Below are 72,089 nucleotides of genomic sequence, written 5' to 3'. Positions count from 1 at the left end.
AGACTTTGTTTTCGTATTAACATTTGAATTTATGGACTTTGATTTGATACACGACACGATTTCTACAACATCTATATGCTATAAGAAAACTGTATTTTTAAAAGAACCAAGAAGAAGACAGAAGACATCAAAATGAAGACCAGATGACATCAGATGATGACTGGACCTGAGATGCTTCAATTTAGACTTAGGGAAGTATAATTATACATATTTTATATGAATATTGTTCACGGCTTACCATAACATGAATTCACATCAATTATGCCATTGAGTACTTATAACGGTAATCTGATATTATTATTATTATTATTATTATTGATATTAAATTATTTTGTCAAAGAAGAAGAAAAGAAGAAAAAAGATCTCATTATATTTTGAGGGTTCCAATTAATGTCTGTCTCCCTCAAAAGGGGGAATTGTTAAATATTAATAATCCGTTAATTTCTTATAAGACTCAGTTCTGTACATTGCTTTAGCTTACACGACATAGGCTATTTTTAAGCTTGGCTCATGGTAGAAAGACAGCTCCATATATGTAGAGACCACGTGCTTTAGGAGACGTATATAATTCATGGCTAACTGTAGAGGTCGCTCTTCTTCCCTCACCATCATGAGAGACAGACACGAAGATGTCTTCTGTGCTGGGCCATGACATGACATAACAGCTGGTATGTTACTTTAGTACGAAGAAGCCTAAGAGAGACAGACGCCATTTGCCATGTGAGATCCCGGAGAGAAAGAAGAATACATGTTGCTTTTGCCATGTGGGATTTCAGAGTATGAACTATGGACAATATCTCTTTCGCTTATTTTTATTCACCTGTTTTTCTGTAATAACCTTTCTTTGATGGAAGAATCCAAATAAACCACTATATTTTTATCTGGTAATTAGTCCTGAGTATTTTACAGGATAAGCATTATTTTACAGTCGCCGACCTCGTGGCCGACCTCATCCTAGGGTCGGGTTACGTTTCATGAAACCCGACTTTGCCAAAAGTCGGCGACTTTTGAAATTTTTCGACCCGTTTCTCTCAACTCTAACTGTAGATATAGTATATCTTGACTTCAGCAAAGCATTTGACAAAGTATCTCATACAATCCTTATTGAAAAAATGACTAAGTATGGAATGGACAAGGCAACTGTTAGGTGGATTCATAACTGGCTTAGTGATTGGACCCAAAGAGTGGTCGTAAATGGCTGCACATCCAGTTGGAAGAATGTCTCAAGTGGGGTACCACAGGGCTCTGTCCTGGGCCCTGTATTGTTCAACATCTTTATCAATGATTTAGATGAAGGAATTGAGGGTAAACTGATTAAATTTGCTGATGACAGAAAGCTAGGAGAGATAGCTAATACTAGAGAGGAGAGAGAGAGGATTCAAAAAGATATAAATAAACTGGAGAAGTGGGCAGCAACTAACAGAATGGTTTTTAACAGGAAAAAATGCAAAGTACTACATCTGGGCAATAAAAATGAAAAAAGCATACACAGAATGGGAGGAATAGGGCTAAGCAACAGCACATGTGAAAAAGACTTGGGTATACTAATAGATCACAGACTGAATATGAGTCAACAGTATGATGCAGCAGCAAAAAAGGCAAATGCAATTCTAGGATGTATTAACAGAAGCATACAGTCTAGATCACGTGAAGTCATTATTTCCCTCTACTCCTCTTTGGTCAGACCTCATCTGGAATATTGTGTCGTTTTGGGCACATTTTAAAAAAGACATCAACAAACTGGAGCAAGTTCAGAAAAGAGCGACCAGATTGTTGACCGGTCTGCAAACCCTGTCTTATGAGGAAAGGTTGCAGGATTTGGGAATGTTTAGTTTGCAAAAGAGAAGGCTGAGAGGACACTTAATAGCTGTCTACAAATATCTAAAGGGCTGTCACATTGTAGAAGGATCAACTTTATTCTCATTTGCAGAAGGAAAGACTAGAACCAATGGGATGAAACTGAATGGGAGGAGACACAGATTGGATATTAGAAAAAACTTTTTGACAGTTAGAGTGATCAATGAGTGGAACAAGCTGCGACGAGAAGTGGTGAGTTCTCCTCTAATGGAAGTCTTCAAACAGAAGCTGGACAGACATCTGACTGGGATGATTTAGCGAATCCTGCTTTGAGCAGGGAGTTGGACCAGATGGCCCAGGAGGTCCCTTCCAACTCTACGATTCTATGATTCTATGAGGAGAGCATAATTTTACCTCTATATAAGTCACTAGTGCAACCACACTTAGAATACTGTGTACAGTTCTGGTCTCCGGTGTATAAGAAAGGCATAGCTGAACTGGAGCGGGTGCAGAGAAGAGCGACCAAGGTTATTAGGGAACTAGGGGGTCTGCAATACCAAGACAGGTTAATACACTTGGGGTTATTTAGTTTGGAAAATCGAAGGCTTTGGGGTGATCTTATTACAATGTATAAATATATGCGGGGACAATGCAAAGACCTTTCTAATGATCTTTTTACTCTTAGACCTGTGACGGGGACAAGGGGGCATCCTCTACGTCTGGAGGAAAGAAGGTTTAAGCATACTCACAGTCGCGGATTCTTTACTGTAAGAGCAGTGAGACTATGGAACTCTCTGCCATATGATGTTGTAATGAGTGATTCCCTACTAAAATTTAAGAAGGGATTGGATGCCTTTCTTGAAAAGTATAATATTACAGGGTATATACACTAGTTTCCTTAATATTGCGTTGATCCAGGGAGCTAGTCTGATTGCCGTATGTGGAGTCGGGAAGGAATTTTTTTCCCCAATGTGAAGCTTGCTGTTTGCCACATGGGGTTTTTTGCCTTCCTCTGGATCAGCATGTTAGGGCAAGTTAGGATAGGATATGGGTTGAACTAGATGGACTTAAAGTCTCCCTTCAACCTTAATAACTATGTTACTATGTTACTATGATTTACTGTGACCCTTACTAGAAACCTAACACCTGTGACTTATGACTGTTATGAGATTTAATAAGATGTTGAAATGATGAAAAAGAGGGATTACCGGTAATTATTATGGTGGAAATTGTGCTAATTGTATTTTTATGTTTTTTTTAGAAGGCAGGCGATCTCTGCTTAACTAGCTGTTTTCTGGTGAACCTACAGTATGGTGGTTGGTGGATGAAGTTCACACTAGAGGAAGGCGAATTTCCTAATATTCAGGTCAGATGTCGTTTGTCTAATTTGGCCTAAACTTTCATATTCTGGGGCAGTAGTTTTATGATAAAGAGCCTCAGCAATTTGCCTGTTTTAGGGCTGTTCAACTAAAGCACACGTGTGACATGGCTATGCAATTAGACATGAATTATTAGAAGTAGAACGGGGAGAGGACTAAGCAGATCCTAAATGGCTTTTTCCTACACATAAAATACACATACTGTAAGATGGAGGAAGACTAGCTGGACTCCATTTAAAACTATAAGATAACAACACACTGGCTCAAATCCACTAGACCAGGAAACGGGAGTGCAATATTCCCAGATGCAGCAGGTGATTAACAGGCTCTGTGCTTGTGCCTGTTTGGAAAAGCAGAAAAGCTGGTAGAAAATGGTATAACACCACGCAATACTGGGAAACTCAAAAGGGTGAATCAGATTACTCACTTGTAAATAAATGAAAAAGTGGACTGTCCTGAAGCTGTTTGCCTGTACTTGAATATATGTGATGCCTTGTATTTAGATGAAAAAGCTGTTAAAATAAAATAAAAATACAACCAGTGATAAATAAATGAACACTAATGTTTGCCTGAAAGTGAACCCCTTAAGGGTTAAAAACACTAACCTGAACATCAGACTATGTAGTCGGCATACCATGAAACTGCTGTAGTAGGAATATCAGAAAGAAAGGTGCCTCAAAATCTTGATATGATTTAAAATGCTGAGCCAAAAAATAAATAATTGATAAAGGAAAATACCATCAAATATTAGTTGACTGGTTAGAGTCTGTATGCTAACCTTGCTGGGTGCTATTTTTTATTCTCTAAATGTCCTCAGTTGAACCAGGAATAGCCTGAATGCTGTGCAGATGCACATGAAGGCAGACCACCTGCAACGTGGGTGATTATCAGTAATGGCCTGTGCCCGCTAATGTGGTGCAGGAATATGTGGCACTTACTTGCCTGACAGGTGATCAATGGTGCAGGCGTGAGGGTGATAGCCGCTGCTTTTAAACTGTGAAGCAGTGGGAGCCGCCGCTGCCTCGTGTGCTCCGGTCGTGAGCAACGCTAAGGAGATCGGCGTGTGGTGGGGGCGGGGTGTAGCGTGACGTCACAGTAGGGGAAGGATGGTGGCTCGCAAGTGGCACAAATCCGATGCGTTTCGAGAGAAGACTTCTCTCTTCATCAGGAATGTGTCTCCCAGTGTGTGAACCATCCTTATATAGCATTCTAAGCCTGTTTAGAATGATCACCTGACCCATAGGAGCCTGGCTTGAGCTCCTCCTATCTTATATAAAGAGACTAGTGTGTCTGCACAAACAAAGTTGATTGTGGCTACTTGTGGTTAACCCTTGGTCAAACAAAGAGGGCTTGAAGATAAATCATATTGGTTCCAAAACTTTTTTGTAAAATGGACATGAAACATGAAAAATACTAAAAAATGGGTAATAACCTTTATTCAGACACATATTAAAAACTATGACTGAAAAAATAAAAAATGTACTAAAAATGTATGTGCACCTATCAACGCCCAATCATAGCGAGCAGGGTGTCTTATTGAGAACTGAATTTGAATCCATGCACACAATTCATGGGCTAATCCCGTAACCAGATGCCTGCAGAATACTGGAAATATATTCAACCTTCAGATATTAAATTCAGTTTGAACCCTATTAGTTTGCTCGATAGGTTCAAAATGTCATAAAAAATGTCATAAAAATTGTATAATTATACACTGGAAAAAAACTCTTTGAGAGAGAAAACAAAACTTTTGGGAAAAATTTTTTGGGAAAAAAAAAAATTCTTATTATTATTATTTGCCATATTATGAGGTTAGCAGATCATATTTAAGGATTAAGAAGTGTGACCATAAAAAACATATCAAAAATATGTATTAAAACATCCATAAAAATACCCTGCGAGGGGAAAAAGGGAACCTAAATAATCGTAAATATTAAAATGGCCTAATGCCCTTAGAATAGGTGTGCGAAACATGAAAAGGTGAAGAAAGCAAATAAGGTGACAAGGATAAAAAAGGTAAAAAAGGTAAAAAAGCAGAAGAACTAGAACGCATATAGTTCTATTTCATGATTCAAGCCTATTGGAGCCAAACTATCCAGGGTGTATATCCATCTGGATTCTACTCGAGACATAGCTTTGAGATAGTCACCCCTTCTGAGGTTTGGCCGGACTATTTGTATATCCATAAAGGAGACTCCTCTACATGATCGCTTATGAATGTCAGCAAAATGACGAGATAGTGGGTGTCCTTTGTATCCTTTTCTAATATTATCAAGGTGCTCCTTGATTCTGACCTGTAGGGCTCTCTTAGTTCTTCCAACATAGATTTTACCACAAGGACATTTTAAAATGTATATGACACCCGATGTATGGCAAGAAATGCTATCTCTAATATAAAAAGTATTCATGTTAGATGAGTCCGTGAAGCAATGATGAAGTTTTTTAGAAGTTGTTTTTCTAATGCAGCACACATATTTTCCACAAGATTGGAAACCTTGTGGATTTGAGCTTACACGGGCTGTTTGATTAACATTTGTGCTAGAGCCAAACATCTTGGTCGTGGGTGCCAGTAGAAGGCCTAAATTTCGTGCTTTAGTATACACGAATCGAGGCTTATTTGGAAGCAAATCACCCACATATTTATCACCCTGTAAATGTGACCAATGTTTACAAATGATTTTGTTAAAAGCCTTATGGCCTGCATGAGACTGGGTGATGATGGGTAGATTATAAATTTGTTCGTGAATCGTAGCTGGATCATTAACTAAAGGGGGTTTATGGATCAATGAAAATCTTGGCATAGATTCTACCTGCTGCCTAGTTCTCGCAAGTAGTTCTATATCATACCCTTTAGCTTCAAATTGGTTAATTAGATATTGTGTTTCTTTATGATAATCAGTTGTATTTGTACAATTACATCTGATATGCATAAACTGGCTTTTTGGGATGTTGATCAGCAATATGGGTAATTGACAGCTAGTGGTATGAATAAAGCTGTTAGAGTCTACTTCCTTATGGTAGCTTTTTGTGGTTAGTTTACCTTGTTCAATGCAGATGGTTAGATCCAAAAAATTAATACTGGATTTACTAACCGTGGGTGTGAATTCTAATCCAAAATCATTTATATTCAATTTTGAAATGAATAGATTAAGGTCATCCAATGAACCATCCCAAATAAACAGAATATCATCAATGAAGCGTCGCCATAGCTTGATATTCTTGTGTAGGAAGCCGTTTATGTATATATGCTCGTGCTCCCACATACCTACATATAAATTTGAGAAGCTAGGCGCAAATCTAGTACTCATCGTGGTGCCATGGGTCTGTATGTAAAACTGACTTTCATATGTAAAATAGTTATGTTTCATGATAAAATCTATGCTTTCAAGAATAAATTTAATCTGTGCAGGTTTGTAGATTCTTAAGGCCTCTAGGAAAAATTGTGCAGCCGTTTGTCCTTTGAGAGGATCAATAACAGTATATAAAGATTTAATATCTAAAGTAGCTAGAAAGAAATTGTCGTTCCACTCTAACGGTTCCAAGACCTGCAGGGTATGAGTGGTGTCTTTTAGATAAGCCGGCAACAAGGCCATGCATTTCTGTAGATGGTTATCCACGTATTTAGATAAGTTAGCTGTGAGACAGTTAATGCCCGATATGATAGGCCTGCCACGTGGGTTTGTTACATTTTTATGGATTTTGGGGATATGATAAAACACTGCTATTGATGGTGTTTTGCTGTTAATAAATTGGTATTCTTTTATAGTTAAGATACCTATGGATTTCCCCTTAAGAGCTAAAGAATTGAGTTTATTGCAAAATGAGTCTTTTGGGTCTGCAGGGATTTGTTTATACGTGACCGGATCACACAGTAATCTCATAGATTCACTGTGGTACATGCTGTGATCCATGACTACAATACCCCCACCCTTATCGGCTGGTCGAATAATCAGATTGTTATTTGCCTGCAGGTTAATAATAGATTTTTTCTCACCAGCTGTTAGATTATATGTCATATACCGTGCGTTACGGTTATTTCTGGTGACTAGTTTTTTGATATCTGTTGATACCAAAGTTTCGAAAGTCTTGAATGAGTTTGAATATTCATTCAAAGGATTGAATGAAGAGGGTAATGAGAGACCAGAGTAAATGAAATCTGAACTCTTGGAATTAATGGTGTTTGAGAGATTGTCAACTCTTTTAAGAAAATATTTTTTAAGAGCCAAATTACGTAAATATTTTTAGCGCTAATATACAGATTGAATGGTTTAGAATTAACTGATGGAGCAAATTTGAGGCCTTTTTGAAGTAATGAAGTCTCATTCGGTGTTAGTTGGTGAGAACTTAGGTTGAAAATCTTTTGTACATGTTGTGGATTGTCAATAGCTGTATTTATTTTTATTTTCTTTTTGGAGAGTGCCCCACCTCTTTTACCTCTTTGTTTTTTGTTTGGGATGGGAAAAAAATCCTTGTTAATGGATATTTGTGTCCTAGGTTTCACTGGTCTATTAGTATTTGGTTTATTCTGAAATCTGGGTTGTATATGATTCATTTTTTGAACCTGCTTAGCATATGAATTAATTTGTCTGTTGGAATTTGGATACGTAGTACTATTTCTGCTAAAAATTTGTTTACGAAGCTGTGTACTGGTTGATGGAGTCGATTGTTCCCAATTATTATCTATGCTTGGCTCCTCAACCAGCGTTGAAAAATGGGAATATCTATTGTTAGTAGGAATAATTGGTTGTTCTATTGAGCCTAGTGGTGTTGATGGTGCATGTTCTGTAACTTGTGAGACTTCAAGAGGATTAGTAACTCCTGGAGAGCCATTAGGCTGGGGTCTCACATGGTTGCCCGTACGTGTTGAAACAGGGGTATACTGGGTAGTAGAGTTGAGCGACTTTCGGTTTTTTAGGGTCGAGTTTCGTTTCGTGAAACCCGACTTTTCCAAAAGTCGGGTCGAGCAAGATCGTCCGATTATAGGGAAAAGTCGGGGTCGTCCCGAAACACGAAACCCAATGTAAGTCAATGGGGAATAAAAGTCGGCAGTGAGAGGAGGACAGGAAACACACCAACAGTGCCCATTTGAATGCCAAAAGCATCAATTCTTCTTACTTAAGCTTGTCAACCTTAATTAACTTCATAATACAAGTTACGCACTGGAAAATGGGGGTTATTTGGCTACAGACTGTGGGGGGGGAGGGCTGGCTCCAGATTTTCATGTGTCCTGGGGGAAAGAGCGCCCCTTTAACACATACCACAACTCATCATGCTCCGATACGGCAGAGAAATAGCGGTATAGTACAATGAAAAATACCTCACTTTTTACATCTCATGACGAGGCCCATCTATTTCTCCATACAGAATCATTGGTCCCATATAATGTTTGAAACAGTATATGATGAGCTCCATATAATGCTACAGTATATGTTGGTCCCCATGGATGAAGCTCTACTGTCTTATGGGCCCAAATAATGCTCCAAACATAATGGGCCCCATTTCTAATGCTCTAGTGTATAATGGGCCCTGTAAATGCTGCTCCAGTGTCTGATGTCCACCTTTGGAATGTTCCAGTGTATGGTGGGCCCCATCTATCATTCTCAGACGGTGTTAGGCCCAGTATGGATTGCACGTGATTGCACAAAGGTTAGAAAGGGTACCGTATCCCCAGATAACATGTATGGATAGCGTGCACATTCAAAATATATGTCTCAGGAGGCAGGCTCAGACGGTGTTAGGCCCAGTATGGATTGCACGTGATTGCACAAAGGTTAGAAAGGGTACCGTATCCCCGGATAACATGTATGGATAGCGTACACATTCAAAATATATGTCTCAGGAGGCAGGCTCAGATGGTGTTAGGCCCAGTATGGATTGCACGTGATTGCACAAAGGTTAGAAAGGGTACCATATCCCCGGATAACATGTATAGATAGTGTACTCATTCAAAATATATGTCTCAGGAGGCAGGCTCAGACGGTGTTAGGCCCAGTATGGATTGCACGTGATTGCACAAAGGTTAGAAAGGGTACCGTTTCCCCAGATAACATGTATGGATAGCGTACACATTCAAAATATATGTCTCAGGAGGCAGGCTCAGACAGTGTTAGGCCCAGTATGGATTGCACGTGATTGCACAAAGGTTAGAAAGGGTACCGTTTCCCCAGATAACATGTATGGATAGCGTACACATTCAAAATATATGTCTCAGGAGGCAGGCTCAGACGGTGTTAGGCCCAGTATGGATTGCACGTGATTGCACAAAGGTTAGAAAGGGTATCGTTTCCCCAGATAACATGTATGGATAGCGTACACATTCAAAATATATGTCTCAGGAGGCAGGCTCAGACGGTGTTAGGCACAGTATGGATTTGACGGCCCAGATTACACAGCGGAGGAGCAGGGAGAGGTAAAGATTGCAAATGCTGGGGCCCTGCCCAAGCAAGGGGGGCCCACTCATGGGCGTCGGTACTGGCACTGGGCCCCTCATAGTACAGCGGTGTGTCTGACGGCGGGTGTGCACCACCACCGTCAGAGACACTTGATTGCACTATGAGGGACCCTGTGCCAGTGCCCGCTCCCAAGAGTCGGCCTACCCACCTGTCCAGGGCAACGGCACTCGCACGGTGTCGTGCGCTAGGTGGTGACCCCGGCCATGGGGGGGGAGGCAGCAGAGTTAGGGAGTTTTAGAAAGTGGCATATGTTGATGTTTGACATTCAGCTGATGCAAAAGGCGAAATAGGTGAAGTCCCAGGAAGAGGTGGACCAAAGCAAGCCATTTTTCTGTCACCCTATGTGTCATCAAGGGAAGGTGGGACAAAATCCTTGGAAACCCATGCGTGGTTCATTTTAATGAAGGTTAGATCATCCACATTTTGGGTTGACAGACGGGTCCTTTTTTCTGTCAGGATTGATCCAGCTGCACTGAAGACTCTTTCCGATAGCACACTTGCAGCTGGGCAAGCGAGCTCCTGTAAGGCATATTGGGCCAATTCAGGCCAGGTGTCCAGTTTAGTGGCCCAATAGTCAAAGGGGAATGACCTGTGTGGGAGAACATCGATATGGGAGGAAAAGTAGTTTGTAACCATAGTTGACAACTGCTGTCTCCTGTCACTTTCCATCGATGCAGTATTAGCAGTTGTGTGAGCGGTATTTGAAAAATCAGTCCACAACATTGTCATGAAACCCCTGTCTCCAACGCCACTTCTGCTGTGTGCACCACGAACACCTCTGCCAAGCTGCCCCCAGCCCGTACGGCTCGTGTGAGAACCATCACCGCTGCTGTGTGCTGGGAATGCCTCAAGCAACCGATTTACCAGAGTTGCTTGTTTATTAGCCAATATTAGGTCAAGGTTCTCCTGTGGCATGATGTTTTGTAATTTGCCTTTATAGCGTGGATCCAGGATGCTGGCCAACCAGTAGTCATCATCGTTCATCATTTTGGCAATGCGGGGGTCCCTTTTTAGGATCCGCAAGGCATAATCTGACATGTGGGCCAATGTTCCCGGTGTCAATGATGCACTGTGAGTGCTGGGTGGAGGAGCACTTTCTGGCAAATCCACATCCCTCCAGTCACGCACAAACCCTGTACCAGACCTTGCCACGCCAACATTTTCACTTGCCCCACGAGATGCATCCTCCTCCCCTAAGTAATCATCCGCATCATCATCCTCCTCCTCCTCTTCTTCCTCCACCTCGTCCAGGAGAGGTCCCTGAGCAGACAATGGCTGAATGTCATCAAGGGTTCCCTCCTCCTCTTCCTCCTCATCAACATTGGCTGCAGACGCCTGCTCCTTAAGGTGCGTCAAAGTTTGCATGAGCAGACGCATAAGTGGGATCCTCATGCTTAGGATGGCGTCGTCTGCGCTTACCAGCCGTGTGCATTCCTCAAAACACTGAAGGACTTTACAGAGGTCTTTCAGCTTCGACCACTGCACACCTGTCAACTCCATGTCTGCTCTCAAAGTGCCTGGCCGTGTATCCTCCCACAAATGCATTATGGCCTGCCTCTGCTCGCACAGCCGCTCCACCATGTGCAGGGTGGAGTTCCACCTTGTTGCAATGTCGATAATGAGGCGGTGGTTGGGAAGGTGGAGCAATCGCTGCAGCTTCTGCATACGAACGGAGTGTACAGGCGACCGGCGGATGTGCGCGCACAGTCTTCGCACCTTCTGGAGCAGGGCTGTTAACTCCGGATAATTTTTGAGGAAGCACTGCACCACCAGGTTCAAGGTGTGAGCCAAGCAAGGTATGTGGCTGAGTTTTGAAAGGGCTATGGCTGCCACAAAATTACGGCCGTTATCACTAACTACCTTGCCTGCCTCAAGATGTACACTGCCCAGCCATGACTCAGTTTGTCGCTTCAAGTACTCAGCCAGCACCTCGGTGGTGTGTCTGTCGCCCAAACACATCATCTGCAACACAGCCTGCTGACGCTTTCCACTAGCTGCTCGATAGGGGGACACATCGTGTGCAACAGTGGCAGCTGCAGATGGAGTGCTCGTACGACTGCGCTCTGTGGACGAGCTTTCGCTTCTGGAGGAGGAGGAGGAGGAGGAGGACGGTCGAACGCCTACAGCCAACTGTTTCCTATACCGTGGGCTAGGCAGCACTGTCCCACCACCGCTGTCCCCTGTGGACCCTGCATCCACCACATTAACCCAGTGAGCAGTGATGGACACGTAACGGCCCTGGCCATGCCGACTGGACCATGCATCAGTTGTGAGGTGCACCTTTCCGCTCACTGACTGCTTGAGTGCATGGACAATGCGGTCTTTCACATGATGGTGGAGGGCTGGGATGGCTTTGTGAGAGAAGAAGTGGCGAATGGGTAGGTCATAGCGTGGTACTGCATAGGCCATGAGTTCGCGGAAAGCTGCGCTTTCCACCAACCGAAAGGGCATCATCTCAAACGAGATTAGTTTGGCAATGTGGGCGTTCAAACCCAGTGTATGCGGATGAGAGACTAAGTACTTTCTTGACCTACTCATAGTGTCTGGGAGGGTGAGCTGGACTTGAGAGCTGCATATGGTGGAAGTAGCGGTGGACAGGGCGGACTGAGAGAGGGTTGATGATGGTGATGGAGTTGGTGTTCTTTCTGATGGCCTAGAATCAGTCTTTCGTTGATATAACAGTGGGATTCCCTGACTGCTGTGGCCTTGGTGGGCTTACAGTGGGGGAAACAATGTAGCGTTGCTGACTACCTTCGTTGTGATCAGTTGCACATGTGGCACTTGAGGTTTGGTGTTGTGTCCACGCTTGCAAGTGCATGCTGGTTAAATGTCTAAGCATGCAACTGGTATTCAAATTTTTCAGATTTTTCCCTCGGCTAAAGGTCTTTGCGCACTTCTTACAGATAACCTTGGCCTGATCTTGAGGATTTTGGTCAAAAAAGTGCCACACTGCACTCTTCCTACTTTGGCAAACATTTTGCGGCCTAGCACGCTGTGATCTTTTGACCCTCTGGACAAGCTGTCCAGCAACTCTTTTGATGTTTGGAACCTGTCTTTGGAGTGCTCCGGGCCTGCCAGATAAAAGCTATTGCGATGTCGATGTCTGCTGTGGATGCTCCTCATCTGAGCTATTGGAAGCAGCACCCTCTTCCCCCAATGGATGCCAATCTGGGTCAACAACTGGGTCATCCATCACCTCCTCTTCTATGTCATGTGCACCTTCCTCTGTGTCACCGTGTATGGTGGTATAGTGTGCGGGAAGGGGCACCTGAGTCTCATCAGGGTCAGAATCTGGCTCTGTACACTGCGAGGACAATGTAGTGCTCTGAGTGAATGTACCAGCAGAATCATCCATCAGCGGCTGTGCATCAGTGCACTCCATGTCAGATTCATCTTGGCCTGGGTAATTCACCATTTCACTTGATAATCCAGGCATGGTATGTGAAAACAGCTCCATGGAGTAATCAGTAGTATGGCCTACGTCATCCTTCAATCTTGGTTGGGGTGAAGGACACAAGGAAAGGTGTGGTTCATGAACATGAGCCTCCAATGACGACTCAGTGCTTTTACTTTTTACAACTGAAGAAGAGGAGGCGATAGAGCTGGAGGCTGAGTCAGCAATGTAAGACAAAACTTTTTCCTGATGCTCTGGCTTTAAAAGTGGTTTGCCAACTCCTAGAAAACTAAGCGTTCGAGGCCTTATGTAGCCAGACGATGACGCAGGCTCAACACCTCCTGCATTCGGTCCTATTTTGCTCTTGCCACTACCATCAGATCCACCACCAACACCATCTTTACCAGCTGCCAACCCCCCGCCCAATTCCACGGCCTCTTCCACCAGCCTTCCTCATTTTTGGTAGAAATGTAGACAAAATCCAACAAACTATATAGTAATGTAAAACAAGGTACAAGGTGTCTATAGGACAGGTGAGATTTTGAATTTCTGCAGACACTTGTGGACAGTTTTGGATTGTGTGAGGCCCACTGATATCTGAGCGCTATGTGACAGGCTCGATGGCACAGCTGTGACAAAAGTGACGAGAGGATAAGGGAGATTTTGAATTTCTGCAGACACTTGTGGACAGTTTTGGATTGTGTGAGGCCCACTGATATCTGAGCGCTATGTGACAGGCTCGATGGCACAGCTGTGACAAAAGTGACAAGAGGATAAGGGAGATTTTGAATTTGTGCAGACACTTGTGGACAGTTTTGTATTGTGTGAGGCCCACTGATATCTGAGCGCTATGTCACAGGCTCGATGGCACAGCTGTGACAAAAGTGACGAGAGGATAAGGGAGATTTTGAATTTCTGCAGACACTTGTGGACAGTTTTGGATTGTGTGAGGCCCACTGATATCTGAGCGCTATGTCACAGGCTCGATGGCACAGCTGTGACAAAAGTGACGAGAGGATAAGGGAGATTTTGAATTTCTGCAGACACTTGTGGACAGTTTTGGATTGTGTGAGGCCCACTGATATCTGAGCGCTATGTCACAGGCTCGATGGCACAGCTGTGACAAAAGTGACGAGAGGATAAGGGAGATTTTGAATTTCTGCAGACACTTGTGGACAGTTTTGGATTGTGTGAGGCCCACTGATATCTGAGCGCTATGTGACAGGCTCGATGGCACAGCTGTGACAAAAGTGACGAGAGGATAAGGGAGATTTTGAATTTCTGCAGACACTTGTGGACAGTTTTGGATTGTGTGAGGCCCACTGATATCTGAGCGCTATGTCACAGGCTCGATGGCACAGCTGTGACAAAAGTGACGAGAGGATAAGGGAGATTTTGAATTTCTGCAGACACTTGTGGACAGTTTTGGATTGTGTGAGGCCCACTGATATCTGAGCGCTATGTGACAGGCTCGATGGCACAGCTGTGACAAAAGTGACGAGAGGATAAGGGAGATTTTGAATTTCTGCAGACACTTGTGGACAGTTTTGGATTGTTTGAGGCCCACTGATATCTGAGCGCTATGTCACAGGCTCGATGGCACAGCTGTGACAAAAGTGACGAGAGGATAAGGGAGATTTTGAATTTCTGCAGACACTTGTGGACAGTTTTGGATTGTGTGAGGCCCACTGATATCTGAGCGCTATGTGACAGGCTCGATGGCACAGCTGTGACAAAAGTGATGAGAGGATAAGGGAGATTTTGAATTTCTGCAGATACTTGTGGACAGTTTTGGATTGTGTGAGGCCCATGATATCTGAGCGCTATGTCACAGGCTCGATGGCACAGCTGTGACAAAAGTGACGAGAGGATAAGGGAGATTTTGAATTTCTGCAGACACTTTTGGACAGTTTTGGATTGTGTGAGGCCCACTGATATCTGAGCGCTATGTGACAGGCTCGATGGCACAGCTGTGACAAAAGTGACGAGAGGATAAGGGAGATTTTGAATTTCTGCAGACACTTGTGGACAGTTTTGGATTGTGTGAGGCCCCCTGATATCTGAGCGCTATGTCACAGGCTCGATGGCACAGCTGTGACAAAAGTGACGAGAGGATAAGGGAGATTTTGAATTTCTGCAGACACTTGTGGACAGTTTTGTATTGTGTGAGGCCCACTGATATCTGAGCGCTATGTGACAGGCTCGATGGCACAGCTGTGACAAAAGTGACGAGAGGATAAGGGAGATTTTGAATTTCTGCAGACACTTGTGGACAGTTTTGGATTGTGTGAGGCCCACTGATATCTGAGCGCTATGTCACAGGCTCGATGGCACAGCTGTGACAAAAGTGACGAGAGGATAAGGGAGATTTTGAATTTCTGCAGACACTTGTGGACAGTTTTGGATTGTGTGAGGCCCACTGATATCTGAGCGCTATGTGACAGGCTCGATGGCACAGCTGTGACAAAAGTGACGAGAGGATAAGGGAGATTTTGAATTTCTGCAGACACTTGTGGACAGTTTTGGATTGTGTGAGGCCCACTGATATCTGAGCGCTATGTCACAGGCTCGATGGCACAACTGTGACAAAAGTGACGAGAGGATAAGGGAGATTTTGAATTTCTGCAGACACTTGTGGACAGTTTTGGATTGTGTGAGGCCCACTGATATCTGAGCGCTATGTGACAGGCTCGATGGCACAGCTGTGACAAAAGTGACGAGAGGATAAGGGAGATTTTGAATTTCTGCAGACACTTGTGGACAGTTTTGGATTGTGTGAGGCCCACTGATATCTGAGCGCTATGTCACAGGCTCGATGGCACAGCTGTGACAAAAGTGACGAGAGGATAAGGGAGATTTTGAATTTCTGCAGACACTTGTGGACAGTTTTGGATTGTGTGAGGCCCACTGATATCTGAGCGCTATGTGACAGGCTCGATGGCACAGCTGTGACAAAAGTGACGAGAGGATAAAGGAGATTTTGAATTTCTGCAGACACTTGTGGACAGTTTTGGATTGTGTGAGGCCCACTGATATCTGAGCGCTATGTCACAGGCTCGATGGCACAGCTGTGACAAAAGTGACGAGAGGATAAGGGAGATTTTGAATTTCTGCAGACACTTGTGGACAGTTTTGTATTGTGTGAGGCCCACTGATATCTGAGCGCTATGTGACAGGCTCGATGGCACAGCTGTGACAAAAGTGACGAGAGGATAAGGGAGATTTTGAATTTCTGCAGACACTTGTGGACAGTTTTGGATTGTGTGAGGCCCACTGATATCTGAGCGCTATGTCACAGGCTCGATGGCACAGCTGTGACAAAAGTGACGAGAGGATAAGGGAGATTTTGAATTTCTGCAGACACTTGTGGACAGTTTTGGATTGTGTGAGGCCCACTGATATCTGAGCGCTATGTGACAGGCTCGATGGCACAGCTGTGACAAAAGTGACAAGAGGATAAGGGAGATTTTGAATTTGTGCAGACACTTGTGGACAGTTTTGGATTGTGTGAGGCCCAGTGATATCTGAGCGCTATGTCACAGGCTCGATGGCACAGCTGTGACAAAAGTGACGAGAGGATAAGGGAGATTTTGAATTTCTGCAGACACTTGTGGACAGTTTTGGATTGTGTGAGGCCCACTGATATCTGAGCGCTATGTCACAGGCTCGATGGCACAGCTGTGACAAAAGTGACGAGAGGATAAGGGAGATTTTGAATTTCTGCAGACACTTGTGGACAGTTTTGGATTGTGTGAGGCCCACTGATATCTGAGCGCTATGTCACAGGCTCGATGGCACAGCTGTGACAAAAGTGACGAGAGGATAAGGGAGATTTTGAATTTCTGCAGACACTTGTGGACAGTTTTGTATTGTGTGAGGCCCACTGATATCTGAGCGCTATGTGACAGGCTCGATGGCACAGCTGTGATAAAAGTGACGAGAGGATAAGGGAGATTTTGAATTTCTGCAGACACTTGTGGACAGTTTTGGATTGTGTGAGGCCCACTGATATCTGAGCGCTATGTCACAGGCTCGATGGCACAGCTGTGACAAAAGTGACGAGAGGATAAGGGAGATTTTGAATTTTTGCAGACACTTGTGGACAGTTTTGGATTGTGTGAGGCCCACTGATATCTGAGCGCTATGTGACAGGCTCGATGGCACAGCTGTGACAAAAGTGACGAGAGGATAAGGGAGATTTTGAATTTCTGCAGACACTTGTGGACAGTTTTGGATTGTTTGAGGCCCACTGATATCTGAGCGCTATGTCACAGGCTCGATGGCACAGCTGTGACAAAAGTGACGAGAGGATAAGGGAGATTTTGAATTTCTGCAGACACTTGTGGACTGTTTTGGATTGTGTGAGGCCCACTGATATCTGAGCGCTATGTGACAGGCTCGATGGCACAGCTGTGACAAAAGTGACGAGAGGATAAGGGAGATTTTGAATTTCTGCAGACACTTGTGGACAGTTTTGGATTGTGTGAGGCCCACTGATATCTGAGCGCTATGTCACAGGCTCGATGGCACAGCTGTGACAAAAGTGACGAGAGGATAAGGGAGATTTTGAATTTCTGCAGACACTTGTGGACAGTTTTGGATTGTGTGAGGCCCACTGATATCTGAGCGCTATGTGACAGGCTCGATGGCACAGCTGTGACAAAAGTGACGAGAGGATAAGGGAGATTTTGAATTTCTGCAGACACTTGTGGACAGTTTTGTATTGTGTGAGGCCCACTGATATCTGAGCGCTATGTGACAGGCTCGATGGCACAGCTGTGACAAAAGTGACAAGAGGATAAGGGAGATTTTGAATTTCTGCAGACACTTGTGGACTGTTTTGGATTGTGTGAGGCCCACTGATATCTGAGCGCTATGTCACAGGCTCGATGGCACAGCTGTGACAAAAGTGACGAGAGGATAAGGGAGATTTTGAATTTCTGCAGACACTTGTGGACAGTTTTGGATTGTGTGAGGCCCACTGATATCTGAGCGCTATGTGACAGGCTCGATGGCACAGCTGTGACAAAAGTGACGAGAGGATAAGGGAGATTTTGAATTTCTGCAGACACTTGTGGACAGTTTTGGATTGTGTGAGGCCCACTGATATCTGAGCGCTATGTCACAGGCTCGATGGCACAGCTGTGACAAAAGTGACGAGAGGATAAGGGAGATTTTGAATTTCTGCAGACACTTGTGGACAGTTTTGGATTGTGTGAGGCCCACTGATATCTGAGCGCTATGTCACAGGCTCGATGGCACAGCTGTGACAAAAGGGACTAGAGGATAAGGGAGATTGGATTGCTTTTAAAAAAGCAGTTTGCGGAGCAGTGGGTAAACAGCAATGCCAGCCTGTCAGGAAGCCTTAAAAGGCAGCCCAACAACCAACACCACTAATACACCACAATATAGCCTCCCCTTGCACTGCACACACAGTGACTGGTGTGTTGTGCAGGCCAAATTGCTAGCAGCAGAAGCAGTTTTTTTTTCTTCTCAGGACAAAAAAAAAAATTGGGATTGCTTTTAAAAAAGCAGTTTGCGGAGCAGTGTTTAAACAGCAATGCAGGAATGTCAGGAAGCCTTAGAAGACAGCCCAACAACCATCACCACTGATACACCACTATATAGCCTCCCCTTGCACTGCACACACAGTGACTGGTGTGTTGTGCAGGCCAAATCGCTAGCAGCAGAAGCAGTTTTTTTGTCTTCTTCCCTGCCTAACGCTCTCCCTACAGAATCAGCAGCAACCTCTCCCTATACTGAGATCGGCAGAAGTAAGATGGCGGTCGGCGTGCACGCCCTTTTATACCCCCTGTGACGCCCACCAAAGCAAGCCAATCACTTGCATGCCCTTCTGAAAGATGGTGGTGACCCCTGCCTATGTCATCACGTTGCCCATAGTGTCCGTGGATCCTGATTGGCTGAAAAAGAGCGCAAAACAAACTTTTGAAACGCGACTTTGGCGCGTAAGTCGCCGACCTCGTGGCCGACCTTATCCTAGGGTCGGGTTTCGTTTCATGAAACCCGACTTTGCCAAAAGTCGGCGACTTTTGAAATTTTTCGACCCGTTTCGCTCAACTCTAATGGGTAGAATTGGAATAGGTAGAAAATACTAATGATGTATCAGAGATCACCGTTGGGGACCTATCATACTCATCCAGCGTGATAAAGTTATTAGTATTAGAACGGTTGAGTTTCCCCTGTACCCCTGAATTATCATTATGACGTGTATCTGAGATGGGGATATTGTCCCTTGCAAATTTGCGCATCTTTTTAGTGATGATTTCTTTTTCTTTTTCCTTTAGTCTATACAGAATGTTTGAGATTAAATTATCTAATCCATCTACATGGTTATAACCGCTGAGTTGATCAAATAATACACTGATAGAACAATTAGTTTGTCGTAGGTTAGCTTTACGTTTGTTAATGATGAAATGTAGCACCTGATTAGAAAAATTGGAAAAAAGGTTGTCCCATTCTGCCTGAATTTCTGGGCTGCCAAAATCACGCGCCAGGGTTTTATAGATTGACAGACCCTTGGGTACAGTTCCCACTTGTGTATATTTTTCTAAGGAGGCAATTTCCCACATGTCACGCATCTCATTCATTAACTGTTTCTCTAGGGATTTTAATAGGACCCTAGCTTGATTAAATTCATCCAAGGAATTACATGGTTCATTGAATTGGGTGTTCAAAAAAGACTTGCGATATTCCCTATCCTGTCTGAGGGCTTCAAAAGCCTTTGTTTTTGCTGGAGCAGCCAAAGTGTGAGGCACAGAAAAAAGAGGCAGAAATAGTACTGCGTATCCAAATTCCAACAGACAAATTAATTCATATGCTAAGCAGGTTCAAAAAATGAACCATATACAACCCAGATTTCAGAATAAACAAAATACTAATAGACCAGTGAAACCTAGGACACAAATATCCATTAACAAGGATTTTTTTCCGATCCCAAACAAAAAACAAAGAGGTAAAAGAGGTGGGGCACTCTCCAAAAAGAAAATAAAAATAAATACAGCTATTGACAATCCACAACATGTACAAAAGATTTTCAACCTAAGTTCTCACCAACTAACACCGAATGAGACTTCATTACTTCAAAAAGGCCTCAAATTTGCTCCATCAGTTAATTCTAAACCATTCAATCTGTATATTAGCTTTAAAAAATATTTACCTAATTTGGCTCCTAAAAAATATTTTCTTAAAAGAGCTGACAATCTCTCAAAAACCATTAATTCCAAGAGTTCAGATTTCATTTACTCTGGTCTCTCATTACCCTCTTCATTCAATCCTTTGAATGAATATTCAAACTCATTCAAGACTTTCGAAACTTTGGTATCAACAGATATCAAAAAACTAGTCACCAGAAATAACCGTAAAGCACGGTATATGACATATAATCTAACAGCTGGTGAGAAAAAGTCTATTATTAACCTGCAGGCAAATAGTAACCTGATTATTCGACCAGCCGATAAGGGTGGGGGTATTGTAGTCATGGATCACAGCATGTACCACAGTGAATCTATGAGATATCTGTGTGATCCGGTCACGTATAAACAAATCCCTGCAGACCCACCAGACTCATTTTGCAATAAACTCAATTCTTTAGCTCTTAAGGGGAAATCTATAGGTATCTTAACTAAAAATGAATACTAATTTATTAACAACAAAACACCATCAATAGCAGTGTTTTATCATATCCCCAAAATCCATAAAAATTTAACAAACCCACCTGGCAGGCCTATCATATCGGGCATTAACGGTCTCACAGGTAACTTATCTAAATACGTGGATAGCCATCTACAGAAATGCATGGCCTTGTTGCCGGCTTATCTAAAAGACACCACTCATACCCTGCAGGTCTTGGAACTGTTAGAGTGGAACGACAATTTAATTCTAGCTAATTTAGATATTAAATCTTTATATACTGTTATTGATCCTCTCAAAGGACAAACGGCTGCACAATTTTTCCTAGAGGCCTTAAGAATCTACAAACCTGCACAGATTAAATTTATTCTTGAAAGCATAGATTTTGTCATGAAACATAACTATTTTACATATGAAAATCAGTTTTACATACAGACCCATGGCACCGCGATGGGTACTAGATTTGCGCCTAGCTTCGCAAATTTATATGTAGGTATGTGGGAACACGAGAATATATACATCAACGGCTTCCTACACAAGAATATCAAGCTATGGCGACGCTTCATTGTTGATATTCTGTTTATTTGGGATGGTTCATTGGATGACCTTAATCTATTCATTTCGAGATTGAATATCAATGATTTTAGATTAGAATTCACACCCACGGTTAGTAAATCCAGTATTATTTTTTTTAATCTAACCATCGGCATTGAACAAGGTAAACTAACCACAAAAAGCTACCATAAGGAAGTAGACTCTAACAGTTATATTCATACCACTAGCTGTCATTTACCCATATGGCTGATCAACATCCCAAAAAGCCAGTTTATGCATATCAGATGTAATTGTACAAATGCAACTGATTATCATAACGAAACACAATATCTAGTTAACCAATTTGTAGCTAAAGGGTATGATATAGAACTACTTGAGAGAACTAGGCAGCAGGTAGAATTTATGTCAAGATTTTCATTGATCCATAAACCCCCTTTAGTTAACAATCCAGCTACGATTCACGAACAAATTTATAATCTACCCATCATCACTCAGTTTCATGCAGGCCATAAGGCTTTTAACAAAATAATTTGTAAATATTGGTCACATTTACAGGGTGATAAATATGTGGGTGATTTGCTTCCAAATAAGCCTCGATTCGTGTATACTAAAGCACGAAATTTAGGCCTACTACTGGCACCCACGACCAAGATGTGTGGCTCTAGCACAAATGTTAATCAAACAGCCCGTGTAAGCTCAAATCCACAAGGTTTCCAATCTTGTGGAAAATATGTGTGCTGCATTAGAACAACAACTTCTAAAAAACTTCATCATTGCTTCACGGACTCATCTAACATGAATACTTTTTATATTAGAGATAGCATTTCTTGCCATACATCGGGTGTCATATACATTTTAAAATGTCCTTGTGGTAAAATCTATGTTGGAAGAACTAAGAGACCCCTACAGGTCAGAATCAACGAGCACCTTGATAATATTAGAAAAGGATACAAAGGACACCCACTATCTCGTCATTTTGCTGACATTCATAAGCGATCATGTAGAGGAGTCTCCTTTATGGGCATACAAATAGTCCGGCCAAACCTCAGAAGGGGTGACTATCTCAAAGCTATGTCTCGAGTAGAATCCAGATGGATATACACCCTGGATAGTTTAGCCCCAACAGGCTTGAATCATGAAATAGAACTATATGCGTTCTAGTTCTTCCGCTTTTTTAGCTTTTTTACCTTTTTTCATCCTTGTCACCTTTTTTACTTTCTTCACCTTTTCATGTTTCGCACACCTATTCTAAGGGCATTAGGCCCTTTTAATTTTTTCGATTATTTAGGTTCCCTTTTTCCCTCGCAGGGTAACCACAAGTAGCCACAATCAACTTTGTTTGTGCAGACACACTAGTCTCTTTATATAAGATAGGAGGAGCTCAAGCCAGGCTCCTATGGGTCAGGTGATCATTCTATACAGGCTTAGAATGCTATATAAGGATGGTTCACACACTAGGAGACACATTCCTGATGAAGAGAGAAGTCTTCTCTCGAAACGCGTCGGATTTGTGCCACTTGCGAGCCACCATCCTTCCCCTACTGTGACGTCACGCTACACCCCGCCCCCACCACACGCCGATCTCCTTAGCGTTGCTCACGACCGGAGCACACGAGGCAGCGGCGGCTCCCACTGCTTCACAGTTTAAAAGCAGCGGCTATCACCCTCACGCCTGCACCATTGATCACCTGTCAGGCAAGTAAGTGCCACATATTCCTGCACCACATTAGCGGGCACAGGCCGTTACTGATAATCACCCACGTTGCAGGTGGTCTGCCTTCATGTGCATCTGCACAGCATTTAGGCTATTCCTGGTTCAACTGAGGACATTTAGAGAATAGAAAATAGCACCCAGCAAGGTTAGCATACAGCCTCTAACCAGTCAACTAATATTTGGTGGTATTTTCCTTTATCAATTATTTATTTTTTGGCTCAGCATTTTAAATCATATCAAGGTTTTGAGGCACCTTTCTTTCTGATATTCCTACTACAGCTGTTTCATGGTATACCGACTACATAGTCTGATGCACTATTGTGAACAAGTTCAGGTTAGTGTTTTTAACCCTTAAGGGGTTCACTTTCAGGCAAACATTAGTGTTCATTTATTTATCACTGGTTGTATTTTTATTTTATTTTAACAGCTTTTTCATCTAAATACAAGGCATCACATATATTCAAGTACAGGCAAACAGCTTCAGGACAGTCCACTTTTTCCATTTATCTACAAGTGAGTAATCTGATTCACCCTTTTGAGTTTCCCAGTATTGCACGGTGTTATACCATTTTCCATTTAAAACTATTGGTTGTAAGTTGTCATGTTGGAGGATTTACACTCAACATGAGAAAGTCTATGCATTAGATATGAACATTTAGAAATTTGATGTCATTTTTATTTTGAGGAAGCCATGTTTTTCTCATATATGACCTAAATATATGATGCTAATAATTATAATTATATAATAATAATAATCAATGTCTAAATACAGATTTTTGTGATTCTGTTATAGCTATGGCTGAATGCAAGAATACAACATCTAGGACTGGAGATTTCCATAATCCTAGTGATTGTGAAAGATTGTGAAACAGACATTGTGATTGACAGTGAGTGATCACACAAGGGGAATTAAGAACATGGTAAACATTTGTTTTCAAACTCCCCTTATTATGTGACTATGCATGTTGCAGGTACATTTGGCTTTCAGCAGATGTTCGGTTCTCCTGACCCTCAGGTGCTGTCATTATTTGCTGAGAAAGACTTCTTCAAATAAGCAGCATTGCTCATTCCTTTTGACAAAGAGATCATAAGATGTCAGATTATTACATGATGACATGATTATTTATCCGCGCTGCCGTTGCAGCTATTGCCCATGGGGCTATACAGTGCACACATAGGGGTATAGTGTTCACATATAACCATGTGGTCTTAGTGTCGGTCTAGAATAATCTCCACATAATTTCGATGGGTTCCTATTGAGACCAGGTATTGCCTTTGGCATTGTTGCTCTGATTTGGATTATAGAGATTAGCGAATTTGTCAGGTTTCTCAAATTCATCAGGGAAACTTGATTGGCATTGACGTTATTCATTGAATGTTCCTAATTAAGGTCTTGGGTCTTTTCAAACTCCAAAGAATGATAAATGTCTAGTGTAAAAACCAATGCAATCCTTAAGTTGCCACTGACAAATCCAGGTGCCACAGCTCGTCATCTATTCTTCTGCTCCTCATTTCATCTTTCCTCTTTCTGTCATCTTCAGCCTTCTTCAGTCTGCCATTGGGCTTCCAGGTCTGAGTACTCTTCTGATGTAAAGGTGACATCACATTGGAGGCGGGACAGGTGAGCAGTAAAATAAGTATCTTTCTTTTTTTTAATCACTCTCCCAGGCTTTTTCAACTCAGCACAATGGCGACCAGCATGGAACGAATTGTGCAAAAATGCAAATTTAGGAGAATCAGATTTTCTTTCTTGTTAAATTCAATTCACCGTGAACAAATCTGCTAATTTCCACAGTTACATTCAAAGATTTGAGCGTTTGGAGAAAATGTTCACTAAAAAATGCAATTTCTCTAATTATGATTTTGTTTTTCTCTACAGCTTTTACTACATGGTATAAACAAATAACTCGCAATCGACATTTTTGTAATTTATGCATACATATGCAAAAATTGCCCACACAATAAGTACAATAAGTTGAATATTTATACAAAGAGGAATGCAAGTCCATGCTATTCGATAAATATATGCATTTTATTGAAATGATTCATAAATAAAGTCTAAGCATACAAACATATAGAAAAAATGGACGGAATCAGAAGTGAAACAGTGACAATAGAACCAGAGGAAACAAAGCCAGGGGTGTTACGTATATTAAATAAGCCAAGGGTAAATGCCAGCGATGTAGTCAAGAAGGTGTATATAATAATCATCCTATTGAGACACAGGGTAAATGAGCACACATATATTATTAAGTACTCAGTGTGGCTTTATATGGACTGTGGATATGTATTAATCTATATATTAGAGCTGAAGCAGGTATAACAACACATCCATCTTGACTCCCGCACTGAAAGTAAAACCTAGTAATATGCATATTACCCCCATGACATATAGTCATTTAAGTTACTGGCTTGAGTAAAGTATGGAAATAAAATAAAGGCACGTATCAAGTGCAGAGGGCATTACCCATTGGTGTGGTTAGAGCAGCACCCCGGCTTACTATCCCCAATAGTAGGATAGTGGATAGTGAGCCAGGGTGCTGCTCCAACCACACCAATGGGTAATGGCTGCTGCATTTGATATATGCAAATGGATCACTTAGCTTAGTAGTTATGGTTTAGCTAGTAGTTCTCAATTTTCATTGTCCATAGTCGAGCTAAGTGATCCATTTGGATCTTGTCTATGATTTTTTCTTTGTCTATTTGTTTACGAAGTTAAGATGGGGCATGTCGGCTGTCTAGATGCTACTAGTATCTAATGGATGTGTGTCATGATCATGGTTTGTGGAACCACTGTGCCATGGACCGCAGAGAGCCTGGAGGGGTGTGACTAAGTGATCACCTGACAATTCACTAGAGCCTCTGATGGTGAGGTTAGACTTAGCTCCCGATGAACACAGTGCAGCAGGCAGGATTTGCATCAGAGTGCAGCAGGCAGGATTTGCATCAGAGTGCAGCAACCAGGATTTGCATAAGTGTGCAGCAGGTAGGATTTGCATCTGAGTGCAGCAGGCAGGATTTGCATAAGCGTGCAGCAGGCAGGATTTGTATCTGAGTGCAGCAGGCAGGATTTGCATCTGAGTGCAGCAGGCAGGATTTGCATTAAAGCGCACCAGGCAAGATTTACACTAGAGTATAGCAAACAGGACTTGTACTGGTATGCGACCTTACACAACTTAGACTGAAACAACAAAGTTACTCAGGCACCTCCCCAGTGGGGAGGAACAATATATACCTAATGTCACACAGCTATTGGCTGGGGAGGAAATAGCAAGTGCACGCGCTGACCCTTTAACATAAGAACATGACTAGAAGACCGGCTGGAAGCATGCAGAACATGGGGAAGGGAAGCACTGACCGCAGTATGAGTGAGTGGAGTGACATGTCAGAGCAGGACTCTGGCATGGTGCTTACTATGTGGCAGATCAGGTGCAATTTTCTACTGTTTTTTTTCTGGTATCTAAGCACATATGCACTTTAATTATATGTGGTATATACAAAAACTAAGTGCTAGCCATGTTTAGAGAATCCTATTTAGGACCTAGTGAACTAGCAGAGGCGTCTCCTGGTAACACAGACCTCTGGATCGTTTACCCACACCTAGTAAAGAATGCTATTTCTAGACACATTGTAGTCTCGAGTTTCCTGATAGCCACAGCTAAGCAAAATCATAGACATTTAGATTTATGCCGTGTGTATGTTGATGTAATACTTTAGCTCTATATTTAAGGGCATGCAGAGACTCTGAGGAACTGCTGCCGTTGAGCGGAGGTGCCACATCGAATTTTAGGGAGCCAATCTCCGCTGTCAGGTAGGACTATAGCCAAAAAGGTACCTATTAGGGAGGGTCAGTTGAGAATTTTTATATTGTATACTACATATCCTCTCTACTGTATAACACTGCATCACCCCGCTAAAGAGGGCATAGGAGATGTTTTTCTATTTTTAATGAATTTTTTGGAATAGATACTAATAGTAATTAATTAAAAGTTAATTTAAAAGTTATCGTCCATACTGTTTTTTTTCACTGATGCATTAAAAAAAGGCATAGATGCTCTTTACAAGAACATAATTTTACCTCTATACAAGTCACTAGTGCAGCCATATTTAGATACTGTGTACAGTTTTGGGATCCAGTACATAAGAAGCACCTAGCTGAACAAGAGCGAATGCAAAGAAGAGCAACCATGGCTGTTAAAGTAATGGGTTGACTACAGTGCCAGGATAATAAACTTGGGGTTATTCAGTTTGGACAAATTCTTAGGAGTGACCATAGTACAATTTCAAATATATGAAGGGACAGTACAGGAATCTTTCTAATGAACTTTTTTATATCTAGACCTGCAATAGTGTCAGGGGGGCATCCTCTACATCTAGAGTAGAGGTTTAATCATAATCACAGAAGAAGATTCTTTACTGAAAAAGCTATAGATTCTTTACTGTAAAGCAGTGAGGTTACAGAACTCTCTGCCACATGAGATTGTAATAGTTGATTCACTAAAATAGTTCAAGGAGGGCCTGGATGTCTTTCTTGATATAATATTAAAGGTTTTGGGCACTAGATTCTGTGATTGGGGTGCTGATCTGACTTCCGTATATGGAGTAGGGAAGAAATGTTTTCCCCCAATATGGGACAATTAGCATCTGCCTCACGGATTTTTGTTCTTCCTCTGTATCAACATGTTATGTTGTAGGTTGAACACAATGGATTTGTGCCTGCTTTTAACCTTAAAGCTATGAAATCAAATACTTTTAACAAATCTTTTGGAATAAATTTACAAATAGGTAAAAAAGTAAAAAAAAAAAAAACATTATAGAATGGCTTTTCTTATTGCTGGTACCCTCAAACGCATTTCTAAAAATGCCACGTGTACAAACTACACCCTGCGGAGCTACAAAGACCTCACAAAGCTGCAATAATGCAAAAATAAAGTATATTAGAAATTTTTCGATATCGAAAAGCAAATTCAAAAACTTTGGGTTCTCCTTAAGTCCCGTTCATAAATGGGTTAAATGTTTTGTTTTTTTTCTTTTTGATATTTACTTGCTTGGCCCGTGAGAAAATTTCACACATTGAAATTGCAGGCAATTTCAGCAAAAGCAAGATGGTCAAATATAAATGTATTTCATGAGCTGATGAACACAGATAGGCATCTATATATGTAGATTGGTAATACAATAAATTGGTTTGATAAGTTGAGGCCAAAAAATGTTTTCCAATTGAGGTGCCACCTGCAGGTCATTGTGTCTTTCTGCAGGTTTCTGAAAATGAATGTTTAAACTGTATTTAGTGATAAAATTGTGGATGTGTGGTTTGTTTGGCTGTTTTCTTGCTGAAGGGAGCAAGTTTACCTTTCAAATGGTGTATCGTGTGTGTGTGGGGCGAAGTAATCAGCGAAAAAGCAGTGCATGTATACAAATGTGTTGGTAGTGTGCTTTGGGGTACTGTGGTGCCACCTGCAGGTCATTTTTCCTTTACTGCAGGTTTATGAAAATAAATGTTACTGTGTTTTGTGATCAAATCGTGGATGTGTGGTTTGTTTGGCTTATTTTCTTGCTGAAGGGGCAAGTTTACCTTTCAAATGTTGCATCGTTTGTGTGTGGGTGCAGTTTGAACAGGGACACAAAGGACTCACCGAAAAACAGTGTTTAGAAATAATAGAATAGATATGATTGATTGATCCCATGACTCTCTCTATGATGATAAGAACTCATGACCTGATAATTAATTCTTAGTATCATGCTTTATAAATAGATTCCTGGTGACAGTACAGAAAGAGTCACACCGTCTATGATACAAGATTAGATGATGGAGTCCAGCACCTATAAGCGCTATCATGAAGATGGTTATGATTCCAGACAATGTCTGGAGCATTATTTCTCAGATAATTCTGATATGGTTTTTGCAGAGGATTCCTTGGTATTTCCAATTCAAAATCTTATAAAAACTTTTACAGAGGGTATGTATCTTAATTTTTCTGTCGTAATAAATTTAATTATACACAAAATAGGCAAATTAGATTTTTATTGGTTTGAGTAATCAAAAGGGTTAAACAGATTTCTGCAGTCATATCAACCTGAGGAAGCAAAGCAAAGCATTGGTTATTACATATGATTCAGGATATAGCGCCTTCGAGGTTATTAGTGACAGTGTTTTCCATTCTGTTTACTCCAGAAAGCTGGAAAACAAGTTGAAGATGATAAAATCATTATTTAAAATTTTAGTTGTTGGTACAATTATGGTTAGATCTTTTGTAAGGGTAAATTAATTTATGCAAATTTACAGATGCAGATTTTCATGAAAATTTTGGAAAAATCCACATTTAGATTTACAATAAAATTTGAAGTATTAAGAGTTCATTCAGATGTTCGATTATTGCATACAAGTGTTATCCATGGTTTCCACAGGTAGCACTTGTGGATAGTCTGTGGAAAAATTGCTTAGACCTGTTTGATTTTGATCCAAGGGTAATATCAAAATCAACAATGCAAATCTATGGTCTGTGAAAAAATCAGATCGCACTCCGATGATATCCGTGTGTGGCCCAATTTTCTCAGACTGTCAGAATGTAAATTGCGGACCAATTTATTCTTCACATATGAGAAATACTGATGACACTCGAATCACACACGGATCAAACTCTGATCAAAGTGTGATCCAAAAATAGGTCAGTTTTTCTTGTAGATGGAAATATGGACATGGACATCTGAATCAGGTCTTAGAGTTGGATTTTGCTGTGGATTTTTCTACACAGAATTTGGCTCAAATTTGCCCTATACATTAAATGAGATTTGTAAATTAGATTTCTTGAAAACTCACATTACACAGACATTCTTTTGATTTAAATGAGCACTTTGTGCTTAAAGGGGTTTTCCCGCGAAACAAAGTTATTTTTAAAGTATATTTTATTCAATAGATCTTGGAATGATAATAATTTCCACAATTGGATGTGTTTAAGTAAAATGTTCCTGATATAATCTTATAAATGTACCCAGGGCCGCCATCAGGGCATTACTGCCCTGACTGGTGAATGGGGCCCGATGAGCAGAGGGGGCCTGCATCAGGCCCTGTCTCATCTGCTCACCGGGCCCTAGCAGCAGGATACTGCCAATGCAGAAACTTAACCTGTGTCAGATACGCAGGTTCAGTTAAACTGTATTGCCATGCGGGCTCGCATTGCAATCGGATGCTGGCAACTGACGTCAGTGCGCAAATCGCCAGCGTATGACATCATTGTCATTCGCTGGTGAGTCTGTGCTTGAAATGCCTGGAGGAAATATTGCCGCAGGAATGTGGCAATGTAAGGACAAAGGTTTTTTTTACTTGTATTGAAAGCAGGATGGAGACACATGGACCATGTGTCTCCATCCTGCCCAGGGCAGAATGGAGACAAGGGACAGAATGGAGAAAAAGGGCAGAGTGGAGAAAAGGCACAAAATTGAGATACAGGCGCAGAATTGAGACACAGAGCAGAATGGAGACAAGGGGGAAAATGGAGATATGGGGCAGAATGGAGACACTGGGGCAGAATGGAGACACAGGGCAGGATGGAGACACAGGGCAGGATGGAGACACAGGGCAGAATGGAGACACAGGGCAGAATGGAGACACGGGGCAGCATGGAGACACGGGGCAGAATGGAGACACGGGGCAGAATGGAGACACGGGGCAGAATGGAGACTAGGGTCAGAATGGAGACATGAGGGCAGAATGGAGACAAGGGGGCAGAATGGAGACATGAGCAGAATGGAGACACGGGGTAGAATGGAGACACGGGAGCAGGATGTAAACACATGGTGCAGTATGGAGACATGGGGCAGTATGGAGACAAGGTGCAGAATGGAGACATAGTGCAGGATGGAGACACACTGCAGGATGGAGACACGGTGCACGATGGAGACACAGGGGACAGGATGGAGACACAGGGGGCAGGATGGAGACATGGGGCAGGATGGAGACATTTGGCAGGATGAAGACATGGGGCAGGATGGAGACATGGGGCAGGATGGAGGCAGATGGGGCTGGAATTTGGGACAAAATGGAGATACAGTCATGGCCAAAAGTATTGACACCCCTGCAATTCTGTCAGATAATATTCAGTTTCTTCCTGAAAATGATTGCAAACACAAATTCTTTGGTATTATTATCTTCATTTAATTTGTCTTAAAAGAAAAAACACAAAAGAGAATGAAGCAAAAAGCAAAACATTGATCATTTCACACAAAACTCCAAAAATGGGCCGGACAAAAATATTGGCACCCTCAGCCTAATACTTGGTTGCACAACCTTTAGCCAAAATAACTGCGACCAACCGCTTCCGGTAACCATCAATGAGTTTCTTACAATGCTCTGCTGGAATTTTAGACCATTCTTCTTTGGCAAACTGCTCCAGGTCCCTGATATTTGAAGGGTGCCTTCTCCAAACTGCCATTTTTAGATCTCTCCACAGGTGTTCTATGGGATTCAGGTCTCGACTCATTGCTGGCCACCTTAGATGTCTCCAGTGCTTTCTCTCAAACCATTTTCTAGTGCTTTTTGAAGTGTGTTTTGGGTCATTGTCCTGCTGGAAGACCCATGACCTCTGAGGGAGACCCAGCTTTCTCACACTGGGCCCTACATTATGCTGCAAAATTTGTTGGTAGTCTTCAGACTTCATAATGCCATGCACACGGTCAAGCAGTCCAGTGCCAGAGGCAGCAAAGCAACCCCAAAACATCAGGGAACCTCCGCCATGTTTGACTGTAGGGACCGTGTACATTTCTTTGAATGCCTCTTTTTTCTCCTGTAAACTCTATGTTGATGCTTTTGCCCTAAAAGCTCTACTTTTGTTTCATCTGACCAGAGAACATTCTTCCAAAATGTTTTAGGCTTTTTCAGGTAAGTTTTGGCAAACTCCAGCCTGGCTTTTTTATGTCTCGGGGTAAGAAGTGGAGTCTTCCTGGGTCTCCTACCATACAGTCCCTTTTCATTCAGACGCCGACGGATTGTACGGGTTGACACCGTTGTACCCTCGGACTGCAGGGCAGCTTGAACTTGTTTGGATGTTAGTGGAGGTTCTTTATCCAACATCCGCACAATCTTGCGTTGAAATCTCTTGTCAATTTTTCTTTTCCGGCCACATCTAGGGAAGTTAGCCACAGTGCCATGGGCTTTAAACTTCTTGATGACACTGTGCACGGTAGACACAGGAACATTCAGGTCTTTGGAGATGGACTTGTAGCCTTGAAATTGCTCATGCTTCCTCACAATTTGGTTTCTCAAGTCCTCAGACAGTTCTTTGGTCTTCTTTCTTTTCTCCATGCTCAATGTGGTACACACAAGGACACAGGACAGAGGTTGAGTCAACTTTAATCCATGTTAACTGGCTGCAAGTGTGATTTAGTTATTGCCAACACCTGTTAGGTGCCACAGGTAAGTTACAGGTGCTGTTAATTACACAAATTAGAGAAGCATCACATGATTTTTCAAACAGTGCCAATACTTTTGTCCACCCTCTTTGTTATGTTTGGTGTGGAATTATATCCAATTTGGCTTTAGGACAATTCTTTTTGTGTTTTTTCATTTAAGACAAGTTAAATGAAGATAATAATACCAAAGAATTTGTGTTTGCAATCATTTTCAGGAAGAAACTGAGTATTATCTGACAGAATTGCAGGGGTGTCAATACTTTTGGCCATGACTGTAGATGGTGCAGGATCATGGGGCAGGATGGAGACAGATGGGGCATGATAGGGAGATCATATGGGGAGGATAGGACTTCACATGGGGGCAGAATATAAAGCAATCTAAGAGAAACTCGTGAATGTTTTGTCTGTAAAAAGCCTGGCCACCTTAAAGCAGACCACAGAATTTGGAAAGCAAGAATGAGTCAGCTTAAAAAGCAGAAAAGTCATCATAGGGTTAAAACAGCTGTAAGATTCTGCACGTCTTGAAGCTGCATTTAATGCCAGTACAGGGGCATCTGCAAAGCATATATGGTGTATAAATTCTGGTGCAAGCAGCCATATTAAAAGCAAGGAATTCTTCACTGACCTTATGAAAGCAAGTCAGAAAAGGTCATCTTAGTTAATGGTCACTATATGATTTCAGAAGGAGTAGGAGACAGCTACCTCCACTGTCCAGTTTCCTCAGCACGAAGCAGAAAGCTCTCAATAAAGGATTTCTCCATGTTCCCAGCTTTGAAAGCAATCTTCTGTCAGTAAAGAAGCTCATGCAAAAGAGGAATGTAATTACTTTTAAAGATAACAGCTGCATCTCAAAGAAGGGTCACACTCTTGCAGAAGGAAAAATCCAAGAAGAACTTTATTAGCTAAAATGCAAAGAAAGAATGTACAGTGCTAGACAAGATCTGCATAAGAACTATATCCATGTATGGCACAGATGGCTTGGCCACAGAGACCCAGAAGCAGTAAAGAAGCTAGCTCAACTTGCAAATGGTATTGAAATTCACCAGTGTAGTCAAAAATTGAAGTGCACTAGCTGCCTTAAAGGGAAAATGTCCAGAAAATCTTTTCCTGAAATAAGCACCACTAGATCTGCTCAGCCACTGGATCTGATATACAGATGTATGCGGTCCAATGAGTGTTAAAACTCCTAGCAAGAAGAGATATGTTCTCACATTTATTGATGACTACTCCAGATATATAGTCGCCTGCCTGCTTCACAGTAAGGCTGGAGTTACACAGAAACTTGAAGAATATTTTGCTGTAGTGTTTAACAAATTTGGAAGAATGCTAAAAGCCCTGCATGCAGATAATGGAACCAAATATACAAGTGGTAAGGTGAAAACCATTTTGAAAAAGGATGGAATCATGTCCCAGGCTACCATTCCATACAACCCAGAACAAAATAAAATTGCAGAGAATCCTGCACCCAGAGACCAACACAATAACAATCAGCAGAGATGTAGTGATTGATGAAAACTCTGTATCGCTGAAATTCCATGAAGTTACACCACTTATTCTACCTAAGAAGCAAGAACAAGAATCTCAGTCACCAAACCCAGACACCGAAAAGGAAAACACTGAAGCGTGGATAAGCTCTGAAGTCACCAAGGAAGACACAGAAGAACCAAGTCAATCTCCAGTCAGGAAATCAGACTGGCCAAACAAAGGTATCCCGGCTAGACGCCTTTCTAATATGGTCAGAACACTTCCTGAACCAGAGCCACAGTCATGGCAAGAGATGCAAAAACTGCCTGTCCACGAGAAGCAGAAGTGGATAAATGCTGCTAATGAAGAGATGGAGTCCCTTCTCCAATTCCAGACATGGGAGCTTACATAGCCACCACAATGAAAAGGAAATTGCAAAGCTAGGTGAAATTCTCAATCATCACTTTGAGACTAAGGACCTTGGAAATGTGAGATATTATTTGGGAATCTAAATCCAGGGAAAGGAAGATGGGAGTTTTCTTCTCAACCAAAGATCTAAAATTTCCACAATCCTAAACCAGTTTGGAATGTCAGAAGCCAAAGGTGCGTCAACACAAATGGATCCGTCCTACTTAAAGTTGGAAGGAGAAGATCTGCTACCTAGCAATGAGAGATACAGACAAGCTGTGGAGGTACTTCTGTACATAGCAACCACAACTCGTCCAGATATCACAGCCACAGTCGGAATTCTCTGCCGACGTGTAAACAAGCCACGCCAAAGAGACTGGAATACAATTAAGATAATTCTTCAAAATCTTAAAGAAACTCAAATGCAAAATCTTAAGATATCTGCATCAGAAGATCTCACTCTCAGAAGTTATATGGATGCAGATTGGGCTGGAGATTCAAGTGATCGGAAATCAACAAGTGGTTACTTGTTCAAGTTAGGAGAAAATTCAATTTCTTGGTCCATCAGAAAACAAGTGTCAGTCACAATATCTTCTACAGAAGCAGAATATACAGTATGTCTGCTGCTTATGCAATTCAAGAAAGAGATTTGGTTGAAACAACTTTTGGAAGATTTCGGCAAGCAATTAGCTCAACTAACAGTTTTCTATGAGGATAACCAAGGATGCATTAAACTTGCCAGCAGTGAGAAGATTAGTGCAAGGACTAAGGACATTGATGTAAAAGATCATCACTTACGTGACTTAGTGGAACGTGGGGTACTCAATTTTGTTTATTGCGAATCTGACAAGATGATAGCTGATGGTATGACAAAACCATTATCAAGTTTGTGGACTTCAGAACCGCAATAGAACTAACAGGATAAGTATTTGTTGATTGGGGGTGCTGGAATATGCTTGGTGCAACAACTCCATTCCTGTCTGTGAGTGTTTAGTTGCTAGATTTGTATGCTGTTTATAAAGTTAGAACAAAAACAAAACTCCCAGAGGCTAAATCAGGGGGAGCATGTGACTGTATTTCCTGTTTTCCTGTGTCTGTGTATGAGAGAAGCATCTTGGTGTAGATGCTGTACAGATAGAGACACAAATGATTTATTCCTTATCTATTCAACTTATCATATATTGTTCCTATTTGTTCCTGAATAAAGAAGCTCTTTTGTCACAAGCTTGGAGAGTATCCAGAATAATCTGCTGCCACACTGGCCTTGCACTTCCTGTATTGCCAGATTATGGAGCTCCAAGCCTCTAGCCTAGTTCTCTCACCTGCTACTCTACAAGACCAAACTGCAGTTCCTTGTATCAACCACAGTCTTCCCTACTCAATACGTTACTTGCCTCTGCTCCCCTTAGTGGTTGCAATAATTAAGACTCCAATCCAGACTCAATCATAACACATTGATTGTTAAGAGACAAAGAGCTTGATTGATTAAGACTGGCATTGCATTTATACTTAGCTTAAATAGAAAATACTTAAAACTTCAACCCTACAGTAACGTCTAGCCTAACTTCTATCATCTTTCATTGGGTCTATGATATACAGGTGTAATGCCGTCTTCTCCTGTCACACCTACGTGAAAGAGTGGGTCCTGGCTGGGTGTTGGTGTTAGTGTTGTGTCGGCCGTACTCCCGTGTAGGCCGCCTTTAGCCGATGGTGCTGGCTAAGCCACGAGTTCCACTGATTAATAAAGGAGACTTCTGTTCAAATATGGGGACTGTACTAAACTTGATAAGAGTTATAATGGGTACGGAAAGTATTCAGACCCCTACATTTTTCACTATTTGTTTCATTGCAGCCATTTGGTAAATTCAAAAAAGTTCATTTGTTTCTCATTAATGTACACTTTGCGCCCCATCTTGACTGAAAAAAGCAGAAATGTAGAAATTTTTGCAAATTTATTAAAAAAGAAAAACTGAAATATCACATGGTCATAAATATTCAGACCCTTTGCTCAGTACTGAGTAGTAGCACCCTTTTGAGCTAGTACAGCCATGAGTCTTCTTGGGAATGATGCACCAAGTTTTTCACACCTGGATTTGGGTATTCTCTGCCATTCTTCCTTCACACCCCTTATATAGGCACAAAAATATTGCACAAACTATATAGGATTCTACAAGAACACACTAAAATTACAGTTTTGATTTTCAATTTGGGATGTTTTCAATGAGTATATCGAATATACCTCTCTCCATGATAATTTTCCAGAATTATTGAAACAGATGTGATTCCAGAAGCAAAAGGTTGGAACATTTACATGTCTCAATTGCCAAAATTGTAATGTTATCTTAGGAGGCGACTACGGTACGTATTCCATCTCATTTTGGGCACCAAAATACCGGTGCTTGTTTTTTTTACATGTTATAGATCTAATATGATTTATTTCTTGAAGTGGCCATAAGGTATGAGATATGTGGGCCAGACCTCAAGATCTAGCAAAATACATCTCATGGAATATCAACTGACCATTAGATTATTTGAAGGAAAAGTAAAAAAAAAAAAAGAAGCCTTTTTGCTTAAGTTAACATAAAGATGAATGTATATCTCTATTTTTATGTTTGATAAAAGGAAAACACTGCTGTATCACCTATATTTTCTTGATTGTGACTTATTCACATGTCTGTATTCATGTTGTTTCAATATTCAGTTTTTTTTCTGCAGGTCATATTAAAGGGGACATCTTGATTGACCTCAGTCCTGGATCCATTGTACATCATTTGTTTGCAGCCTGTGACTTTTTCAAGCACATCATAGTGTTGAAGTCTAGAGACAGATGCATCATGGAGCTGAAAAGATGGGTGGACAAACGTACAGGAGCCTTTGATTGGAGCCATGCCTCAAAACTTCATGTTGACATTCCAGAAAGCAGGTATTTTTTTAAAATTTGTGAGAATCCCATTGTTTGTTGGGACGAACAAAATATGTCTGCAGTCTTAGTGTAATATCGTGTATCGTCTGTTTACCTAATGACAATGATTGTCAATTGAAAATTGAATGTCAAACAGCAGAAAAGTCTACATTTGTCTGCAAAGACCAAACATCTAATGAAATGGCACCATATATTGCTCCATACAGAATAATGAGCCCCATCAGTGGTGTAACTACAAAGTTATGGGCCCTGTTGCGAACTTTCAAATGGGGCCCCCTCATGCCAAAATACATCCACATCTCTGCTCCATACACCTCGTCCACGAGCAGCTCCGCTCCATACACCTCGTCCACGAGCGGCTCCGCTCCATACACCTCGTCCACGAGTGGCTCCGCTCCATACACCTCATCCACGAGCGGCTCCGCTCCATACACCTCATCCACGAGCGGCTCCGCTCCATACATCTCGTCCACGTGCAGCTCCGCTCCATACACCTCGTCCACCCGCAGCTCCGCTCCATACACCTCGTCCACCCGCAGCTCCGCTCCGTACACACACAGCTCCTCTCCGTTCACCTCATACACACGCGGCTCTGCTCCGTACACCTCATACACATGCGGCTCCGCTTTGTACACACAAGGCTCTACTCACCTCGCGCACACACATGGCTGCACTCCATATAGTTCATACACATATGGCTCCGCTCACCTCGTACACACATGGCTGTGCTCCATACACTTCGAACACACGCGGCTCTGCTCCATATACTTCGTACACACGCAGCTCTGCTCTGTACACCCCCCGTGTACACAGCTCTGCTCCGTACACCTCGTTCACACATGACTCTGCTAAATCCACCCTGTAAACCCCTCCTGACCCCACACATACACTTACCCTCATCCAGCACCATGACAACCAGCAGAGCAGAGTCCTGCACACACTGAGGCCCCTGATCATGTGACCCCCTGACTCCTCCCCTCCTGTAACCTCATCACAGGTCCTGTGCGCACAGAGCAGCCATCACGTCAGGCCAATTGCAGCCCAGCAGCCAGTCAAAGCACGGAGCTGCACAGCCAATGAGCAGCTGCAGCTCTGCGATCAGGCCCCTAAGCACTCAGCTGCGACCGCGGTAGTCACGCCCCTGAGCCCCATATATTGCTCCATACAGAATAATGAACCCCATATAATGCTCCATACAGAATAATGAGCCCTGTCATGAATGGGTCACTGAGGAGGATAGCAGGAACAGGCTAAGCCACCAGAAAACCAGAGAGGTTGGTAATTAAGCAGATTTCAGACCCTTGATCCTATCCACACAACTAGCAGTAGCCGTGGAGCGTACCTACGATGCCGTAGACGCCTCAGCACAGCCGGAGAGCTAAATAAGCCTAAAGCAAGAAAGGTGAAATCCAAACTTCCCCGAAGCAGACCCCAAAGGAATAGATAAACATATATTGTCAGTGAGACAAGATGAAACACAAATGCAGGCAGAAAAATAGACTGAGCAAATGATGGGGCCCAAACTGACTAGATAGGATAGGAAAGGAAAGACACTGTCTGCAATCACGCAGAAAACCCTGAAATATCCAACACGTCTGATGTACAAAAAACACTGAAGTCACACGACTTTGCCCCCACTATATCAGCACTCCAGTATAAACTGGAAGCAAAGCAAAAGAGACCAATATAACGGGACTGAAAAAACTGACACAAGCAGTAACATATGGAGCGGTGGTCCAGCACAGCCCCCAGCAGGAGCAAGCTGAACCCGCACAACAAGCAGAGATAGACAAAACCAGATCAGATGCAAAGGATTAGCAAATGAACCACTTAGCTGAACAATGCAGGATCAGAGCAGGAGACATCAGACCTCAGAATGCACAGAAAAGAAATCACCAGCAGGGATTGAAGGAAGTCTGCTGACTTAAATACTCCAATCAGTAACCCCAGATCTCCAATCGTCATCATTATCATCAGATGGCAGACCTCTGTCAATCTGACCAGCTCCACTATCTCCAGTAACCACCAGAGGGAGCCCTGAAAGAGAATTCACAACAGAGCCCCATAGATTGCTTCATACAATATTATGGGTACCACATAGTACTCCACACAGAATAATGAGCCCATATATTGCTCCATATAGAATAACGGACCCCATATAATGCTTCATGCAGAATATTGAGCCCCATAGATTGCTCCATAGAGTATTTTGGACACCACATTGCACTCCATACAGAATAATGAACTCCATATATTGCTCCATTCACTAATATGGGCACCACATAGTGCTCTATACAGAATGAGACCCTTATTTTGCTCCATACAGTATTATGGACACCATATAGTGCTCCATACAGAATAATAAGCCCCATAAAGAATAACGGACCCCATATATTGCTCCATACAGAATAATCAGCCCCATATATTGCTCCATACAGAATAATCAGCCCCACATATTTCTCCATACTGTACTATGGGTACCACATAGTGCACCATACAGAATAATGAGCCCTATATATTGTTCCATACAGAATAATGAGCCTCATGTATTGTTCCATACAGTATATAATGGCCCCATATAATGTTCCATACAGTATAATAGGCTCCATATCTAATGGGCCCCATATATGATGCTCCAGTGTATGATGGCCCAATATTAGGCTCCATATCTAATGGGTCCTGTATGATGGTCCAAATATATTGCTCCAAATATTAAAAAAAATCAAATACCTCTCCTCACTGGCCGCTGCCCTGCTCCGAACCCCTCAGCATCGGTGTCTTCAGGCTCTCTGGACTGTGATTATTCAGGCAGATGGTGCGCACTAGTCACGTCATCACGCCCTCTGACTTGAAATGTCACAGTCAGGAGACACGGAGGACGCCGCAGAGGTGGAACACTTTTCATATAATACCCTGAGGATAGGGAATATAAAAGGGACAGCACCGCGCAGGATCAAATTGAGGTTGAAGGAACAGCCCTGGAGAATGTTCCAAACCAAGGTCCTAATCAGTTTACTGCACAGCTCCTGGTCAGCGGGGCGATCATCAGTCATCCGCAGGTACAAGATAAAAAAAATCCAGTCTGATGCCGGCGCTCCCGAAAAAAGTGAAATGTGAGAGATCGGTTTACTTGAATTTTTTTTTTTTTAAGATTTTTTTTCTGAAGTGTAGCAGTAAAAACAACAACGTGTTTCGGCATAAAAAAAGCCTTCATCGGGTAAAATATGAAGGCATTTTTAAGCCGAAACGCATTGTTGTTTTTACTGCTACACTTCAGAATAAAAATCTTTTTTCGGGAGCGCTGGCATCAGACTGGATTTTATTTTTTTTATTTAGCAGAGGTGGAGCAGGGAGAGGTAAGTATTGCAAATGCCAGGGTCCTGATCAAGCAGGTGTGGGGGGGAGCCCACTCGTGAGCACTGGCAATGGAACAGGCACCGGGCCCCCTTACCATCGATGTCCCCGACGGCGAGTGGATCCCCCTTCTGCTAAGGGCCCCATCACTTGCCCGAGTGCGCAGGGTGCTGATGCCGACCCTGACAATAAGGCACACATTTGGGTCAGAGGTATAAATTTTGAGTATCCAAACCACAGCTCTGATGTACAGTGGGAAAAATAAGTATTTGATACACTGACAAATTTACAAGTTTTCCCACCCACAAAGAATGGAGAGGTCTGTAATTTTTATCGTACGTACGCTTCACCTGTGGGAGACAGAATCTAAAAATAAAAAAACAGAAAACCACATTGTATGATTTTTACATACCGTAATTAAATTGTATTTTATTGCACGAAATAAGTATTTGAACACCTACCAACAAGAAAGAATTCTGGCTGTCAACAGACCTGTTAGTTTTTCTTGAAGAAGCCTCCTACTTCGCACTCATTACCTGTATTATTCGCACATGTTTGGCCTGGCTGCTCTGGGGAGATGTGCTTGGCATGAACTCCTGAAGAACCCAGGGAAATATAGGGAAGAAGTGGACCCTTTCTTCTCTACTTTGACCTTCAGAGCCTGGTCTTCCTAATAGGGGACTTCTAGTGGGCTTCTGGAAGCGGGACAGCTCGTGTGACCGCCTTTTAGCATAGCTCCTGCCCATACAGTCCGGTCTGTTGATCACTGCTACTATAAGCGGGGAACCCCACAGACTGCACGTGAGATCCTCCCCCGTGGAACTGTCATCTTTCAGGAGCTATAACTTCTTTTCTTTTCTGAGGCCCTGTGTGTGGCTCACACAATATTTCTGAGGAGGAGCCTACAGACTGTATTGGTGTGCCAGAGTGGATTTTTTTCAGATGACAGCTTTTGCCGGTCATAGCAGAGACATTAAGTTGAAGCTAAATACAATACCCACCGGATACAAAACCCTCCTCATACTTACCACCTGTGGATATATTTAACAAAAGCGTGCCACTGCTTGTCTGCTTAACCCCCCTCCCAAGACTATAATATTGTAATTGGACCACAGCTGTCTTCCTACTCCCCACCCCACTGCGACTTATAACATCCAAATTTGGTGGCCCTTCCTACTGTCTACTGATCGACTGCCTCCGAGCTGTGATTCACAAATACCTAGTAAAAACCCGACCGGAGAGATTCACTCAATCACAGGTGTTAGTCACCCAACAAGCATTTGTTACCTACAATGCACAAAGCCAAATCCACCCGGAAAGTATACAAACATCCGGCAAAAAATTCACGTCATCAACCTGCCTCTCTATCTCTTGTGTTACAGATGGATGATAATCTAACTCCACCACAGCTATCTCCATTGTCAAGCTGCTTTGAACCTTCTATACAAGATCCTACACAGGCAACTTTAGTGATTGAAGGAGTCTCTGAACTACTGATGCCGCTTTTCGATAAACGGTTCGACGTCCTCCATGCCTCCATCACTACCACTATGGCTCAAATCACCACTAAATCAAAAAATTACAGAGCTGGAAAACAGAGTTCAATCTAGTGAAGCGGAGCTTGCGCAACTACAATCTTCCCTTCGGCAAAGCCAGACCTCAGAGCAAGAAATACATGAATAACTAGAAGACCTGGAGGACAGAGACCGCCGAAGCAAGCTGCGTTTTATAGGGGTTCCAGAATCGATAGGCTGCAAATGTCTCATAGAATTCCACACCAAGGATCTCTCTGCTGCCATTCAGCTGGACCTGGAGAAAGACTCAATGATGATAGAAAGGGCGCACAGAATAGGCCCCCAAAGGTCAGCTCAGAATGGTGGAAATACCAGACCCTGCCTGGCACCCTGGAGGGGCATGACTAAGCAGCTACCTTGGTGTTCGCTTGAGCCTCCAGTGGTGAGGTCAGGCTTGCTTGGCAGGTAGCTGCCAGGTACCACTCCAGGGCAGTGTCTGGCTGTAGTAGCTGATCCCACTGGGAGATAGAACACTAATGATAGGTGCGGGCAAGTACAGATGGGCATGACTGGAACTCTGTTGGGCACGGCTGACACTTTGGCAGGCAATTGGGCATGGCTGGCACTTTGGCAGGCAGGTGGGCACGGCCTTCACTCTAGCAGACAGGTGGACATGGCTGGTACTCTGGCAGGCAGGTGGGCATGGCTGGCAGTCTGGCAGGCAAGTGGGCACAGCCTTCAGTTTAGCAGACAGGCGGGCACGGCTGGCTCTCTGGCAAGCAGGTAGGCATAGCTGGCACTCTGGCAGGCAGGCTCGACTGGCACTCTGGCAGGCAGGCTCACCTGGCACTCTGGCAGGTAGGCAGGCTCACATGGCACTCTGGCAGGCAGGCGGGCACAGCTGGAACTCTGGCTGGCACTCTGGCAGGCAGTCAAGGATCAGACTGGAGGAACTGGAGCCATTATGGGTAGGACAGGAACACAGGCAAGTACAAGTAGGATAAGGGTGCAGGTAGGAATCAGTTCAGACTGGAGGAACATGAACTGTTAGGAACCAGTTGTGACAAGAAGAACAAACACCTTCAGGATGCGGAACAAGAGGAGAGCAGAATTGCAAGGTGCAGAACGGAAGCAGAACAGAACCGCAAGGTGCAGAACGGAAGCAAAACTAAGCCACAGGTTGCGGAGCGGAGAGCAGAGCAAAGGTGCAGGTTGTGGAGCAGAGAGCAGAGAGTTGCTGCAGGGTATGGAGTGGAGAGCAGAGCCGCAGAGTACGGAGGCAGAAAGCAGAGCAAAGACGCAGCGTACAGAGTGGAGAGCAGAGCTGCAGGGTACAGAGCAGAGCCGCAGGGTTCGGGATGGGAGCAGAGAAGAAGGAGAAGACACAAGGCTACACACAGCTGAGTAGGGAAGGAAATAGATAAGGACATGAACAGGTACAAGAAACGGACTTAGTACAGACAAGGACGGACACGGGAATGAGTACAAGACAAAGGATACAGGCCGGGGTATGCAGCCCCCCGGGAGGCCGAACACAAGACACACAGAGCACAGAAACGGGTCTGGGTATGCAGCAGGCAGAACACAAGACAGGACCTGGCAACTCAGCAGAAAAGTACAGATTGACAGAGTTTGTTGCTCAGGTAAATCCCTATGGGTGGAGATGTGTTATGAATGAGTCACCGTAGGAGGCAAAAACAGAAATGCTAGCTAAGTCCAGAAAACCAGAGAAGTTGGCAGCTATTGGATTGCAGACCCCTGAACCTATCAACAACTAGCAGTAGCCGTGGGGGGTTCCTACGGTGCCCTAGACCCCTCGATCACAGCCGGAGAACTACATAGCCTAAAGACAGAAAGGGAAATCTAAACTTCCCCAGAGCAGACCCAAAGCAATAGGCAGCCCCCAACATATGACGGTGAAGCAAGAAGAAAAAACACTAACACAGATAGAAAGATAGACTGAGCAAATGATGGGGCCCAAGCTAACTAGATAGGACAGGATAGAAAAGCAGCTGTCTGCAATCTGCCAAAAACCCTATCAAAACAAGAGCCAACAGACTGGCACGGAAAAAGGCCCTGAAGACGCTAGGCTTCAAAAAGACTATGTCAGTACTCAGGTATTTTCTGAAGACAGAGCAAAAAGACACAAAGGAATTCAGCTCACCCCAGCAGGGAATGGCAGAATCCAGAAAAGCAAGGCAAAACAAAACCAAAACACAAATGCAAAAAGAAAAGCAGAAAACTTAGCTTTTGAGGAGCAGGAATCAGACTGGTCTGTTGTGAGTTCATTTTCCCCTTCACTACTGAGGCCCGAGGAACTCCCTCTTCTGGTAAAGAAAGGTAGTGAGCCTGATTATCAAACACCTGAGTCTGATGATGATGACTGGCTGAGTGGAGTTACTGACTGGATACAAGGCTGCCGACACCCTTCTGCCCTGCGGGTGATTTCTCTGTGGGATCCTTGGAGACCAGTCTGAATTCCTGCTCCTCTAAAGCTAAGTTTTCTGCTCGGCCTTTTGCATTTGTGCTTAGACTTTGTTTTGCTTTGTTTTTCTGGATTTCTGCCATTCCCTGCTGGGGTGTGCTGAATTCCTTTAGCTCTGTCTTCTGAAAATACCTGAGTGCTGATTTAGTTTTTGAAGCCTAGCTGCTTCAGGGTCTTTTTCATATCAGCTTGTTGGCTTATGTCTTTGATAGGGTTTTGGCAGATTGCAGACAGCAACCTTCCTTTCCTGTTCTGTTTAGCTAGCTTGGGCCTCATCGTTTGCTCAGCCTATCTTTCTATCTGTGTGAGTGTTTTTTCATCTTGCTTCACCGTCATTATATGTTGGGGGCTGCCTTTTACTTTGGGGTCTGCTCTGGGGCAGTTTAGATTTCCTTTTCTGTCTTTAGGCTATTTAGTGCTCCGGCTGTGATCGAGGGGTCTAGGGCACCGTAGGAACCCCCCACGGCTACTGCTAGTTGTGTTGATAGGTTCAGGGGTCTGCAATCTGATAGTTGCCAACTTCTCTGGTTTTCTGGACGTAGCTTCTATTTTTGTGTCTGCCTCCTACGGTGACTCAATCATAACACTGGTCTCCTAGAATCCCTCAGAGAAATCACCAGCGAGGCAGAAGGGCGTTGGCTGCCTTATATCCAGTCAGCAATTCCCGTCACCCAGTCATCCTCTACCAGCTCAGGTGTTTGGTAATCAGCCTCACTACCTTCCTTCACCAGAAGAGGGAGTTCATCAGACCTCAATGGTGAAGGGGAAAATGAACTCATAACAGAGATGCCTTAAGTAGCCAATACCTCTTGGCAATAGGCTGGGGACATCTTAGGAGAATTCACACAGTCTCTATAAGACACAAGAAGTTCCGGGGCCGCCACCCTAAGCATACAGCCAGGAAGTACGCAGCAAGCAAGGACATGAGGTCCACAGCAAGGAGCCAGCAGAGGACAGAACTCACAGCATGACCCAGAGTGGTGAGTAAGATGGGAGATGGGAAGCCATGCAGTGATGCCGGCAGGGATGTTACAGCATTTGTACCTATCTGCCGTTTACTGATTGAAGAAAATATTAGGTTTCAGCTGCTTTACCCAGCTAAACTGAAGGTCCAAGTTGGAGATAAAGTAACCATTTATGGAGATCCAAAGGAGACGAACAGAAGATTCCGTTGTGCCGTAGATGTCGCAGTGGGATGGCTCACAGAACTGATTATTCATGTTGCCTTTTATTTTAGGAGGACTGTTCTTCTAGTTATAAAATGTTCTTTGCAGTGATGGCAAGGCTCTCCCGGCATACTCCGGGCAAGCCTCTATTGCTGATTTGTAAAGTTAACTATACTGTTTTGCTTGTTGTTCCCTGTTGTCTCTGCCCTCTTGTGTCCCTCCCCCCTTAGATCATGTACCAACACATAAAGGTCCCACTTCAGATGATGCCTTGAATATCTGTCCATGCCCACCGCTTGCTGGGACCAAAGGGGATTGATGCACTTTACCACTGCACACTGCATTGACCTCGCCCTGGGACCCAGGATGAGTATGTCCCAAACACCAGACTCTGACATCATCTACACCTCACCGCGCTTGCAATTCCTGTCATGGAATGTGGTTGGCCTTGACACTCACCTTAAACAAAAAAAAGTTCTGATACACATAAAGTGATTCCGACCAGATGTGAACTTTCTTCAGGAGGCGCACTGGAGGGCTGGTAAACCCAATAAATTATTAGCACCCTGGATAGGGGATTGTTATACTGCTTCACATACAGTACTTCATCATCTCTTAGAGTGACTATTCTTATTAAAAAGGCCCTGCCATGCTCCATCCGGGACTCTATCGGTGACAGCCAGGGTAAATATTTGATTTTGAAAGCGGACATAGCCGGTAAACTATATTTCCTGATCAATCTCTATGCACCCAATCATGACCATCATCGTTTCTATACATCACTTCTTCAGACTCTTTTAGGACTTGGGTCTGATAGCGGGAGGAGACATTAACTTAGTGCAATGCTCCACTTTGGATCGTTCCCCGCCCTCCACACAGGCCTCGGTGGCCACTGCCTCACTCCTACTCTTTATGGACCAGCTTTCACTTTGTGACCCCTGGAGAGTGATGGATTCTGCAACTAGGGAATACACATGCCACTCCCTTACTCACCAATCTTCCTCATCTCCATGCAAATGTTTCCCTGACACCATGACTCCTGCATCCACCCAATATTGATCTCGGATCACGCTCCTATTTCATTACTGACTTTAACAGACCCAAGCCGCCAGACACGACAAATTGCACTGGAATGACTTTCTGAATGACAACGCCATCTACCTTGATGATAACCCTCTGCTCTGGGCCACTTCTAAAGCTGTCATGAGATGCCATATCATCAATTATCTGTCATGTAGGAGGAAATCGCACAGAAAAATGTTTGACCTCTTGCATGCCTTCCTTTTTCCGGCTCAGGCAGCACTTGTCCTATCTCCCTCCCCTGATGCACAACGAAGTTATTCTATGGCCAAACATATCAGACTCTTTGATACATTCTCAATCACACTGGCAAACTCAATTAACCCGAAATAAATTCTATCACTGGAGAAACAAAACGGGCAAATTACTAGCTACTTTGACTAAAAACAAACAATCCTACAAACAAGTTATTAAATTATAGAACCCTGCAACTGGCTTACAGATGACTGACCATAGAGAGATCACACAAATTTTCAGTGACTACTACGAGGACCTCTATAGAGCCTCCCCTACTAGTCTCCTTGCAATCAGCTCCTTTTTGAACCTTATTAACTTACTGTTATGGGCTTGCAGAACTCACCAAATAATATATAAGGTATTTAGGTGCGTTTGCTGCCCGGGGTCCACCTTGCGAGATGGTAACTGCTGTTGGTAATGGCAGACATTATATGGCAGTATAATAAATAGACACACGCGGGTTAATATCACCTGGTGTGTATGAGGTGGACTCTGTTGCCTCACAGAGCCGCACTACCGCTGAATATAAATGAATATAAATGCCGAAGCCTTTTAAGCTCACAGAGCTTGGCGAAGTGAGCTCTGGTGTAAAGTCACAGGACTCTGCCCCAAGAGACCAGGTCGGAGTCCCTCTAGACTCACCAGCACTCGGCGCCGCAGCTGCGGTGCCAGGGAGGACTAGGTATGGGAGTATCGCACTAAAGTGCATACAGTGCCGCACTGGCGGAAGCCACTAACCAGCCTAGACTTAGGACTGGAAAGCGCACTTTGGCACTACAGAAGTGCGCACGGCACCGCTCTGACAGACACTGCAGTAGATGCGGTACTTATGTGCCTTGTGCTGGATGGCACAATATGGCGCTAAGTGAGGTGCTGACCTGGAAGCACTGTGGCATATAGCCCAGCCACTGACAGGTGCTGACTCAGACTACAAGACCCTAACAACAGACACAACCAAGGGTAGGAGTTTCCAATGAGTCAGTCACCAGATACATGCATCCTTCATCATACACTCCATAAGCATTTGAGTCTATACTAGCGCATGGCCATGTGAGCCTTTTATAGCAGCGTCCTTCTGGGACTTTCCTGATGGTCCAATCTGAGCCTGAGCATGTGACCTCCGATCTCCAATGAGAGTTTGTCCCATGAGCATGCTCAGTAGACCGAAAGGAGGACTTAGTCCCTGGAGTAGCTCGCTGCTGACCAGTATGCGTTGCTATAGCCGGACCAGAGGTGGCAGCAGCAACCAAACCCACAGTGCTAGTCTGAACAGAGCGCCGGGATTGACGTGTTTGCTGAGCCGAAGGCAAGGCTTGGGATTCCTGCTGTGCAGCGACAGGAACTCAACACCTAACACTTGCCATCACTGACTGCTTAACATCAAGTGACTCTGGACTTAGAAATAAACAGAGGATGAAGTGATACAAGTTATATCAGGCGCTTCTAATGGTAAGGCCCCAGGCCCTGATGGTTTATTTGCGGAATACTACAAGATTCTTGTAATGATCAACATGTGACTGGACACAGCACCTCCAGCAGGGCGAATTTATGACACACGTGACCCTGGATACAGCGCCTCCAGCGGGGCGAATTTAAATAATACCGGAACGTGCAGCCGGATACACCGCCTCCAGCTGGCGAATTTAAAAAGTACACGTAAAACTGGATACCCCGCCTCCAGCTGGCGAATTTAAATAATAAGGGGAAACAGGAACAATTACAGTGGTGGGCCCTGTAATAGGAAATAGGGAAGTGGAGACCGCCTAAGCTCCCATGAGGAAGCGTCCCTGCACTCCTTACGTTCCCTAAACAGGCTCCGCACCTGTCGCCGCACGCGAACCTTATGCCCTGACTCGCCCTGAACCTAGTCCCTCACTAGGGCATTGGCCGGTGCGGAAACTAATCCCACCACTGCACTAGATCACACATAAAGAAAGTCACAAACAGGGGAAAAAGAAAACTTAGCTCTCTCTGTGCAAATGCTCCAGCACAGAGTCCAGCAACCGACTGCAGCCTTCCTCCTGAATAGCTGCCACCAAGTTCAGTAAGCGCTGCAAAGAACTCCCTTCGGTGACTCCTTCCACATCAGAACACAGATTGAGCTGAGCAATCTCTCCAGCTCCTTCCACCACCAAGGTTGGTTGCAAATGAACAACTATCACCAACAATGATTGAATACCCTGAGACTCATTTATAGAGCCCCACACCTGATTTATAATTACAATTAAACCTACCACTAAGGTGCGATACCACTCCCCACCACCGGGCGACTATGAATGAAAAACACCACGTGTGATAATTCCAATGGCCACCGGGGGCAATCACGTCACACATTGCACTTGACAAAGTAAAAAAAATTCACTTTGTCCAATTTAAAACTGTCAGACCATGACAATTCTCTCCCCCGACTTAGTTATCATCTTGACTAATCTCTTTAGTGAAGCTTTTCTTCAAGAAGCTACCATCGACCAATTTACTGACTCACAGACAATAGTTATCCCAAATCTAACAGTGACCCACTATTACCACAATCCTACTGCCCAATGTCACTCCTGTTGTGAGTTCATTTTCCCCTTCACCATTGAGGTCTGATGAACTCCCTCTTCTGGTGAAGGAAGGTAGTGAGGCTGATTACCAAGCACCTGAGCTGGATGATGATGACTGGGTGACGGGAATTGCTGACTGGATATAATGCAGCCGACGCCTTTCTGCCTTGCTGGTGATCTCTCTGAGGGATTCTAGGAGACCAGTCTGATTCCTGCTCCTCAAAAGCTAAGTTTTCTGCTCTGCTTTTTGCATTTGTGTTTTGGTTTTGTTTTGCCTTGTTTTTCTGGATTTCTGCCTTTCCCTGCTGGGGTGAGCTGAATTCCTTTTTGCTCTGTCTTCAGAAAATACCTGAGTACTGATATAGTCTTTTTGAAGCCTAGCGTCTTCAGGGCTTTTTCCCTATCAGCCTGTTGGCTCTTGTTTTTATAGGGTTTTGGCGGATTGCAGACAGCAGCTTTTCTATCCTGTCCTATTTAGTTAGCTTGGGTCCCATCATTTGCTCAACCTATCTTTCTATCTGTGTGAGTGTTTTTTCATCTTGCCTCACCGTCATTATATGTTGGGGGCTGCCTATTGCTTTGGGGTCTGCTCTGGGGCAGTTTAGATTTCCCTTTCTGTCTTTAGGCTATTTAGTTCTCCGGCTGTGATCGAGGGGTCTAGGGCACCGTAGGAACCCCCACGGCTACTGCTAGTTGTTGTTGATAGGTTCAGGGGTCTGCAATCCGATAGCTGCCAACTTCTCTGGTTTTCTGGACTTAGCTAGTATTTCTGTTTTTGCCTCCTACGGTGACTCATTCATAACAGAATCACCAGCCATACCGCAGATCCTAGGGTTCTCAATAGCAGGAAAGAATTGTAAAAAAAAGTGTGTATATTTTTTCCTCTATATCTCTGCGGCCATAGGGGAAATTTTTTTTTTCTCTCAATGGAGATAAGGCAATTGTCTGATCGTGTGGAGCAGCTCGCTGCGGAAGTGCGGGGAATTTCCGCCTACCTTGCTCATTCACATGCTGCTGAACCAAAGATCCCTACTCCTGATGTGTTTTTTGGGGATCGGTCTAAATTTTTGAATTTCAAAAATAATTGTAAATTATTTTTTGCCTTGAAGCCTAACTCGTCAGGGAGCTCCGCGCAGCAGGTTAAAATTGTCATCTCTTTGCTGCGTGGTGATCCCCAGGATTGGGCGTTTTCTTTGAAACCAGATGAACCTATTCTGACTAATGTGAACGCATTTTTTCAAGCCTTGGGGTTGTTGTATGATGAACCTATTACTACTGATCAGGCTGAAAAGACCCTGTTGGCATTGAGCCAGGGTCGAGATTCTGCAGAATTGTACTGTCAAAAATTCAGAAAGTGGGCGGTCCTAACTACCTGGAATGATAATGCCTTGGCAGCTCTCTTTCGGAACGGTTTGTCAGAAGCCGTAAAAGATACTATGGTGGAATTTCCTGTTCCCTCTGGTCTTGACGATTCTATGTCATTAGCCATTCAGGTTGATCGGCATTTACGTGAACGCAGGACTGCACAAGAGGTGTTGCCACCTGTTGAACAAGTGTCTGAACCTATGCAATGTGATAGAGTTTTGTCCAGGGAGCAACGTCAAGAGTTCAGAAGGCGTAATAAGCTGTGTTATGATGAGTCACCGAAGGAGGAAAAAACAAAATACCAGCTAAGTCCAGAAAAACCAGAGAGGTTGGCAGCTATCGGATTGCAGACCCCTGAACCTAGCATCATCTAGCTGCCCATGTGTTTGGTAATCAGCCTCACTACCTTCCTTCACCAGAGGAGGGAGTTCATCAGACCTCAATGGTGAAGGGAAAAAAGAACTCACAACAGTACCTCCCCCTTGAGGAGGGGTCACCAAACCCTCATCCATGCCACCAGGGCGATCTGGGTGAGCCCGATGAAAGGCACGCACCAATCTTTCGGCATGAATATCAGAGGCAGAGACCCAGGAATTATCCTCCTGACCATAACCCTTCCACTTAACCAAATACTGGAGTCTCCATCTAGCCAGACGGGAATCTAGTATCTTCTCTACCTCATATTCCATGTTACCTTCAACCAATATAGGGACAGGAGGTGCCACCCCAGGAACTACTGGTTCAACAAACCTCTTCAACAAGGACTTATGAAACACATTATGAATTTTAAATGTGACAGGAAGAGCCAACCGAAAAGAGACCGGATTAATAATCTCCAAAATCTTGTAAGGTCCAATAAATCTAGGCTTAAACTTAGGAGAAGCCACCTTCATAGCGATATTTTTTGATGACAACCAAACCATATCACCCACCTTAAACTGGGGACCAACGGTCCTATGCCGGTTGGAAAACCGCTGGGCCTTTTCCTGGGAGGGAGACAACTTATCCACTACTTGGTCCCAGATCTGGTGCATTCTCTCCACCACAGTGTCAACACCTGGGCAGGCAGAAGGCTCCACCTGCCCTGAAGAAAATCGAGGGTGAAAATCAAAGTTACAAAAAAAAGGTGACATCAAAGTGGCAGAACTAGCTCTATTATTTAAAGCAAATTCGGCCAAGGGCAAAAATGAAACCCAATCATCCTGATCGGCAGAAATAAAACATCTCAAATACGACTCCAAAGTCTGGTTTGTTCTCTCCGTCTGCCCATTGGTCTGAGGGTGAAACGCAGAGGAGAAGGACAACTGAATTCCCAGCTTGGAACAGAAAGTCCTCCAAAATCTAGACACAAACTGAACTCCTCTGTCAGATACAATGTTCTCAGGAATCCCGTGCAAGCGAACCACCTGTTGCAAAAACAAGGGCACCAACTCTGAGGAAAATGGCAACTTAGGGAGTGGTACAAGATGGACCATCTTAGAGAATCTATCACAAATCACCCAAATAACAGTCATTCTCTGAGAGACAGGCATATCAGAGATAAAATTCATTGAAATATGAGTCCATGGCCTCCTGGGCACCGGCAAAGAGATTAACAAGCCACTAGAGCGAGAACAAGGTTTAGACCGGGAGCAAGTCCCACAGGACTGCACAAAATTCCTGACATCATGAGACAAGGCGGGCCACCAAAAAGACCAACTCACCAGATCTCTAGTACCAAAAATACCTGGATGACCAGCCAATGCAGAGCAATGAACTTCAGACATCACTCTCTTCCTCCACTGGTCAGGAACATACAACTTTCCACTGGTACAACGCTCAGGTTTGTCCTCCTGAAACTCTTCCAGAGCATGTCTCAAATCAGGCGAGATGGCAGAAAGAACTACCCCTTCGCCTAAGATGGTAGCAGGCTTAGTCACAACAGGAGAATCAGCAAGGAAACTCCTAGAGAGGGCGTCTGCCTTGACATTCTTAGTGCCCGGAAGAAAAGAGACCACAAAATCAAAACGTGTGAAAAACAAGGCCCACCTAGCCTGTCTAGGATTCAAGCGCTTGGCCGACTCCAGGTAAATCAAATTCTTGTGGTCAGTAAGGACCACGACTTGGTGTTTGGCTCCCTCCAACCAATGTCTCCACTCCTCAAATGCCCATTTCATGGCCAACAGTTCCCGATTCCCCACATCATAGATACGTCCGGATGGGGAGAACTTTCGGGAAAAGAAAGCACAAGGATTCATTTTAGATGTCACAGGATCTTTTTGGGACAACACCGCTCCTGCACCAATTTCAGAAGCGTCCACCTCCACCTGAAACGGGAGTGAGACATCAGGTTGCCACAAAACCGGAGCAGAAGTGAATCTTCGCTTCAGCTCCTGAAAGTAAGAAACAGCCTCCGGAGACCAATTCAGCACATCAGCACCCTTCCTAGTCAAATCCGTCAATGGCTTGGCAATAGCAGAAAAATTAGCTATAAATTTCCAATAAAAATTAGCAAAACCCAAAAACTTCTGGAGGGCCTTCAAAGAAGTGGGCTGAACCCAATCATAAATGGCCTGTACCTTGGCCGGGTCCATTTCAATAGTTGACGGAGACAAAATAAATCCCAAAAATGAAATCCTCTGTACCCCAAAAAGGCATTTCGATCCCTTGACATACAGGGAATTCTCCCTCAAAATCTGGAACACAGTCCGAACATGTTCCACATGAGAGTCCCAATTCTTGGAGAAGATCAAAATATCATCCAGATAGATAATCAAAAATTTATCCACAAAGTCTCGGAATATATCGTTCATGAAGCACTGGAAGACAGAAGGGGCATTAGTGAGCCCAAAAGGCATCACCAGGTACTCAAAATGTCCCTCCGGAGTAATGAACGCCGTCTTCCATTCATCCCCATGCTTAATGCGAATAAGATTATACGCCCCCCTGAGGTCAAGCTTGGTAAACCAGCAAGCACCTTTAACTCTGGAGAATAGATCAGAAATCAGGTGTAACAGATACTGATATTTAACAGTAATTTTGCTGAGGGCACGATAGTCAATACAAGGCCTTAATGAACCATCCTTTTTAGCCACGAAAAAAAAAGCACCTAAGGGTGAAGAGGATGGTCTAATATGACCCTTCTCCAATGCCTCCTTAATATAGGATCGCATAGCCTCGTGCTCGGGTACAGACAAATTGAAAAGCCGACCCTTGGGGAATTTACACCCCGGGTTCAGCTCAATTGCACAGTCATAACTCCTATGAGGAGGCAAAGACGCAGAGTCATTATCACTAAATACATCATAAAAGTCCGCCAAATAGTCAGGAACATCATGCGACTGAGGAGAGGTGGAAAAAACCGGAGCCTCACTAAGGGCACACCGACAACCCCAACTCACCACAGACACAGATTTCCAATCCAAAACTGGATTATGAATTTGCAACCAGGGAAACCCCAGAACAATGGTATCATGCAAACTATGCAACACCAAAAATCTGCAATTTTCTTGATGGTCTGGGGCGACCCGCATTACCACCTGGGTCCAAAACTGAGGTTTATTTTTCGCCAAAGGAGTAGCATCAATCCCCCTCAAAGGGATAGGCGTCCACAGAGGTGTCATAGGAAATCCACAACGTTTAGCAAAATCCAAGTCCATCAGGTTCAGAGCTGCTCCTGAATCCGCAAAAGCTTTGGCGGAAAATGTGGACAGGGAGCAGATCAAAGTAATTGCCAGAAGAAACTTAGGTTGAACACCACCCATAGAAAACGTGTGTGCACAACGTTTCTCTCATTTAGGGCAGACAGAAATAATATGCGAGGCATCTCCACAAAAAAAACACTGCTTATTACGCCTTCTGAACTCCTGATGTTGCGCCCTAGACAAAACTCTATCACATTGCATAGGTTCAGACATTTGTTCAACAGGTGGTAATATCTCTCGTGTAGTTTTGCGTTCACGTAAACACCGATCCACCTGAATGGCTAATGACATAGAATCGTCAAGACCAGAGGGAACAGGAAATCCCACCATAGTATCTTTTACAGTTTCTGACAAACCCTTCCGAAAGAGGGCTGCCAAGGCACAATCATTCCAGGTAGTAAGGACCGCCCACTTTCTGAATTTTTGACAGTACAACTCTGCCGAATCCCGACCCTGGCTTAATGCCAACAGGGTCTTTTCAGCCTGATCAATAGCATTAGGTTCATCATACAACAGCCCCAAGGCTTGAAAAAATGCATTCACATTATTCAGAATAGGATCATCAGGTTTCAAAGAAAACGCCCAATCCTGGGGATCGCCGCGCAGCAAAGAGATGACAATTTTAACCTGCTGCGTGGAGTCCCCGACGAGTTAGGCTTCAAGGCAAAAAATAATTTACAATTATTCTTGAAATTCAAGAATTTAGACCGATCCCCCAAAAATACATCAGGAGTAGGAATCTTTGGTTCAGCAGCATGTGAATGAGCAAGATAGGCGGAAATTCCCCGCACTTCAGCAGCGAGCTGCTTCACACGATCAGACAATTGCTTCATCTCCATTGAGAGAAAAATTCCCCCTACGGCCTCAGAGATATAGAGGAAAAAATATGCACACAAAAAAAAAAAAAAAATTCTGACACTTTTTTTTTTTTTTTACAATTCTCTCCTGCTATTGAGTACCCTAGGATCTGCGGTAGGGCTGGTGATTCTGTTATGATGAGTCACCGAAGTAGGAAAAAACAAAATACCAGCTAAGTCCAGAAAAACCAGAGAGGTTGGCAGCTTTCGGATTGCAGTCCCCTGAACCTATCCACAACTAGCAGTAGCCGTGGGGGGTTCCTACGGTGCCCTAGACCCCTCGATCACAGCCGGAGAACTATATAGCCTAAAGACAGAAAGGGGAAAAACTAAACTGCCCCAGAGCAGACCCCAAAGCAATAGGCAGCCCCCAACATATAATGACGGTGAAGCAAGATGAAAACACTAACACAGATAGAAAGATAGGTTGAGCAAATGATGGGGCCCAAGCTAACTACATAGGACAGGATAGGAAAGCTGCTGTCTGCCATCCGCAAAAACCCTATCAAAATGAGCCAACCGACTGATAGGAAAAACAGGCCCTGAAGTCGCTAGGCTTCAAAAGACTATATCAGCACTCAGGTATATTCTGAAGACAGAGCAAAATATCAACAGATCAGAGACAAAAATGGAGTTCAGCTCACCCCCGGCCGGGGATGGCAGAACTCCCAAAAAAACAAGGAAAAACCAAAAACAAAACTGAAGAGTACAAAGAAGAGCAGAAGACTTAGCTTTGGATGCAGGAATCAGACTGGTCTCCAAGAATCCAGCAGGAAAATCACCAGCCAGGAAGAAGGGCGTCGGCAGCCTTATATCCAGTCCTCAATTCCAGCCACCCTGTCATCATCTAGCTGCCCATGTGTTTGGTAATCAGCCTCACTACCTTCCTTCACCAGAGGAGGGAGTTCATCAGACCTCAATGGTGAAGGGAAAAATGAACTCACAACAAAGCTGTGTTTTTTTTGTGGAGATGCCTCGCATATTATTTCTGTCTGTCCTAAACGAGAGAAACGTTTTGCACACACGTTTTCTGTGGGTGGTGTTCAACCTAAGTTTCTTCTGGCAATTACTCTGATCTGCTCCCTGTCCACATTTTCCACCAAGGCTTTTGTGGATTAGGGAGCAGCCCTGAACCTAATGGACTTGGATTTTGCTAAACGTTGTGGATTTCCGATGACACCTCTGCAGACGCCTATCCCTTTGAGGGGGATTGATGCTACTCCTTTGGCGAAAAATAATCCTCAGTTTTGGACCCAGGTGGTAATGCGGGTCGCCCCAGACCATCAAGAAAATTGCAGATTTTTGGTGTTGCATAATTTGCATGATACCATTGTTCTGGGGTTTCCCTGGTTGCAAATTCATAATCCAGTTTTGGATTGGAAATCTGTGTCTGTGGTGAGTTGGGGTTGTCTGTGTGCCCTTAGTGAGGCTTCGTTTTTTTCCACGTCTCCTCAGTCGCTGATGTTCCTGACTATTTGGCGGACTTTTATGATGTATTTAGTGAGAATGACTCTGCGTCTTTGCCTCCTCATAGGAGTTATGACTGTGCAATTGAACTGAGCCCGGGGTGTAAATTTCCCAAGGGTCGGCTCTTCAATTTATCTGTACCCGAGCACGAGGCTATTCGATCCTATATTAAGGAGGCGTTGGAGAAGGGTCATATTAGACCATCCTCTTCACCCTTAGGTGCTGGGGTTTTTTTCGTGGTCAAAAAGGATGGTTCATTAAGGCCTTGTATTGATTATCGTGCCCTCAACAAAATTACTATTAAATATCAGTATCCGTTACCCCTGATTTCGGATCTATTCTCCAGAGTTAAAGGTGCTTGCTGGTTTACCAAGCTTGACCTCAGGGGGCGTATAATCTTATCTGCATTAAGCATGGGGATGAATGGAAGACGGCGTTTAATACTCCAGAGGGACATTTTGAGTACCTGGTGATGCCTTTTGTGCTCACTAATGCCCCTTCTGTCTTCCAGTGCTTCATGATCGACATTTTCCGAGACTTTGTGGATAAATTTTTGATTATCTATCTGGATGATATTTTGATCTTCTCCAAGGATTGGGATTCTCATGTGGAACATGTTCGGACTGTGTTCCGGATCTTGAGGGAGAATTCCCTGTATGTCAAAGGATCGAAATGCCTTTTTGGGGTACATAGGATTTCATTTTTGGGATTTATTTTGTCTCCGTCAACTATTGAAATGGACCCGGCCAAGGTACAGGCCATTTATGATTGGGTTCAGCCCACTTCTTTGAAGGCCCTCCAGAAGTTTTTGGGTTTTGCTAATTTTTATCGGAAATTTATAGCAAAATTTTCTAGTATTGCCAAGCCATTGACTGATCTGACTAAGAAGGGTGCTGATGTGTTGAATTGGTCTCCGGAGGCTGTTTCTTCCTTTCAGGAGCTGAAGCGAAGATTCACTTCTGCCCCAGTTTTGCGGAAACCTGATGTCTCACTCCCGTTCCAGGTAGAGGTGGATGCTTCTGAGATTGGTGCAGGAGCTGTTTTGTCCCAAAAGGATCCTGTAACATCTAAAATGAATCCCTGTGCTTTCTTTTCCCGAAAGTTCTCTCCATCTGAACGTAACTATGATGTAGGGAATCGGGAACTGTTGGCCATGAAATGGGCATTTGAGGAGTGGAGACATTGGTTGGAGGGAGCTAAACATCAAGTCGTGGTCCTCACTGACCACAAGAATTTGATTTACCTGGAGTCGGCCAAACGCTTGAACCCTAGACAGGCTAGGTGGGCCTTGTTTTTTACACGTTTTGATTTTGTGGTCTCTTTTCTTCCTGGCACTAAGAATGTCAAGGGTGACGCGCTCTCTAGGAGCTTCTTTGCTGATTCTCCTGTGGTGACCAAGCCTGCTACCATCTTAGGCGAAGGGGTAGTTCTTTCTGCCATCTCGCCCGATTTGAGACGTGCTCTGGAAGAGTTCCAGGAGGACAAACCTGAGCGTTGTCCCAGTGGAAAGTAGTATGTTCCTGACCAGTGGAAGAAGAGAGTGATGTCTGAAGTTCAGTGCTCTGCATTGGCTGGTCATCCAGGTATTTTTGGTACTAGAGATCTGGTGAGTCGGTCTTTTTGGTGGCCCGCCTTGTCTCGTGATGTCAGGAATTTTGTGCAGTCCTGTGGGACTTGCTCCCAGTCTAAACCTTGTTCTCGCTCTAGTGGGTTGTTAATGCCTTTGCCAGTCCCCAGGAGGCCATGGACCCATATTTCAATGGATTTCATCTCTGATATGCCTGTCTCTCAGAGAATGACTGTTATTTGGGTGATTTGTGATAGATTCTCTAAGATGGTCCATCTTGTACCACTCCCTAAGTTGCCATCTTCCTCTGAGTTGGTGCCCCTGTTTTTGCAACAGGTGGTTCGCTTGCACGGGATTCCTGAGAACATTGTATCTGACAGAGGAGTTAAGTTTGTGTCTAGATTTTGGAGGATTTTCTGTTCCAAGCAGGGAATTCAGTTGTCCTTCTCCTCTGCTTTTCACCCTCAGACCAATGGGCAGACAGAGAGAACAAACCAGACCTTGGAGTCGTATTTGAGATGTTTTATTTCCGCTGATCAGGATGATTGGGTTTCATTTTTGCCCTTGGCCGAATTTGCTTTAAATAATAGAGCTAGTTCTGCCACTTTGATGTCACCTTTTTTTTGTAACTTTGGGTTTCATCCTTGATTTTCTTCAGGGCAGGTGGAGCCTTCTGCCTGCCCAGGTGTTGACACTGTGGTGGAGAGAATGCACCAGATCTGGGAACAAGTGGTGGATAAGTTATCTCTCTCCCAGGAAAAGGCCGAGCGGTTTTCCAACCGACATAGGACCATTGGTCCCCAGTTTAAGGTTGGTGATATGGTTTGGTTATCATCAAAAAATATCGCTATGAAGGTGGCTTCTCCTAAGTTTAAGCCTAGATTTATTGGACCTTACAAGATTTTGGAGATTATTAATCCGGTCTCTTTTCGTTTGGCTCTTCCTGTCACATTTAAAATCCATAATGTGTTTCATAAGTCCTTGTTGAAGAGGTTTGTTGAACCAGTAGTTCCTGGGGTGGCACCTCCGGACCCTGTATTGGTTGAAGGTAACATGGAATATGAGGTAGAGAAGATACTGGATTCCCGTCCGGCTAGACAGAGACTCCAGTATTTGGCTAAGTGGAAGGGTTATGGTCAGGAGGATAATTCCTGGGTCTCTGCCTCTGATATTCATGCCAAAAGATTGGTGCGTGTCTTTCATCGGGCTCACCCTGATCGCCCTGGTGGCGTGGATGAGGGTTCGGTGACCCCTCCTTAAGGGGGATGTACTGTTGTGAGTTCATTTTACCCTTCACCATTGAGGTCTGATGAACTCCCTCTTCTGGTGAAGGAAGGTAGTTAGGCTGATTACAAAGCACCTGAGCTGGATGATGATGACTGGGTGACGGGAATTGCTGACTGGATATAAGGCAGCCGACGCCTTTCTGCCTTGCTGGTAATCTCTCTGAGGGATTCTAGGAGACCAGTCTGATTCCTGCACCTCAAAAGCTAAGTTTTCTGCTCTGCTTTTTGCATTTGTGTTCTGGTTTTGTTTTGCCTTGTTTTTCTGGATTTCTGCCTTTCCCTGCTGGGGTGAGCTGAATTCCTTTTTGCTCTGTCTTCAGAAAATACCTGAGTACTGATATAGTCTTTTTGAAGCCTAGCGTCTTCAGGGCTTTTTTCCCTATCAGCCTGTTGGCTCTTGTTTTTATAGGGTTTTGGCGGATTGCAGACAGCAGCTTTTCTATCCTGTCCTATTTAGTTAGCTTGGGCCCCATCATTTGCTCAGCCTATCTTTCTATCTGTGTGAGTGTTTTTTCATCTTGCTTCACCGTCATTATATGTTGGGGGCTGCCTATTGCTTTGGGGTCTGCTCTGGGGCAGTTTAGATTTCCCTTTCTGTCTTTAGGCTATTTAGTTCTCCGGCTGTGATCGAGGGGTCTAGTTGTTGTTGATAGGTTCAGGGGTCTGCAATCCGATAGCTGCCAACTTCTCTGGTTTTCTGGACTTAGCTAGTATTTCTGTTTTTGCCTCCTACGGTGACTCATTCATAACACACTCCCCAATCATGACTACAAACTCATGGCGAAATCTTGGTGAACCATCTGCAGATGTTGCTCCCTGACCTTTTATGCGAGTCTCAGACAGGATTTACTCAGTGTCGTAGCAGTGTGGCAAACATATACATGGTGGTGGCGGCTCAAGACTCATCGGGACCACATGCAATGCTGATGAGTCTCAATGCTGAAAAGGCCTTTGACAAAGTAGCATGGCCCTTCTTATATGAGATCTTGGGCAGGGGGAATTTTGGTCCAAAATTTCTGCAATATGTCCAATATCTTCATACAAATGCATATACTCGGGTGTTGGTTAACGGATACGATGCACAAGCAAATGACCTTTTTCGAGGAGTTAAACAAGGTTGCCCTCTGTCACCCCTCTTATTTAACCTCTCTATAGACCCCCTGTTGCATCATCTTCTGCAGACCCCTACTTTTGGAGGGATTATGGCAGGTTCTAGAGAGTTGAAGGTCTCAGTGTTTGCGGATGACATTTTGCTGGTAGTGACCGACCCCAAAAGGGTCTTACATGCTCTCATACAGGAGTTGGGGGATGTGGGAGGCTTGTTGGGATATGATATTAATTGGAATAAAACAGAGGTGATGATGTTGTGTGGCCCTTTCAGACCTCTCTGGTCTTCAAGATTCCCATGTCAGTTTACAACTGGTTCATTAAAATACCTGGGAGTACAGGTGACAACACACCCAGCTAAATTATACAAAATCAAAATCAAGTTATACCTCAAAAACTTCTACTCTAGCCAATTGGAAAGATTTAAATTTGTCATACCTAGGCAGAGCCAACTTAATTAAAATGACAGAGTTCCCACATCTCTGCCATTTTCAAACTCTCCCAATTTATTTAGCTCCTAAAGAGAAGAAGCGTATCAACTATCTATATCGCTCATTTATATGGGAGAGTAAAAAAACTCCAGATAGCTTTCAAGTTTTCAAGCTACTGCAACAACTGAGAGGGAACGGGTGATAAACATTCCTGATATTAGGCATTATAACCTAGCATCCTTGTTTCGGGTGGTGGTGGACTGGCTGGGAGCGACGTCTTATTATATGCAACATGACTTGGAATGCTGTCTTGCCCCGGGGCTAATTCTTCCCTCCCTCCTACATCTTCCCTATATTGAATTGCCGGCTGAGGTGAAAGTCAAACCGCTTTAAATGTCTACATGGAGGACATGGCAGAAACTACATAGACATTTCCTGCTATTCCCTTGGATGTCTCTCCTCCTTCCACTTATTGGTAACCCCCACTTTCAAGATGGGCGCTCTCACCCTGTTTTCTACCAATGGCATTCTCGGGGCATAAGATCTATTAAATATTTAGTCCACCTTGAGGAACGACGGGTGCACTCAATGGAGGAATTGAAATGTAAATACCCGAATGCCATATTCTCTCCATTCCAATACCTGTAAGGTAAAAGTTATGTAACAAAAGTTTTAGCAAGTCTACCTGAACACGAATGGAGACCACTTCTGCTCAGATGGTTTACCAAACCCAATTCGAAATCTGGCCAAATAGCAATTAACTATAAATTCATTCATGTAGCCCTAGATTATGAACAATCCCAATTTTCGCTAATAAAATGGCAGATTGAAGACTCGAGCCTAACCTGCAACACCATTCTGAAAGCTTTAGACCAAGCCTATAAATTACTCCCTTCAGCTCGCTTCCTGGAGATGACTCTGAAAATCTGCCATAGATCCTACCTAACCCCATAAAAGGGTCATAGAATGAGGCTTTACACAATTTACAGGTGCTTTAAATGCCATTCCCCAGAAGCTAACCTGTTTCATTTTCTATGGACATGCCCAGTCATTAGGCCATTTTGGGTGAGAATAAGACAATTTACCACTATGCGCTTGACAAATTTTGTTCCTAATGAACCCTTATGAGCCATATTTGGATATTTAAAACCAGATACATACATTTGCTTTACAGGGGCCCGTAAATTATTGCACTTGGTGGCGGTGGCTGGTATTAAGGCCATATTGCAGACGTGGATTCATGACCAGGCCCCCCTTCAAAATCTTTTTTAAGAAATTGTCGTTTCTGCTTCAGATGGACTGGGTGGAGACCTCTGTGCATAAGGAGGGTAGGGTACAGACCTTTTTTGAAACTTGGGAAAGTTTCATTTCTATGCTCCCACAACACATCCGGAGTGAAAATAAGACTTGTTTCCGGCCGACAATCTGGTATCAGGAGTGGATACTGCTGGGAGAGAGACCTATATAGTAATGCCTTTGAACGATCCACTACGGAGAGACACTGCTAGGCGCTGGGGGTGTCTGTGGGTCCTGAATTCAGTATGGCACACATATACTGATTGTTTGATGGGTAAAAACCATACCTGATTCTGTTATGCTTCCCCCTCCCTTCCTTTCCCTATTTCCCTACCCCTGGTTTTGTGTTTGTTTTGTCTGATTGTCTTGTATACCAATTCAACCTCCAATATAGTGGTCTTGATATGTATATTTTAAACAATGTCTGCTTTGCTGCATGCATGTAAGACAAAGTTTCGAGTTTAAAAAAGACAAAGTTTACAAAAAAAAACCTGTCCTCTCACTCATCACACTCCAACTTCACCATGGCCAAGTTCAAACAGCTGTCTAAGGACACCAGGGACAAAATTGTAGACCTGCACAAGGCTGGGATGAGCCACAGGACAACAGACAAGCAGCTTGTTGAGAAGGTAACAACTGTTGGCATAATTATTAGAAAAAGGAAGAAACACAGAATGACAAAGATGATCACAAGATGATCTTTCTTGGTCTGGGGTTCCAAACAAAGTCTCGTCTCATGAGTTAAGAATGATTCTGATAAAGTTCAGCAATCAGCCCATAACTACAAAGGACGACCTGGTCAATGACCTGAAGAGAGCTGTGACCACAATTTCGAACATTAATGTTTGTAACACACTATGCTGTCATGGATTAAAATCCTGCAGGGCACGCAAGTTCCCCCCCTCACGCCAACACATGTCCAGGCCCATTTGAAGTTTGCCGTTTGATGATTCATGGGAAAAGATCATGTGGTCAGTTGAGAAAAAAAATTGAACTTTTTGATATCAGCTACACTCGCTTTGTTTGGGGGAACAAAAAGGTTAAGTACAACTTCAAAAACACAGACCCAAGTGAGAATCATGGTGGGGAAACATCATACTTTGGGTGTGCTTTTCTGCAAAAGGAACAGGATGACTGCACCATATTGAAGGGCGAATGGATGGGGTCATGTATCATGAGATTTTGTCCAACAACCTCCTTCCCTCAGTAAGAGCATTGAAGATGAATCATGGCTGGGTCTTCCAGCATCACAATGACCCAAAAAACACAGCCAGGGCAACTAAGGAGTGGCTCCATAAGAAGCATTTTAAGGTCCTGGAGTGGCCTAGGCAGTCTCTAGATCTGAACCCAATAAAAAATCTTTGGAGGGAGCTGAAACTCAATGTTGCAAGTGACAGCCCCAAAACCTGAAAGCTTTGAAGAAGATCTGTATGGAGGAGTGGGCCAAAATCCCGGCTGCAGTGTGTGCAAACCTGGTGAAGAACAACAGGAAACGTCTGACCTCTGTAATTGCAAACAAAGGTTTCTCTGCCAAATATTAAGTTCTGTTTTACTATTGTATCAAATACTTATTTCATGCAATAAAATTCAAATTAATTATGTAAAAAATATTCATGTATTTCTTTGGCTTTCGTATTAAATTCTGTTGAAGTGTACTTACGATAAAAAATTACAGACCTCTCTATTCTTTGCAGGTGAGAAAACTTGCAAAATCGACCGCTTATCAAATATTTATTTTCCCCACTGTACTGTATATCTGCAACATTTTCAACTGATTAGCCATATAGTGGGAAATCAGTGCTGTTGTACAAAGTGCAGAAGAAGAGTACACCATGATATCAATTTTTTTGCAGTGGCCCTCTGTACAGGAGAGCACGATTTGCTCCACTTTCCTATTTAGAAACAAAAGTTTAACAAGCCTACAATACTTTAATAGGCATCAATATGACAATATTTTTATGTCAATTAGACGAATTACGATTTAGGACCTATTGTTAACCTTACTATAAAGAAAAATGTATATTCAAACACACTGGAAAACATAAATTTGATTTTTAACTTAAAACTTAGTGCCTGAGACTTGATTGAATTCAAGTATTTCCCCCAATACAGGAAGCCGATGATCCAGGACTAACCACTGAGCTCTACTGCCGTCCTATTCAATCATGACTGTGCGACAATCACTTTCAACACTTTCTCATTTCTTTCAGAGAACATTTACAGGACAAAGAAGGAAAAGTGAGATCAGCCCTTCAACATGTTGTGAAATGTGAGAAAGAAAATATGATGGATCCGATTGAACTCCCGCTTGCAGATTGTATTATTATTGCTTGGCTGCTAGATTTTATCTGCAAAGATCAAGATGATTTTGTAAAATATCTCAGAAAGTTCTCAAAGTTGCTGAAACCTGAAGGACGCCTCATATTTATTGGAAGTTCAGACCTAACATACTACACAGTCGGGAAAGACAAGTTCCATGCTTTTAATTATAATGAGGAGTTTGCTAGGAAAGTTCTAGTTGGAGAAGATTTTGTTATTGATTGCTGTAAGATTAAGAAGAGAACACATGTGAGTGACCTATGTGACTATACATCCATAATATTCATTGCAGCTCACAAAGAGAAGTAGCTCTGAGTCCCCACAACACGTATTATATGTAAAGCAAAATCTTATTAATATTCTTAAAGATAACCTGTCATCAGGTCAAAAGTGACCAGATTTTGCAATTATTTCATTTCAACTGTACCCCGTAGCATGGTAATTATGATCTTTTAAAATCCACCATATGATTCCAGAGATGTGGACCTTTTCATTCAATGCCAATTTTTATGATCTGTAAGGGGGTGTGACGCCTCTGGCTAATACGTCCAAGAGTGGACCCTCTGGGTCGCGGATCCGGAGCCCCTGGGCCGAGCGCACCTGGTGAAGACCGACCCCTGTACAGGGATCGTTAGGGGCAGGACCGCAGGGGGCGGAACCGCGACAGCCGGAGCCAGCAGGGACGACTCGGAGGACAGGCAGACAGAGCAGGAATAGCGGGGTGGAAAGGCGGAAGGTAATGGCTAGGAGACTACAGGAAAGGTTCAGCGGGGACCACGGGGAGGAGACAGACAGACGGAAATGGACCAGGAAAAGGGCAGACAATGAGAACAGCAAGGATAGGCAGGGTACACTAGAAAAGGTATGGCCGATGGGTGCTGAAAGTCACAAACAATCACCAGGCGCCCTCAGAATAGAGCGGACGCCTGATATATGCGGAGACCGGAAGTGCGCCCTACAGACCCTCCCCTTAGCGACGCCCCCTACCAACAGAAGAGGCCGGGGGAACGCGCGTGCGCGGCCTAAGGCCGGCGCGGTTACCCGTAGCAGAGCGGTGAGCAGCGCGGAAGAGCGCGCGGACAGGGGGACGCAGGTGAGAGGAAGGTGCGGCGGGCACCGCCGCTGAAGGGGCATCGGCGGGCACGGCCGCCGATGTCACAGTACCCCCTCCCATATGTCCTCTCCTTCTGAGGTTGGTCAGAAATCTTTTCATGATAAGGGGGGCATCGACATTCTCTCGGGGCTCCCAGGACCTCTCCTCTGGGCCAAAACCCTTCCAGTCGATAAGAAAAAGAGTCTTACCCTTGACCCTTTTCATAGCCAGAATGTCCTTTACTTCAAAGACATTGTTAGAACAAATTGGCGAGGGAGGGGACATGGAGGTTGGTTGGAACCGATTCAAGACCACAGGTTTAAGGAGCGAGATATGGAAGGCGTTAGGGACCCGGAGTGATGCCGGCAACCTCAATTTGTAGGCTACCTTGTTAATGCGCCCAAGTACTTCAAAAGGCCCGATGTACCGAGGACTTAATTTGTAAGCAGGGACTTTCAGGCGGATATGTTTGGTAGAAAGCCAGACTTTGTCCCCGGGATGGTACGGGGGTAGATCCCTTCGTCTCTTGTCCGCGTGTTTCTTAATTCGGATGTTGGCTAGCTCGAGCGCCTCTCTGGTCTCCTTCCAAATTTGCGAAAACTCCTTGGCGAGAGTGTCTGCTGCAGGAACTCCAGACGATGCGGAAAAGGGCAATGGAACCCCAGGATTTAGCCCAGTTACCACAAAGAACGGTGTCTTGGACGTTGATTCGCTGGAATGATTATTATGAGCGAATTCCACCCAAGGTAGAAGAGAGACCCAATTATCCTGATGGGCGTTAGAAAAGTGGCGTAAGTAGGTGGTCAGAATTTGGTTAATCCGTTCCACTTGGCCGTTGGTTTGAGGATGATACGCTGAGGAGAAGTCGAGAGACGTGCCCAGGAGCCGACAGAGGGCCCTCCAGAATCGGGAAGTAAACTGGACCCCTCGATCGGTCACGATTCGCAGAGGAAGACCATGTAGCCTGAACACGTGGTGGATAAAGATCTCGGCCAACTTTGGAGCAGATGGCAGTCCGACCAAGGGAATAAAGTGGGCCATCTTGGAAAAGCGGTCTGCGACGACTAAGATGGTAGTACATCCAGCAGAGCGAGGCAGATCAGTCATGAAATCCATGGCAATTTGCTGCCAAGGGGCCTCTGGCACAGGCAACGGATGAAGGAGACCGGAGGGCAGAGTCCTTGGAACCTTGTTCTGAGCACAAGTCCTGCAGGAGGCTACAAAGTCCTTAGCATCCTGGTGGAGAGAGGGCCACCAGTAATACCGGGAAAGAAGCAAAAGAGTCTTCTTAATCCCAACGTGCCCAGCAACCTTGGAAGAATGTCCCCAGCGCAGTACTTCCAAACGTTTGTTTGAAGGGACGAAGGTCTTGCCAGGCGGAAGGGTAGAGAATCTCACGGGGGCCACGGAGATAACTTTAGCCGGCTCGATAATATATGATGGATCCTCCTCCTTCTCCGGTGGCTGCAAAGACCTGGAAAGCGCATCAGCTTTGATGTTCTTACTGCCGGGCCGGAAGTGGAGCTTAAACTCAAAACGGGAAAAATACAGAGCCCACCTGGCTTGTCTGGAGTTGAGTCTCTGGGCAGATTGCAGGTAGGCCAGGTTCTTGTGGTCCGTAAAGATAGTAAAGGGATGCACTGCCCCCTCGAGCAGATATCGCCATTCCTCCAGCGCCATCTTAATGGCCAATAATTCCCGGTCCCCAATGGAGTAGTTGCACTCCGCCGGAGAAAAGGATTTGGAGAAGAACCCGCAGGGGACTAGACGTCCAGATGGAGCCTGTTGGGAGAGAACCGCCCCAGCTCCAGTGGAGGAGGCATCAACTTCCAGGATGAAGGGCCTACTAGCCACTGGACGGTGTAAGATCGGAGCAGAGGCAAACGAGCGTTTCAGGGCAAGAAAGGCGTCCTCGGCTTCGGAAGACCAGACGTTAGACTTCGTCCCCTTACGGGTCAGGACCGTGATGGGCTTGGTGACTGTAGAGAAGTGGGGTACAAACTGTCGGTAATAGTTAGCGAAGCCGAGGAAACGCTGGATGGCCTTTATGCCAACTGGACGAGGCCACTGGAGTACCGCGGACAGCTTCTCCGGATCCATCTTAAGACCGGAATCCGTGATGATATACCCCAAGAAGGGTAACGCTGTTTGCTCGAAGAGGCACTTCTCGATCTTGGCGTAAAGACGATTTTCTCGAAGGCGCTGCAGGACCATGCGTACACTTCTCCGATGGGAGGAGAGGTCGGTCGAGAAAACGAGGATATCATCCAAATACACCACCACGCAGGAATAGAGTAGGTCCCGGAACACCTCATTTACGAATTCCTGAAACACCGCTGGAGCATTGCAGAGACCGAACGGCATGACCAAGTATTCATAATGGCCGTCCCGGGTATTGAAGGCCGTCTTCCACTCGTCCCCCGCTCGGATTCGGATTAAGTTGTAAGCTCCGCGCAGATCCAACTTCGTGAAGATTCTGGCCCCCCTCAGCCGGTCGAAGAGTTCAGGAATCAGCGGGAGCGGGTACCGGTTTTTAACAGTGATGTTGTTCAGGCCCCGGTAATCAATACAGGGTCGCAGGGACCCATCTTTCTTCCGGACGAAGAAGAAACCTGCGCCCGCAGGGGACGAGGACTTCCGGATGAACCCCTTGGCCAGATTCTCCTGTATATATTCCGACATAGCCGAGGTCTCTGCTGGGGACAAAGGATAAGTTCTCCCTCTGGGAGGAGTGGCTCCGGGAACCAGGTCGATAGGGCAGTCATAGGAGCGATGAGGGGGTAAGGAGTCCGCCTCCTTTTTGCTGAACACATCGGCAAACGTGTGATAGGGTGCGGGTAGGCCCGGAAGGTCGGCAGGCTTCGAGCATGGACGGGGACGAGTGAGAGCCCGTAGGCAGTGCTCCTGGCAGGAGTGCCCCCAACGGAGAACTTCCCCAGAGCGCCAGTCAATCACCGGCTCGTGCCGTCTGAGCCAGGGTAGCCCTAGAAGAACAGCATGGGCTAGTTGTGGCAGGACATAAAAGGCTATCTTTTCGAGGTGGAGAGCTCCGATTTGGAGGTCTACTTCGACGGTAACCATGGTGATGAGTCCGGGTAAAGGTTTACCATCAACGGAGGAAATAGCGCGAGGGTTCTTCAATACCAACACCGGAATCTGGAGTTTGTCAACCTCCTCCTGGCGGATGAAATTACCGGCAGCACCCGAGTCCACATACGCCTCCACAGATCCACGCTCCCGACCTGTAATTAGCAAAGCTGAAAGGGTAAGGGGAAGAGAGGAATTTTGATCACCTAGGGGGTCCTCTCTTACCTGACCTAGGTGGAGGCATTTCCCGACCTCTCTGGCTTCTCCGGACAAGAACGCACAAAATGGTTGGCACCTCCACAGTACAGGCAGAGACCCTTGGTCATCCTCTCCCTGCGGCATTGCTCGGACAGTCTGACACGATCAATCTGCATAGGCTCAGGAGCGGTACTAACAGGAGATACAGGGAAACGGGGGACAGGAGCCTGATACAGCCTAAAGGACCTTCTCTCTCCGACTGCCTCTCGAGCGCGCTCCTGAAAGCGTAGATCAATGCGAGTGGCCAGCGAAATAAGGTCCTCCAGAGTGGTGGGGGTGTCTCGCCCGGCAAGCTCATCCTTGATCTTACTGGAGAGGCCTCTCCAAAAGGCTCCCACAAGAGCCTCATTGTTCCACCCCAACTCTGAAGAGAGGGTCCAGAAGCGGATGGCGTATTGCCCCACTGTGAGGGAACCCTGGCGGAGGTTAAAAAGGGCCTCCGTGGAGGATGCTAAGCGACCCGGTTCATCGAATACCTTGCGAAAGGTTTCCAAGAAGGTCTGTATACTTAACACTACGGGGTCATCTCTCTCCCACAAGGGGTTCACCCAGGACAGGGCCTCACCCTCGAGATGGGACACAATGAACGCCACCTTGGCGCGGTCAGTGGGGTACTGAAGGGGGGCAAGCTCAAAATGTAGCCTGCATTGATTTAGAAAACCCCGGCATAACTTGGGGTCTCCGCTGTACCTGGGGGGTTTACCCAGACGGGGAGCCGGAGTAGAGACTACGTCCGGGGAGGAAGTTGCAGCGGCAGCAGAGGATTGCAGAGCAAGCAATCGATCATCCACGGATGCCATGTAACCTAAGATGTGGGATTGAGCGTCGCGCTGCTGCGCGAGCTCCTGCTGGAGGCTGACTAAGAGGGGAGCGTGCCCGGGGTCAGAGGTCTGCAGGGCGGACAACCGGGTGTCCATAGACTTCATAAAGGACATTATCCGGGTCTGATTTTCACGAAGAAAAAGCAATTCCTTTTGTGTGGCGGCTGCGGCACCGGCGGGATCCATGGCCTGGTGATACTGTGACGCCTCTGGCTAATACGTCCAAGAGTGGACCCTCTGGGTCGCGGATCCGGAGCCCCTGGGCCGAGCGCACCTGGTGAAGACCGACCCCTGTACAGGGATCGTTAGGGGCAGGACCGCAGGGGGCGGAACCGCGACAGCCGGAGCCAGCAGGGACGACTCGGAGGACAGGCAGACAGAGCAGGAATAGCGGGGTGGAAAGGCGGAAGGTAATGGCTAGGAGACTACAGGAAAGGTTCAGCGGGGACCACGGGGAGGAGACAGACAGACGGAAATGGACCAGGAAAAGGGCAGACAATGAGAACAGCAAGGATAGGCAGGGTACACTAGAAAAGGTATGGCCGATGGGTGCTGAAAGTCACAAACAATCACCAGGCGCCCTCAGAATAGAGCGGACGCCTGATATATGCGGAGACCGGAAGTGCGCCCTACAGACCCTCCCCTTAGCGACGCCCCCTACCAACAGAAGAGGCCGGGGGAACGCGCGTGCGCGGCCTAAGGCCGGCGCGGTTACCCGTAGCAGAGCGGTGAGCAGCGCGGAAGAGCGCGCGGACAGGGGGACGCAGGTGAGAGGAAGGTGCGGCGGGCACCGCCGCTGAAGGGGCATCGGCGGGCACGGCCGCCGATGTCACAGGGGGTTTGGCTCAAAGGTTTCTCAGGGGTTGTGTCATTAGGTTGCTCTACATTATTAACCAGTAAGCAATGCACCTTTGTTAAAGTCCAGAGAATCTAGTTCTAAATAAAAGTGCCCATATCTCTAGAACCTGGTGGTGGATGTTCAAGAGGAAAAGTCGAAATAAAATATGAACATAGATAGATTCTCCTTAATTAGCATTTATTGCAAGATACAAGTTTATAAAATCATATTTGCTCTGGCTTTATTATAGTTTTGTGCACTATATAACACTGATGATCCATTCACACTTGCATCTTCCATGCAGGCATTGCATGTTTAGTATTATAGGTGCTCACAATAAAGATATTGTAAGGCGAAAAAAGTCCTATGAATCTTTCTGTGTCTATTACTTCAACAGAATTTTTCCAACTTACTTGCTCTTAAGTTTTACAAAAATTGATTTATGAGCAATGATTGTATTGAATTTAATGTACCATGAGTTAAATACAAGCAGTAACCAAAATCAGATCAGATCAAATGGATATTTGGCAGATATCTGCTTTCAAATGGAGTCAATCAACTGTAACAGATGGTCAAAATTGGTGATCTTTTGTAAACCACTTTTAGTAGATCTAAAAATTTGTTTTAAACTGAATAACTTTAATATTTACCTGTTGCACACCTGTACTAAATCTGGACTCTGCTCCTTTAACCCCGCTCCTCAAAACTCTCTTGTGCTCCAAGTCAGGCTTTACAAGTGACTCGGCGTGCTCCAATGTGATCATTTACCTAGACCTATATAAGGTCCACCAAGACACTCACCTGTGTCTCGGTGTTTCAACTGCCTGCTGCTCCGATGCCCGTGGATCTTGTGCCCACGCAGACCTTGGGTTTTGATGATCTACATCATTGGTTGAGCCTAACGTAACCATTGGTAATAATGTTCACATATAACTGTCGCCCTATATGCATGGCTTAATCTTAGAAGTGAGTGGACACACTGAGCCTGTGGTCTGGCTTTTAAAACCTGGGGTTGGCTTTAGAAGCTGCTTTAATTTGTATCTTCAACATATACAACATTGCCAATGTGCTACTTCAAAAGCATCAAC

At 44.4% G+C, this 72,089-nt stretch overlaps 1 protein-coding gene across 1 annotated transcript; it reads left to right on the top strand.

Annotated features, from left to right (window-relative positions):
- The first annotated feature begins 24,453 nt into the window (after positions 1 to 24,453).
- On the top strand, positions 24,454 to 71,364 carry LOC141097714 (indolethylamine N-methyltransferase-like). The gene is made up of 4 exons (XM_073585089.1): positions 24,454 to 24,562; positions 28,697 to 28,901; positions 36,937 to 37,144; positions 64,796 to 71,364. Exons 2-4 carry the CDS (start codon positions 28,748 to 28,750, stop codon positions 65,211 to 65,213), a joined length of 780 nt encoding a protein of 259 aa, XP_073441190.1. The 5' UTR covers positions 24,454 to 24,562; positions 28,697 to 28,747; the 3' UTR covers positions 65,214 to 71,364.
- The last annotated feature ends 725 nt before the right edge of the window (positions 71,365 to 72,089 follow it).

The sequence above is a fragment of the Dendrobates tinctorius genome, unplaced genomic scaffold (assembly GCF_039654945.1).
Source record: "Dendrobates tinctorius isolate UK_male_01 unplaced genomic scaffold, ASM3965494v1 ptg000086l, whole genome shotgun sequence".
Lineage (NCBI taxonomy): Eukaryota > Metazoa > Chordata > Amphibia > Anura > Dendrobatidae > Dendrobates > Dendrobates tinctorius.
Note: the sequence above shows the minus strand (reverse complement) of the source record. Positions and strands in the feature narration are given on the sequence as shown.

Coding starts and splice junctions, on each gene's coding strand:
- LOC141097714 (XM_073585089.1), top strand. CDS start 28,748: ATGATGGAGTCCAGCACCTATAAGCGCTATCATGAAGATGGTTATGAT. Junction 28,902..36,936: donor TATAAAAACTTTTACAGAGG/GTATGTATCTTA, acceptor TTTTTTCTGCAG/GTCATATTAAAGGGGACATC. Junction 37,145..64,795: donor GTTGACATTCCAGAAAGCAG/GTATTTTTTTAA, acceptor CATTTCTTTCAG/AGAACATTTACAGGACAAAG.